Here is a 72,089-nt window from a genome sequence, read left to right as displayed (position 1 = left end):
CTACTGTGGCTTAATAGTGGTTTTAAATGGCTCTTTTACAATAATGCTCACTCCGCAGCTCGCTCACAAAGCGGGCAGGCTGGCAGGACCGAGCTTGTTATTGAGTCAATGAGACCATTATATTTCCTAGACTGCAGCCAAACCAATAACCTGTTTAACTGTAGGCCGTGTAAAAAAAACAACAACCTCAGTGCTCATGAGTCCATAGGAAAAGCAGAGGGGGAGCATAGAATCTCATTTAAGCACTGCAGCATTGGAACACTGGCCGAAGTACAACTACTTAGACGGATACAGCTTTCGTTTAGTCCTAACCATCGCAAATAAGACGGGACATAAACACAAAGTCGTCGAGTTCTCAAAATCTGATGGTGTAGTCAATAAGTAGTCACATGTGCAGTATTTCAATGATGTGCAGATTGTTACAGATCCAAGGAGCGATCTCAGTGGCTGAAAAATAAGGCTGATGCAGAATAGACAAAACTGCATTATGTTCAAGTACCAGGATGTAAAAAACACCAGTGATTGGATGGCATCTCATAGGAAAAGTGCAATTTGGCAGTAATTTGATCTAGAAAATGATAAAGTTGTATATGTCTAGTCGAACTTGCATATCGACCAGAGCAAAGTGTATCCAGCACAGGCATCTGGATGTTTACCTGCAAGGAGGACAGGAGGCTGGTGGTGCTAGCACTGCAAACATTTCTCACACTCTACAAATCAGTTTGACATTGTTTACCTGCAGGCGCTCTGATCTCCTGTTTGGCTGTGCTCATTTTTGTTTTCCAAACTCTAGACTTGTCAACTGAACTGAATTTAAATGTGCGTTTAACTGACTGAAATAAGTCACGAGGAACATACCTTATAAAAATGTACAACTTTTTGAAGATTTAAACATATTTTCAGCCTGGTACAAAAACAATGTATATTATTTCTGTTTTCATGACAGTTGTATCGACGGTTCGTTTTCGTATAACAAACCTGTTTGGATTATATGAAGGCTTGAAGTTATGCACAAGAAGGGGCAGGCTCACTTTGAGTGACAGGTTGTTGCTGCTAGCTATCTGACTGGCGTCACCTCAACTTATTAGCCCCTGAACTTAACCGTGTGTTCGTGTGCTGTTGGTGCCTTTGTGGGATTTGTTGATGCAGGTATCTTAACAATAATATAGCGTGCTGTGACAAACTAGCCATTCAAAAATGAATGTGCCTCTGCTTTGTTAGAATGTAAATTTAGTTAAACAATATTTTTGTGTTAGTACTAATTAGCAGGTATTGTTTTGTGCACTCACCATTCTTGGCTTGACCGCCTGTTCCGTGGTTCATATATTTATTTTTTATGGTGGCACAAGGAGAGAAACTGTATTGGTTTTTGACCTTTGACCTGTTATTTGTAGTTGTTTTTAAGTTTGATTACCACTGTTAATAGATTCTCATTATGTGGGGAAAACCGTTTCCATCTAGATAATTAGTTAGCTGACAAACTAGCATTAAGCATAGACGACATAACTATACTGATAACTTAACATTTTCAAACTCTTTGTCACTCTCTTCATCAAACCCTCTAACCCAACCATGATCTCTATTGGCCCCAAAACAACAACATAACGATGACAACAATGCCAAACTCCAGGTGTTAGAACAACAGCACAACTACAATGTGTGATGTCATAGGGCCTATCAACTTTGGCGTATGTATAGTCTGTGGTGGTCACATGTATGCAGGTAGCAGTGGATCAGTAAAGTCATTAAGATTCATCCTTTTGGGCAGCAAGAATTTCTGCACCAGTGCTTAAGTACAGACATAACTTGTCACATTAAATTAAATGAATAATAGCAACAAACAGCTAGAGGAACAGGTGTATATTTGTTTACTGAGCAGCTATGGTTTACTACAGTTTTGTCAGCTGGGATTCAGAGCACGCTGAGGATTTTGATGGATCTATTTCCTTTAACAGACCAATTACCACGAGGTGAGGTTGTATTCTTTCTTTGTTGAATCAAAGGAAAGACTAAGACCAGATTTTTGTAGTTTGTGAGCGGAAAATTGAATATAAATGTTGTCAAGCTGAACGTTTTTTTCTAAAAAACATCCCAATAATCTTAATTCTCACGTATTTACATCCGAGACATACACTGAGATGACTGTACGATAGCTCAAATGTTGGCCCGAGGGTTGGGGAACAATCTCAGGTAGATCGTGTGTCATTTTTCTTTGCCTCCACAGTCGTTACATCTATAACCAGGTCATAACCTAGTTGATTTCTTTATGAAATAAACTGCCGCAGTGCAGGGCGAGAACATGTGGAGAGTATAGAGTGGCAGGGTGTGGAAGCCCGTCCTCACACAGGGACTAAGAGTTGAGCGTGGGCAGGTTGTGTGTTTCTTTTTTATACACATTAGGGTCTATGTAATTACAGAGCAGTGTAGTGTATAATTTGAGTCATCACAGAAAGAGTGAATGAAGAGTGCAGGAGGGCACGGTGTTACTGTACTGTGGGAAAGAGGTGTGTCTAAGGCGGTAGTTGTGTTGTGCACCAGCAGGGGGCAGTAGAATAGTTCCCAAAGGATTTCAGGGGCCTCACTGTGAGGATGCAGGTCACACTCTAGTTATCTCCCCTGTTTCCTTTCTTTTCTTCCTCTACCTTGGATTTTCTTCCTCTCATCTCATCTTTTCTTACCCTGATCAGAACTTTTTTTCTTATCTTAATGCTTGAGTGTTTTAAATCTTAAAGCGAGGACATTTAGCTTGCGCATTTGAGTTATTTTCAGCACACACACCTACACCTACGGCTAACCACATTACTGTGTGTGTTTGCAGGCCCACTTGTGCGAGATGTGAGGTCGGCATGTTTTGGAGGCAGGATGGAAGAAGTTAGTAGAGTACAGTAGGCAGATAGGTGGGAGGGATAAATGATACGAGGGGGTGGGAGATGCACCACAGAGAAGGAAGATAATGCTGTGTGGTGGTGAGACTGAGCGTGGGCTGTAGGTGAAGCGAGGGGGTCTTAGCGATGTGTTGACTTTGAAACACAAGATCACACTCCGAGGTGAGCCGTCCAGAACCGAAACGTCTGGCCAAAGCTGTCGTTTTTCTCTCCATGAGAGCTGCTGCGGTTTAGGGAAGCTGGAACGTGTGATGGGGGAGGGATTTGTCTGTGTTCAGTTGTGGTCATTTATGAGGAGAAAGGGTGTGAGTGTTTGTGTGTGCATGTGTGAGCCTGTTGTTGTGTAATATGAGCTATTAAACCTTCAGATTTGCAGTCAGCAGTGGAAGAAGTAAGCAAAACTGCATGAAAGATCCAACATTTAGTATCCTACTGAAGTAAAAGTACACAAAAAGCAAAACGTACTTAGTTTCAATAGTAAAAGCCTTTCTAAATAAAAAGGACACTTTCACTGTTGTGTAATGAGTTTTATTATCAGATGATACTGATACCGATGTAATAATGTGTAAGCAGCAGTTTACTGTTTTAGTTAGTCAAGCTGGAGCTTTTATTCAATTTGCTTTGTCCAGAGGTCCCCAACCTAAGGTTGTGGCCCCTCCAAAGGGTCAAAAGATAAATGTGAATGGTCATGAAGAAATTGGAAGAGCTTCCTGTATAATCCCACAAATTTGTGTCCCGTTTTTTTATTTTTTTTTTATTTCAGCCTTTGCTTTCTGGGATCTATTGGATTATTTGAGCAGGTATTTGAATAAAGTGGAGATGTTGAGAAATGGGAAAACAATAACTGTTTGGCTGACTTATAAAGGAAGTCAATTGTATTTGTTGGCAATCCAAAAGGAATCCGAGGCTCTTTGGTTATAAACATAAAACCAGTTTCAACTTAGATAAGTCTTCATAGAGCAAAGAGGAATGTCTGTTTGTGGAACCTGCTGAGAAAGCTAAAAAAACAAACGCTCATGAGCCCCGACAAGACACAACGGTCTTGTAAGAAACCACAAGTCTGAAATGTTAGAAACCTCTGCTTTAACATTTAACAGTGAATGTTTTTTTTAGGATCAGCTTTTGTCTCTCATGAAAAGCAGCTCATAATTACTTTAAGTTACTTATTTAAAAGCATATTAACTACGAAAGTAATTACTATCATTAATTAAGTTGAATTTCCCTCAAACAAGTTGAAGTTGTAGTGTCATCAATTTGTAATACTCAAGTAAAGTACATCAAAACTGCAGTGAAGAACAGTGCTCGAGTAAATGTACTTGTTTGTGTAGTTTGTGCAAGAATGTACCAGGACCAGAAGGGTTTGGAGGGTAATTGCTCAAAAGCGAGTGGTCTTGTGTTTGTGTCTGAGTGAGTGGGTGGGTGTGGGTGTTTTTTTTCTTTTTTGGGGGGTGGGGGGGGGGGATTGCATCCATTCCCTGCTGGATGGTGAAAAGTGCAGCGCAGCAGAAATGCATTCCAAGGTGGGGGGAGAGCTGCATGGGTTCCACGACTATCAGGTTCTTTGGCTGGGCTGCGGGTTTGGCTCCATCGAGGCTTAATGGCAGGAAAAGAGGGGAGAGTGTGTAGATGATTAGTAGTGAAGGGGCCAAAACCAGAGAAAAAAAAATGTTTTAGCCCCAACCTTTTATTGTTTATAGATAAAACGCTCTGCCAGAGCCGTTAAAAGGCGAGCAAAAGGGGAGAAAAATCACAGCCTTGGACCATTAAAAACAAAAACCGATTCACTTGAAGAAGAAAAAGCTGCTTGTTATGTGATGCTTAGTATGTCTCTGCATGCTGATACATGTGTGTGTATGCGAGTGTGTGTCATGTGTAGCTGGAAGAAGCCTGTAGCAGACCCTGTAGCCCCTCGGACTGCTAATGAACCTGGATCGGCGTCTATGAGCGTTGGGGCTGAAAGGGCTCTTTCTCCGTCCACTCAGCTGTCACTCGCTGACCTACAGCTCTCTGATTATGTCACTGTCGCTTAGAAGGCTCTGCATTCATCCATCATTAGGCTGCAAGTCTGGACGCCCCAATCAAATGCCCTATTAAAACCTTTTTACTGGTCTCTTTCAGCGTGTTCGCTGATTGCAGCTGCTGCTTATGTACCCAGAAAACAAGTGAGACAAGTTGTATCTGTTTGTCTCAGACTCCTGGATCAAATAATGCTAAAATGAAGAAATAAAGAAAACAACTGTTTTCAGGAAATTGTAAAGCAGTTAGAGTGGTGTCATCGAATTTTTATTTTCCCTCCAAAAATGGAAGAGTTCAGCACCAAGCAATTCACTCAATACTGTGCATAATGTCATTGGTGCAAAGTAACTTAGTCCACAATTAAAGTACTAAAAACTATCCCAGTTAGAAAAATGGCTCTTTTTACTCCACTGTATATATGTTCTTCTCATATATATATTTATATTTTTAAGTGTTTTCATATGGCATCATGTCAGAACTAGTACCGTTAGTCTTGCACTCAGGTTTAACATTGCCTTACTAATGGGACTACAATCAATCAATGGTCACAGTCAGAATTCAGCTTTTTTGAAATTGGAGCCCAATGTTCTACGAATGCACAATTACAAATTAATTTTTTTAGCATTAAAGCACTGAATCAACAAAAACTTATTTTTCCAACCCTCCAACCAAACAAAGCTATCAGACAGAGACAGAGCAGCATGTGCACTCATACATAAAAACCTACTGAAATAAACAAAGGACACATATTGAAAGTAAGCATCATGAAATAACATTGGATGGAAATTACCATAAAAAAAGATGCTTGAGGTCCTTGCTCAAATGATGCATAAAGAAGTAAGGTTCTGTGTCCTTTAATGGTTCATTGCCAGGTTACTGAAGTAAACTTCCACTTCCCTCTGTAGTGCCTGTTTGGTCGGTCTGATAGCTCCATGTGCTTAATATAGAGCTCAACAGTGTGATGGTGGATGGTCTTCAGTATGCTCTTGAAGAAGACACAAGATCGTGTGATATGAACCTTTTGTTAAGAAAAACATAGATTACTTTTTATCTTTGGGAAAGGAACTATACTACCCACAATCCTGAGCTCTATTTTCTTTACTTTAAGGAAAAACCAAAAAGAAAAAATGTAATATTGGAAAGGAATGATGATTTTTCTTTGCCATTATTGTTGACAAAGCTGAGTCCTGCGCCTTCTTGTTTCTGACTGGTCAGAGATGGAAGTGATTTATTTTGCGTTTTCAAATTTAGCAACAGACAGAAAACTGTACAACAACAAATTTAAAAAAAAAATAGTACCAATACACATGAAAGTACAAGATTAGAGACAACAGACAATAAAGAGACAAAAAGTTTGCAAAGAAAAACCAAATAAACAAAACGAGACAATGAGAGACAACAGTCACTTTCTCACCTCTGAGGTGATATGAACAGTACATTCCCAGTACAAATCATCTATACAGCGGTACAGTCTATCATGTGGGATGGGAGGTTATCCATATAATCCAGAAAGGCTTGCCATATCTCGCAAAATGTTTCACTGTGATTCCTCAGGTGATAAGTTATTTTTCTAAAGGTTACTTTAATGCTTTTGAGAACATTTTTGCCGATAACATTTCTGGAAAACTTAAGAACACAGTACTTTTACTTTGTTGCCCTAATGTTTTTATCCAGTTAATATTTCTTCCCCTGCTGCATGCTGTGCGTGTTCATCCTTTTAGATCTGGAGGAATCTATTCAGTACTGGTCCCCAGGATTAACGGGCCGTTGAGAAGAAGAGGAGGAGGAGGAGGAGGAGGAGAAAAAGGGGGCGGTGGGGTCTGGTGTCCACCCATCCCCACCTCTCTCCCTCTCTCTCTGTGCCATCCTCCCCTCCTCTCCCTCCCCTCACATGGGCTTTGCCTTTGGCTGAACGCTGGGATTCTTTCACAGAGGCTGCCGGTTGCCAGGAGAGATGGAGCCCCAGAAAAAGCTGGGCAAATGTATGTGGGTCACTGCGAGTCAGAAGGGGGCTTTTCATTCTCCTCTTCCCTCCTTTTTTCTCCCCTTTTTTTGTTCCTTTGTTCTTTTTTTTGGCTCAGTCCTTCTCCCCTCATGAGTGAAAAGATAACATTGATCTGTGTCGGCCCTGTTTATTATTTTCCCGGACAAGCCGCTAAGACAAGGCCCAATAAGATACGGAGATGTGTCCTATTGACTTATTAACATCTCCTTCGGAGTGCACACATCTTTTCTTTCTGTGTGTGTGAGTGTGTGTGTGTGTGTGTGTGTGTGTGAGTGTGTGTGTGTGTGTGTGTGTGTGTGTGTGTGTGTGTGTGTGTGTGTGTGTGTGAGTTTGGCATGTGTTCCTGACCCATGCACAAACAAAACAGTTTGCAAGAAGGGGACAGACTCTGTTTTAAAAAGGATCTACAGCAGATGTTTCGTTGGCCTCAGTCTCACTTCCTTTCACCAGCTCTCGACTTCTTCTTTCCCTTCCTCTTTTTTTCTCTCTGATGGATGCTCAGCAGTTCTCGATGGTTATGTGAAAGCCTGTCGGTTTGGCCGACTGCACTGATGCGGGAAAAGTGATCCAGGCTTATGACACTGTACAGGAGACAGCTTATAAGTTCGTTTTATGTGCAGTCTCTCTCTCTCTCTCTCTATCTGTGTTTACCTCTATATTAGCTATCACCAAAAAACCCAAAAGAACTATCCCTGGCAAATATGAAATTAAGGCCCGTTATGTTTATCAGTGCGACCTCAGTCAGACCTTTGAAGTCAGTCTGTAGACAAATCTACAGAAGTTTCATGTTCAGGGGGATTTTTTTGTTTTTATTTGACATGTGTCGTCTCCTTTTGAGCCAGTGAAAGTGAATGTTCACTGCAGAGTTTTACTGTTGCAACCTCTTTGTGTCTCTGTGCTTCCCAAGGTCGAGGGAGACTTTGTCAATGGGGGTATAAAGTCTAGATATCCCAGATATCCACATCAGAGCTCTCCCTATTATTTCATTAGATTGATATCAGGTTGTCTGACACCGCCCTCTTTCTCCCCCGTTCGCCCTTCTGCGATGCAGTTTCTCATTTCAGCAAAGACAATGGCCTGTCTATCCTGCTGTACTAAGTAAATGTCAGGTACTGTCTACCCTCCTCCTCATCCATTCACTGAAAAGCTCCAGGGGCTGAGGGCTAGATATCCATCTACCAGGGTCTGTATACATGTGTGCTACATGGTACGACTCCAGTTGAGTTGCTGGATCAAGTTTCCCGACGTGTATTTAGTTTACAACAACTTACACAAGCTCAAGGACCGATTTCAGGCATCTTTATTTAATTTTCTCTGAGTTTTTCAGGTTGTGTAAGATAAATAAGCCAGGCTGTAGCCAGGAAGTATGGGGCCTCTTGCTGGGGCCGAACATTGGTCCATAATCAGACAAGCCTCTGATTGAAGTTCTAATTCTGGATCTGTCTGTAGAAAGGACAGTTTAGTTTAACAGGCAGATTCCGTGGATGCAGCGTTCTGTCTCCGCCATGGTTTTGCTGCATCCGACAGTGCGCCCTACCCTACTGGGTCCGTTTCTGAAGCATAAGTGAGCCATGAGCAAATCGAGTCACAGGTTCAAAAGATCACAGGACTACAAGATCAAGCGGGAATAAAGAGAACAACTTTCAAACAGAAGATTGCTTTGCCTTTCGGAGGTTGTGTCAACATAGAAGTTAGAATTCTATGTAACCATGAACGTTAGCTCGGCTTTTTACTTCAAAAAGTTGAAGATCCATCTGGTTAAGGAAATCCTTATCTGGTGTTAAGATGTAGTTAAAAATGCTTGCACCTCTGCAAATCTCCAAGAACAAATAAGCAAGAATGAGGCAAAAGCCAACCGCGCTTCCATGTGTAGTAAAGTACAAACATCTGTGTTGCCAACTAAAGTCTCCAAAACTGATTTGCTCGAAAAAAATTTGAGGATGGCCAACACAACTTTAATGAAACTATTTTGGACTTGTAATCAGAACCTTTTTTCCCAGCTGCAGTAGACAGCTGTTTTCAGATAAAGTGAATTTTGTGGTATCACACATTAACAGGATAGCTACTAGCTAACTGAACATACTTAAGCATTTTGCAGCTCAGGAGCAAGATGGAAGAGGAAGAGGAAACCAAAGCAGAGCTAAAAGAGGAATGAAGAATAGATATAAAGTGGCAAGGAAAACGGCTGTAAAAGAAATTAATCGGTTATTCGGTAAGTATTTTCACTGCAACTATTGGCTAACATGATGCTCTGCCAACTTTAAGAGGGATTTTATTTTCATGTTTGCAGCTAATATACCGCTGCCTCATGTGGCCCGAAGGTATTAAATAAATACTGTTTAAAGTAGGACATTTTAGAGTCATGAACTTGAGGATTTGAATGACGTTTTCAACAATTCTGTCATACTAGAAAGTAGAAGATGGGCACCTTACCATCCAAACTCAGGTCTACTTTGATCTAGTGGTCCATCTTTTGTCTGTAAACCTGTTAACTTGTAGAAAAGAAAGACTTTGTATAAGCAAAAGGAAGTTCAAGATGGGATCTTTTTGTACTCTCAAATACTGACTGAGGGGATGAGAAAGGAAAAAGTCCTTCTCGTCATCCTCTACTTCTTCCTGTTTTTACAGAAAGCTCGGCTCAGTGAAAGGGACGTGTCTCTCAAATGGACCAGGGGTTCTTACTCCTGGAGGGACTGACGGCATGTGTTATGTTATATCATTAGGGATAATAATTCCTCCGATATAAGACACCTCTGGCAGTCTTCAGCCCTTTCATATCCCCTCTCTTTGCTCTGGACATCTGGCAGACATACGCCTTGAGCTCGTGGCGGAGGGAGGATGTGGGGGCAGGGATCGATTCCAGAACTCTGTGCACTGTTGACTGATGAGGATAAACATCACTCCTTCAGGTGTGAACTTTTTTTGTGCCATTTTGTTTGGCGCTAATAAACTATTTCCAAGCGAGTAAAGGCATTAGACAGTTTTATTGTTTTTTCCCCTCTACTGTCACCTGATTTCCTGTCTCTTATGTGACAGTTCGTATTCTCGCTTCCCGCCTGGCTGCTTTCCACCAGATATTTTTGTGGTGATGACAACAACATGTGTGCCACAAACTTGTACTTGGCCTCAGTCTGATGTGAACAATGGGTCATATGTGTTGTCACTGGCTTGTTTATAAAGGTCTCTGAAGCGTAATTGCTATCAGACATTATTTGAGGTCTGCTCGCAAGGTCTGTAGAGACAAAGGGGGGGGTGCGTTATAAAACAGATTCCTGCATGATTTATAAGATGATATAAATGTTTTTGAACCCACCAGACGGAAACTTGGAGAGCCACATCACTCGCAAAATAGGGAACAATGAAAAAAAGATGTAGATAACAGAGGCATGATTATATCCACAGCTATAGGAAATAACAGAAACTGCAATATATTATCACAACTTAGCATCATTTTAACCTCCCTGTCCTCGTCCCTGCGTGGCTCCGCTCAGGAAGCTCGTCCACCTCCAGTCGAGCTTCATTCACCTCCTCCTTTATTTTCTTTCCACTGCGCGTGTCCAGCCAGGGCTTTGCAAATGACCTAGTTTTTGTCTCAATAGGGATGGTTGTGCCAAGCGCTCCTGATGCCAGACAGGTCTGAGGATAGGCAACGCCAGATAGCGTGAGAGTGGAGAATCCCATTTAGTAGAGACGGAGTGTTGAGATTCTCTAAAATTTATATTTAAGCACAAATGTCACACTCTTAGAATCCTCCTATACAAGGACAATCCTGCAGTGATTAAATGATTTCATTGAAACTGTTTCCGTTTGATCCGGACAATAAACTGAAAATCTAACATATTTCAGAAAGAAATTGGGCCTGCATACTTTGATGAGGATGGTTGTAAAACCTCAGAATATAGCAACAGGCAGCCTTATATGTTTCTGATGCTGTCGTGTTTCTCTTACAGTACAAAGTACATAATTTCTCTCAAGTAGAAATACAAAGTGGTATTAAATGAAATAATTGAAGGTTAACAGCATGTTTGATTTCAAGTCCATTGCTTTGGATCGCTGGATCAAAAATGTAACAAAAGATTCAGTTTGATGATTTAGTAAAGCAGCGTAGGATCCTGAGAGATATCTTTATGTGAAGAATGATATCATGCGACCGAAACCTTACCATACATTGTATACCTGCGTCCAGTGTGATCTATGTGCACTGATGAAACTGCTTCATTACGTTTTCTGCTTTCCTGTACATTTTTCTCTGCTCTTTTGTTGAATATAGCACTGATATACTTGGTTACAAAGTCAAAATTGTCATCATACTGTCGAACTCTGTTACTTCTGTGCCGTTCTTTTTAAGTCATTAGCTGCCTCCTGAGAACCCCCACCACCCTCCCGTCCTGCAGGTGTGAGGTGCATGTGTGAACAAGCAAGACAGGACGATTTCAGGGCCTGCCTGCCAGAAATTTTCCAGGCTGCACATCTGAAAACAGCTTATGAAATCATCTGTGAAGAATATCTGAGCTCTCTGCATACAAAAAGTTACAAGGTGCTGATAAGGAGTTGTTTTCGAGCCTTGCTTGTAGGTCTTCTGACCTACGGGGGCTCCCAATCTCTACAGTGTCATCAGATGTTTTCCCCAGTAGACGGCCAACCAAATAAAACGCGTCTAACCTTGAATACAGTGAGAGATTTCTCCGAGTTTGAACATGGTTTAAAACTTTTGGGAAAATTAAGACAGCTCAAAAAATACGACAACGTTTCTTGAGTCAGTATTCAAGCTGACTCTACCTGAGTAAAACATCCTTAGTGAATTTACAACTGTGTTTTGAAGCATAGGGTTGACCCAAGAGTGCACCTTGGGAGTAAAGAAAACGAGTGTTTTTATTTTTGTCTGCTTGTTATAGGCAGCTGGCTGTGTTGCAAACCAGCTCTCCATGCTCTGTTTCTTGTTCTTTGTTGGTGAAATTAGAAATTTATGGTGCACAGAAATTGAGGGTGGGAAAACAAGATCTGCCGCAGATCATAGTGGGGTCTATTTTGGGTCGTTTGGTATTTTCACATTGCCGTTCTCATCAGTAACGTTCAGTCGGCTGCTCTGGGGCTTTAATGCCGGTGGTTCACAGCAAGCTACCTCATGGAAAATGTGCATCATTACCACACTTGGCCTGGCGTGCAACAAACACGCCGGCAGACAAGGATACACAGTCAAGAGCACACACAAACACAACACACACACATACACTCGGCAAAGCCAGACATAACATAAGGTAACTTTGTTCAGTGCTAGCATACAATTTTTCAAATGTCTGATCCATCACTTCCTGTTCCAGTAAGGGTGGAGGCGATGGGAGGCGTGGGGTGTGGGGTGGGGAAGGGGGGTTTCTGGGCAGCTCCGTCTAATGAGCGACTCTTTCAGCGAACCAGACAGTTTATGGGGTGGCTGCCAGCCTCATTAAGAGCAGTTCTTAATTGCCCTTTTCTAGCCAAAACCCAAAAACTGAAACATCTGCTGGCCCGTGAACCCCGTCCTCCTCCCCTGTGCCCTCTTCCTTCCTCCATTCTGCGCTCTGGCACTTGTTGATCACAAACCTCCATCACCACTCAGCTCACTAACTTTCATACCAACAGCATCCAAGCTGCTCGGCCCGCTGAGGGCTGAGCAATACATTAGCAGTGGCATATTTTGCGGTGTTGAACATAAGCAGCCTTTTAGCACTTTTTAATAAGTCATTAGGAGTCTGTGGATATTTTCTGTCAAATCAAAGTTGATAAATGAAATGAAAACAGCATGGCAGAGGAGATGAAAGCCCAATGAAAAACCATAGTTTATAATTTTTTTAACAGCAATTTGACAAAAAAAATGTTGCAGCCTCCTTAACTGTAAGTCTTAAAGATATCCACATACAATAATGTCATAGGTTTTGCCATATACACGCTTAGAAAAAAGAGGTAGTTATACGCACATCACGTTTGGTGCAGGGCCGTGCAAAAACACTCAGGAAGATGAAGATGGGCACGCACGATTGCTCGAATGACACAAAAAGTTTTAATTCATCATGATGCAAGAAATGATCACCGAAGAAGACATCTGGTTGGAAATGTTGTGATTAATGAAAACCTTTTGTGACATTTGAGCAAGTGTGCAGGCCTATCTTCTTCCTCCTCATATACACATGGCTGCCACTTCATCAGGTACATCTGTACAATCTCATACAGTTCAATACAACAACCCTGTCGTAATATCTATCCCTATAAATGTCCCATTTTTGTTGACATTGATGAAAACACGTTTTAAACATTAAAATAAAATGAGTTGAACAATACCTACGTAAATGGGTGTCATCAATAAACACAACTCACAGCGAAAGCAGTTATTTTTGATTGCAATTAAATTGTACGTCTGTGTATTAAAATGTTTCTTTTGTATTGTATTGTATTTCCAGAACATTGTTATATCCTAAAGGCCGAACGGTGTCAACGAATCTCCCTCAAATGAAAATCAAAAAGCATTTGAAGCAGTCTTTTGGTTGCTCAATTTTTCGCAGTGTTTTTGGTAACAATCTGTTGTTCCTCAGAATAACACAGAACATTGTTTCACCTTCACTCTATAAATGTGGTTTCTTTCTTTTATGAGTCCAGGTTGCCCAAGATACTAATAAAATAGAAATGCTTCATGGCGTCACTAGTACTACTAAAATGCTACAGAGAAACCTTGAAGATGTAGTGACTCATATTTTATAGAAATAATAAATCAGATGGATGTTATTTAAAGAGTGAGTCAGAGATTATCACTTGACTTTGCTGTTCCACTTATATAAACATTGCTTTGTTGCATTTTTTTTCCAGCCTATTGTTTTGGTTTACAGCCCTAATCTATTTCTGTTCACCCCCCCACATTTCACTGAAGTTTCAGTCACAGTTCAAGTCACAGCAGGAAACTATTTCTAACAAAAGGCTCTAGTTTTAAGTAGATTTTAGGCACTTAGCACTTTCAAGGGCAGCAAGCCAATTTGTTCAGTAGTACTGAAACAAATTGGTTTGCTGACGGAATAATTTCAAAATCTAGTCTACACTTACATCGTCATTGATTTTTAAGTTGGGTTTTCTCCAAATTAGCTAAATGACGTGGTCCAAATGGCTCCATCTGCAGCAGTGTATAGTCTAGCTTCAGTGTTTTGTCCAGATGTGCTGCCTTGTAGAACAATGCTACCAAAGCGCAAAACAAGCAAAAGCTATCCGTGTCCCCTATCAAATCATGCTACCAGAACAATATAACCTAAAGGCAAGGTTAGTCATTTTGGAAAACTAATATTATTATGAAAGTAGCATTCCCTCAGTGCGCCGTCTACACCCATCCTCCCCTCTCTGTGCTCCCTCAGAAGCCACGCCCCTCACGCAGTTGCTCCGGAAGCGGACCTCAGCTCATTGCTTGCGTTGTGTAGAAACTACATCGTCTCATGTCTCATTCAGCGATAAGTAAACACTAAACTTTATCATATGCATGAACAAAAAAAACAGACTCTTTAACTTTCCCAGTATCCGAGACAAATGTCTACCGAGGGAGACGAATAAAGAAACCTTGACCTTGTCCTTGAACTTCTCACAACAGCCAACGGCAAACTCACTGTATAAACTAGAAACTACTGTCAGCGGTGACGCGCTTTGAGTGTCGTCTACTGCACGCAAGAGGTAAAGAATGATCAAGGAGACAGGGAGACATGATTGGTTCATCAGATTGGTACCTCGTGGCAGACATTGGATGAATCTTTTCCAGGCTTACAACTGCTACAGATGATAGATTGTCTTCATTCCTTTTTCAGAGCACATAAATTATTGATTTCTGTCAGGACTTAACGACAACTTCAACCAAAATCTTAAAAAGTGGATCTGGAAAAAATTTCCAACCCCTTCCTTTAATTATAACTTTGCATTATCAGAGCAGGGGGATCACATGGATGGACAATTATTCCGAGTAGAATAATGTTCCCATCATTTGTAAACACCACTACTGGCAACATCTGCACTTAAAGGAAAAGAGAAGTGTTTTGATAATATACGATAAAAACCTTTGTTTAAGATCTCAGGGGAAGCATTTCTCGATAGACAAAAAGTCCCCATCAAATTATACTTTCTGTTCTGCACATATCCCACATGTAAGCACATCTTTATGTCCTGTGGGAACAACACTTACTTTTGAAAAGTACAAACCCACTTCAAAAATATTAAACTATCCCGAGTCAGATGTTTCACATAGGTGTTGGTGGAGACTAAAATGGAGATACAAGAGACTGAATAATGGACTAATAGCCCTATGTTGGACAATAACATGACTGGAAATGAATGGGCTGGCTGACTATGAACCAAAGTCGCCAAAAACTCTATTAATTTAGACCGAAACTCTGTCATTTTGACATGTACACACATGTGCTTCAAGCCTTCGGTCTTAAGGAAAGAGCTGTACTCAGCAAAAAATTAATACAATCAGTTTGAAGTAGACAAAAATCATGTGCTCACAGATGTACTGTAAGTGAATCTTGTGTGAAAAGTATAGGAAGATTCATAAACTCACACGAGAAAAAAGACAACTTTATTTGATCTACTGTTGAACTCAAGATCGCAGATCAAAGCTTAGTCATTTCACTGACACCTCATTGCAATGGAAACTGAGTCGAGTAGGAGGCTGTGGGAGAGTTTTTTTTTCCTTTCTGAGAAGACCTGTTGATAAGTGTCACAGATACAGACTGACTACCAGAAGAGGCTGATAAGACAAGCCAGTTCAGACAACTCCTCATTGTCCAGTGCCCAAGGTCACTAATTCCCCAGATGTGACAAAGGCTGTGATAGTGAGTGAGCGTGCCGTCAGAGAGGCTTTCCTTCCTTCTGTGTGAGATACAGAGAAAAAGATCTGAGCTGGAAGTTCATCTTCACTTTAAAAAAAGCAGAGAAATTTACTGTTGATGAAAGACAATGCTGTTAACAAAAGAAATGAACCATAAGACATTGTACAAAGAGATTAGATTCATATCCACCCTGGGGCCTGTATAAACTTGAAATAAAAAAAAATAATAAATAAATAAAAATGTTTTTGAATCTATGGGGAAAGTATCTCTGAGCCTAGCCCTAAGTCTATCTAGTTCAACAAGTTAAACAAACACTTAATAATTAGGTTAATTAAAACATTCAGCGTGTACTCATGCGCTCTAACAGTTAACATTAACAGGCAAGGCCAGCACACCCACGTCCTAACTAGTCCCGTGTTTCATCATCCGAGCCTCTCCCTTTAAAAATGATGGCCTTGTGGATCACCAGATATGTGATGTAATGTAGTCTCTCAAGGTGTGTGACAGAAGTACCCATAACATTGTTGGAGCCAAAGAAAAGTACATGCAATTATGGGTAGTTGAATAAGTCAGCCAAAATGTATCTTTATCAGTTCAGGTTGTGGGATAATTGTAAAAATTAAAGGCAGTGTTTTGCGTTTTGTGCTAAAAATAAGATAAAAAAAGAGTCTGTTCAACGTCAACATTACTACAGAATCTTATTGAGTCCTTTACAGCAGACTTGGTCCTGATCTCCTCATTAACTGAAGCCAAATCCTCATCAGATGACCATCCATATGTTTGAGGATACATTACGCTGTATTGTATTTTCTCTCCACATGGACTGTTTTCATGTGCACAGCCAAAGCTCGCTGGAACACTAGTGGGCGATATCACTCTTGCTACCCACAAAAATCTGAACACTTCCAATCCAGAAATCCAGTCCTTCACCAACAGAGTCTCCATTTTCAATACAGAATCTGTACAATAAGCAAAACAACAACAACCTAAAGGTGGCTATGACTTGTTTTACTGTATGGACAAAAATGGGCTAGTTTCACTTTGACCCCAAAACAAACTTGATAGTGACTGTAGAAATCTTGCTACTTGCAACTAGCCAGGCCTTAGCCGATTGGAAAGCCTTTGAACGTGCAACCTCTTAATGTTGAATTGTATCTAAAAAGGAACTGGAAAGGTTACAAACTGGATTAAGTATTGAGGAAGTAGGTCAGATGATTGATCACAGAACTGTTTTTTATCTTTAATGGGGTTTTTTCCGAACTGTGGCGGCCTGCTCCGGCAAAATGTTACCAAAGGAAACATTGGACAGAGAATCTATCCTTGAATTATGATCAAGGGCTGTGTCCAACAGAGCAAAGGAGAAGGAAAAACAAAATTTTTAACAATTATTGAAAATAAAGAAATGTTATACTGGATATACTTGAAGGTACCACAATGTTTCTTTGTATGCTTAAAGTAACTCTCCTTTACGTTGAAAAATGTCTGACCTCCACCAGTGTTTTCTGGCACTGAAGTGAGAACAAGCAAAGGAACATAAAACATACAACTGCTAACATGGTTATCCAGCCAGGCGACAGATTTGTTTGTAGGGCCTACATGTCACAACAGCTCTTCCTGATCCCTCTCACAGCAGTGTTGTGTTTGGGTGTGCGTTTCCCATTGATTACCTGGCTGGGAGAGACGAGACAGGAGGGAAAAGGGTGGGAGAGAGCGGGTCTGGGAGAGCGTGTGCGTTGGAGGTTTTTTCTCAAATCTGGCAGGCTGTGGACAGCTGGACCACCGGTTCGAGTTTCTCCTCACAGCGAGGCTGAAATTTCAGCCCCTGAAAATCGAGGGTAATAAACGATTGGGGCTCTCAAAACAACCTCTCCGTGTGGTTTCTTTTCCCGCCCTTTCCTTATTATTCCTGTCCCAGTTCCTTCGCCCCGGCCTCAGCTTCGGCTCCGTCGGGCTCTGGTATGATAGCAAATGTGATTATGTCAAAATACTCAACTCCAAACTTGGTGAAACGGTAAAAAAAAATCTCTCCAAAGAGTCAGTATTTTGTTGAATCAGCAGGGCTCACAGCTGTTATGGGCACAGGGTGGTTCACGTGGTTGGGATTATTCCTTGACCACAGCGGCTATGTTCTTCCTGATCTGAAGTCAGCCATCAGGACATGTTTTTCAGTCGCTAAAGGTTTTTGAGGAAGTGAGAAGTGCTGATGAGTCGGTTGTGTAGCAGCACTGGTGCAACTAGAGTGAGTAACAACAGGATGAAGCAAGGATCTGGCCTTGGACACGACTGGGGAAGTTGGAACAGAGTGACAGCAAAAATACAATCAGTTGTGCTTCAACATAAACACATCAGCAGTGTTTAATCAGCTTTCTCTTTGTGCGTTTCTAGTTTATTTAGTATGTTTTGGCAGCCCATTAGCAACCTTACACACTCAGTGGATTCTACATTCAACAGGCCATAATGTACTGTAACCACTCTGTGATATAATCCCTGTAGGACACACAGTACAGAGGACAACATGGATCTTCTAAGTACTTAATATATTTTATTGATCATGTTAACTTGAATTAGTGCTTCTAAAAACTAGCAAGTTTAAAAAGGAAGTTATAAAGCTCATGCAAAATATGCCCTGGTTCTTGTTACTAAAATGTGGAAAGTTATTTGAACAAACTATCAGTGGGTAGTCATCTAACGGCCCATGAGTTAGTGCCAAACAAGGAATGGAAGAAGAAGACTCTTACAGTAACAATTAAATATGGAAGTAGACAAAACTGGATTTTAGATGTTTTTTGAAGAAGCTTGAGTTTATTAGGGTTAGTAGTAGGGATGTTCCCAGGTGACTAACTTTAAAGTTTATTAAACGCACATTTAAATTCAGTTTTACCGACTCATCTTAGGTTAAAACAACCTCAGTAAACAGTCAAAATTAAGCACAGTTTAAAGTTTTCTGCGGGTAAACAATGTTATTTGGTTTGCTGAGTGGGGCTAACCTTGACAATGCTAGCAATGCCAGCCTTCAATCCTCCTTGCAACTTAATGTTCACATTCCCTTGCTAAACATGGTAAAGCATTGCGCCAGTCTATATGCCTAGGCTACAGCCAGTCTATAGCTGCAGCCCCGGCTAGTGGCTGTGGTAGCGTTACAGCTTGGACGTAATATTTGATCGCCATTGAGGACCAACATATAAAAATGTAAGTGATGCATTTGACCAAGTAGTAGTTCTCTTCCTGACTAGTGAGGGCGACGGTGTTTAATTGTTTAATCGACTAGTCTCAACCACAGTTTTTGGTTGTAACTTTTTTGCAACTTAATTTTGCTGATGAACGGTATGAGAGTCAGCATGATTATGAGTTAGCGTTAAGGGTGTTGGAGCGAACAAGTTTAGGAGTTTGCAGTTAATCTGACAGGCTGTTTTTCACTGCTTCCAATATTTGTGCTAAGCTATTCTAATCACTTCCAGTTAAAGCCCTCTCCTTCACATATGAAGGAGAGGGCTTTTAATTGTTTTGTCTAGTTCAAGGAAATAGAGAGAATGAGCAAATAACTTACTTTTGTGTATTCTAAAACATGTAAAGACACGTTGAACAAAATGATTGTTGAGTTATTCAGCAGTGTCTTAAAGTGAAAACAACACATCCAGAATGAGTGTACAACCTTCATGACTCTGAACCTTGCTGCTGCAGGCCTAAGGTGACTGGTACAAAGCGTTCAGATGAACGAGGCCTTAAGAGTCAATCAGTGGAGCAGAGGTTTTACAGCCCAGCTGTCAGAAAGCTGAGCTTTACCTCTCTCCTTACTCAGCAGAGCAGAAAAAAAACACACACTCTTGTCTCTTCATTTCCTCGCTCTTTCTTTACCCTCTACCTCCTCCCCGCTCCCTCTCCTCTGTGATGAATGGAAGGTATGAATTCTCGGCGGCCTCCCCGGGTTTCTCTCTGAGGCCCTCAGCAGCTGAACAAACAACACGCTCTCAACTTAAAGGCACAATCAGGAATTTATTTGAACCATGTACGTTTTGGGTGTATTTGTGTATGGCCCTGAAGCGCTCTAGAAGGAACATGGAAAATAGATTTTTGTAGAGCTGTCATAACTCAAAAACATGGATTTTTTCCAACCTACAAACTCTGTAACTGTAAACAATCCTTTTTACGAGCTCAGACCAAGCAGTTGCACGCTCATTTATCGAGCTCAGGTAATGAATTTAAATGAATAGAAACTATCCGCAGCCAAATAAATCACTATGCAAACAAAGCCAGTAATGGGGAAAACTACTCTCGGTTCTGTCTTAAAAACCTGTGGGCACGGACGCAGAGAGGTGGTGGGAAGGAAAGGGATGCTTGTTGGTAAGGTCTGGAAGGGTGGTCCTGGTCAGGAGTCAGACCCAGCTGCTGTGGCCTATTTATCCACGCCACACCACCAGAGTTTGTGGTTGGGAGCTGGATGAGTTAGCAAGCAGAGCATGAAACAGAGAGAGGGGAGAAAGAGTGTGTGTGACGGGGGTGAGGGGTGCGGGAGGAGATGGATGAGAATGATGAGAAGCAGATGGAGGGCTTGTTTTCTATTTTTTTTTCTTGGGACTATCTGACTGTGACGCAGGTTGAGCCCTCCAGGTGCATTGTGGGTAGCCTGTGTGAAATCATGAGCAGCTTCTTGTGGCTCTAAATTGATTGAGGAGGACTGGCTGCGGTGATGCAGCTGTCTGAAGCGGTGGAAGAAGTATTCAGATTATTAACTTGTGTAAAAGTACAAACATTCTACTCGGGGAGAAAAGCAGATGTACAATCAGCAACGTTGAGCAAGTTTTAAAGAAAAAAGTACATCTTTTGCCAAGAAAAATCCCCATAAGGCTGTTCTCATTTACTGTTTGTTCTTATATCTAAAAAGTAATTCACTATAACTCCTAACCTTTTGTCAAACGTGTGAGCTAATTACAACCTCCTACCTGGTGTGAAAGGAGGCGTACTAGGTCATCAAGGGTTTTGCAGTGGAAAATCTAACTCTTTAGATTATATAGTAGCATCACCTGTCACATAAAGGTAGGTGAGTAATAAGCCTAACAATATACAGGCATGGTAGTACAGCTAGTGGCTCTCTAATGTTGTATAACACATGTGCTTTAAACTAGTGCTAACATTGTCCAACATTAAAATGTACATAATGAAAATGCTGTCACAATGATGTTTAGCAGGTATAATACTTCCATAGACTTTTCACGCCATATCATACCAAACCAAGAACTTTCCTCAGGATATTTTAGTTCCCTGCTTAAACCAAACTGCAACTATTACGCAACTTTGACACGCCTGTTGCTTTGGAGCGATCATTTGGAGTTTTTCCAGACCTTAATAACTGTTGGTCGTCATTTACAATCAACCAACCTAGATATGAGGGCATGTTGTGTTTACCATATTTTACATCACAGTTAAGCTTGTTAGCTAGCCTTTGCTAATTAGCACAACGTATATGACCATTTTGAAATAGTAATTTAATTAACATTTGCTAACGGGTACAAAACATTACAGCTTATCTAATTGGCATGTCAATCCTCTTTAAGCCTCATATAGAGCTGTTTGGAGGCATTAGAAATTGACAACATCAGTCTTTTAGGTATGAGTCTGTGTTTGTTGTGGTTGTCATCTTCAACATGCCGATTAGCTGGTTAGCTACCATTTGCTAACCTCACAAAACAGGTCAGCTGAGGCTACTTTACATGTCATTGCCTAATTAGCTAAATATATGTCCTTTTGGGAGTCATAGGTAATCACCCTTGCCTGGCTTTATGGTCTACGGATGTGTTGTGTTTAAAGTGTCAACTAAAATATGCTAATAGGCCCTGAACAGAACAGTTACAGTTAAGGCTAATGGGTATGTAATTCGTTTTTTAGTAGTTTGATTTGGAGCCAAAAATAATATTGGACATATTAAATTGTAAACCTAATTGTGCTGCTAAGGAAATTTCTAGAAGAAAACGTCATAACCTTCGGGGACCATAAATGTCTCTACAGAAGTTCTGTTCATGTTAACCCTTACAACAATTGTAAAGATTTTTCGGTCCGTACTAAAGTTTTGGTTAAGTAAGTTTTGGAATGACATTGAAAACATTGCGCCAAATTGGTAGCTTGGCTAAAAAGTACAAAGTTCTCTTTTATTGGTTAAATAAAGCATAAAGTCATATAAAATGAAACTTGTAAGAACAAGTGTCTCCAAACTGTTCTTCTAAAGTACTAATGGAAATGTGCTTAGTTACTTTCCACTGCTTTCAGGCAGAAAGCTGAGTCTGTAGCGACTCAGAGAGATGATGTGAAATACACAGTAGAGCGCTGGAGGCCTGACAGCTCCTTAACGATCTGCAGGCTGTGTTATTCGACTGGTCCTCACTCCCCCCACCCACCCATCCATCCACCCACCTCTCTGCAGACTGCAGCAGCCAGAACATTCCTAACACATCTGGCCCCCGAGTCTTTCCCAAACGCTCCCTCTCCTACCACTGCGTGCCATAATTACCCACAAGCCCTGTGTTCTCCTTTTCTCTTTTCTTTTTATGATCCTCAGCCCCCTCTCAACTGGAATCATAAAAGCATGGAGCACACAAACGTCATTTATAGTCATGATTTAGAAGGGAAGAGGGCTTTCTGCTGTCCATAGAAATGTGCCATCCAGAAATATGCTTTATTCTCAGCCGAGTGTGTGTTTCCAGATCTTATAAAAGCAAGACAAACATAATGAATCAGTTACCCAGTTTGAACTGTAATTTCTTCCCGAGATAGTTGTTTGCCCCTTGAGAGGTTTGTGCTGTTTTGAAGCAGCCAAGTAAAGCAGAATTCAATGAGTGGGAGTGGGAACAGGGACAATTTCCAATGATTATACTCATGTTATAGGCCTGTGTGTGTTTTCCAGTGATGGAAAGTAACTGGGTTCATTTACTCAAACAGTCTTATTAGTTAAGAAAAACATAGTTTTTCTTTGTACTTTCTGGTAAGCAATCATCACAACTTGAGCGGTAAAACAGAAGTGATGGAAAAAGATTAGTCCTGGAAGATGATATGATATACTAATGAAGCAATAGTTATTTTGTTTTTTTTAGCAGAACCAGTCATTTTTAATTTGACATTTAGTATATTAAGCTGAAAGTACTAATGTGCTTTTATTTGGAAGTTGAATGCAGAACTACTCTGCAAGACCACAACACCACGGTCATGTGTTGTTCACTGTGTGGGGGAGCTCGTTACTTTCATTACTGCAAATTTTGAGTGCTTACCAAATAGTATTTTAGTAGCTTTTTAGTACACAGAGCAATGCAGCAGAAACAGCATGGCAGGCTGAAAACTTTACAGACAGAGCTTGATGCCTGATCGTCCGCTCCGACTTAACCAGATTTTTTTCCTGCCATCCCGATGGTAAATGTACCATGTGAAGTCATGATGAGCTGATGTAAGAAAGCAGCAGGAAATATTATGGAAAATTCACCACACAAGCTGGTCCAGTTTGATCTCCGTGCACGTAACAAAACTGCTTCATTATGTTTCCTGTTCACCATTATGTTCCTCTCCACTCTTTTGTTGATACTGTGAATATGTCAAACAACACGTAGCATTGATATACTTGTATTAAAAGGAAAACGTTGTCACCAAAACATCTAAATCTGTTGCTTCATAATTCGCTTCTGTGACATTCTTTCTAGGTCATGCCCTGCCTCCCATGGCTCCACTCTCCTGTCCAACTGAGATAGTCTCCAGCTGTGGGGTGCGTATGAATAAGCAACTCAGGAAGAGGCAGAGTTTATACAGGGCAGAGTGAGGCAGAACGTTTGTTTGCTATTCCGAGGCTGTTTGCTTAATGGATGGCTATCAAAAAAGTTTGATTTGTATAAGACAATTGGCCGCTACTGCCAGCTAGTGTTATCTCCTTTAAGGCCAACAGTGCTATAAGCGGCCTGGCATTTGTCTGGCTGGCCCATTGCCACTAAGATACCAACAAATATTACATGTGGCCCAATTTAGCCACATAAAACACAACATTTAGGATCCACAAAAATCCCTATTCTTTTACCAAGCTTACCAGGTCTTAGTTGCAAAATCAGATTTTTACAAGTAGACAAGGCTGTCTAGTACCACCGTGCTTTTGTTTCTAGCATTTGGGAACGCAGTTTGCTCCAATAAACTCAGACTTTGATGTGAGAGACTTTTCAAAGAATTTGAGTTTTTACTCAATTTGTACTGTAATTTGTGTTCTTAAACTAGTTGGCCAACAACAATGTTACATGGCCTTGAAGTCTCGAGGCTTGTTTGCTTATGTGTTCAAAATGAGCATTTATCATTATGTAGCAAGAGACAGAATCCTCTCCCTCGTTTTTCTTAAGATACCTGACATATCAGCATCAATGTAAAACTAACTGTCAGGCCATAAAATAACATCGTGGTAAACCACCAAACCACTGGGTTATGTTGCTCATTCATCGCGGTAAGACAAATTCCATACCTTCACAGTCCTAAATTGAATTTATTGCTGTGTTGTACAGTATCTTTACTACTTGTCCTTCCACCACTGTTTTCTGTGAGAGTGAGCGGACGCAGGGATCAGAGGTTGATGGCATGTGGGGTAGCTCCGTGCTGATGTGTCTGTGGAGGGCCACATGTCTGGACGTCCTCAGGAAGCAAAGGGCGCATGCAAGGGGGCGCGCATACAGGAAGGAGCTTTGTTGTCGCTCCCTGCCAGGAAAGAACTATTGTTAAAAGTACCCGGCCGTGTTTTTTATCTGAAGGCACTGTTTACTCCTGCTTTGTCTGTACTCTCAGGCCACTGCGCTCCTGTACCTCCCACCGCTGGCTCTCAGCCACACATTTGTCTTGCAGCTCTCGTGTTTTTTCAGATAGTGGCTTACTTTCACACTGTGGGAACAATTGTTGCGACACTTGAGTGTCTGCTATCTGAATTGGATTAAAGGTTTGTTTGGAGCTGGATAACACCCACTAGAACTGATATGGTGGGAATACCTACGAGTAAACAGCTTGAGACAATACCTGTAAATATAAAGGTAAAGGAGGAGAAAGAGAGTTAGATAATAAATAATGGGAAGTAGATGTGAATTCAAGCATTATGTTCCCGACCCTTAAACGCCCTGTATGAAGCAATAACCTTGGCATTGAAGTCTTATATCTTGTTTTTGTTCTGATAAACCAAATCGTCCCGTGAGGAAAGACATCAGACGCTTCTCATTGTCCTTTTTTCCATGACACACAACAACCTCTCAGCTTCGAAAACAAAAATGTTCCGAGCTAACGGGTGCTAAACAGATTTATGACCATGCTGAAGAACTGGTTCAACACCTCCATGGTTCATTTGTTTTATTTGAGGAACATTTCATTGATCCATGTGGCTCCTGTTAGTTTGGTTTTAACTCTTAAAGACTTCTCGCAGTTTGATGTTTAAGGCTTCCAAGTCTTTGTCTTTGCTTCAGCTACAATGATCTGGTCTCAGTTAGAAAACACACGTCAAGCTCAGTATGATCTTCTTGTATATCTAATTCATAACATTTGATAGATGTTCTCTTAGTTTGTTTCTTTGAAGTTATGGAACAGTTCAATTTAAAGACACTTCAGTCTGTTTTTGAGTAAAAAAGAATAAAGGTAATATGGCATCACTTTACTGCTTTTGTCAACATAACTCCATTCCAAAGAACATTTCTTGCTAGCAGTGTACCCCTCCTCCAAACAAACTCTCTTATGACATTCTTTCTCTTTCTTTTTACCATTAGACAGTACGCCCAGCGGCCCTGCAGCCCCGCTCTCCCTTTCTCAAATCCCCCTCAGTCTGCCTTCAATAGAAATGGAAATTTGAGGCCCTTCCCCTCCCGCGGCTCCTCCGTCTCCCTGCTCCACTCCCCCAGAATGAGCCAGGATGTTTTGAGAAGTGGGATATTGCTCCTAATGGATTCCAAACACCACAAAAGTTTATTAGGAAGCAGGGCATCGTAAAAGTAGGGGGTGGGGGGGTGGAGGGTAAGTAGAAGAGGAGGGTTGAGGGGAGGTTGTGTGGGAGTTTGGATAGTTTCTGTTTTGTTTTGTTATAAAAATATTAAGTTTATTTCTTCTCTGCTGTAAGGACTCAACATTAACTTGATTTGCCTGAATGACTTAGGTTGTATAATTAGTACAGCCAGGTGCTTTTTAGAGTTTTCTTGTTCCCCAAACAGTTTCAATGGCATGAAGAATGCAAATCAAATAACAACATCTGCCTTGTTACACAAACATGTTACCTGTTGCTGTTTACACTCATTACAGTCAAAGAGACGGATACTATTTTATGGCCCACAAAATGCACCAAAGTCCTTCATTATAACTAATTCACTGCTAAAATGTTAGATTAACCAATTCTCAAAACTGGGATGTTTATATTTCCGTTGTTCTTATTATTTATTTATTTTGTCAACAAATACTTTATAAGCTATGGAAACCAACAACATGTATTTACTGTCTGTATTTTAATACCTTTATATACAGTATTTATTCTACACAGTTATGGTAACATATACCGCAATCTACTATGAGCGTTGGCAGTGTAGTTTATTATTCTGACCCCCCAAATAAGTCACAGTCCTGCTTTTGTAAATGCTCATCTTATCCACATTTCTGCAAAACCCCATCTAGTCCTAAACAAATAGGCAGCAGTGTAATCATTTACAACAGTAGGAACAAAAGGAAGGAACTCTTTGGTCACATCTCAAAGTAGACATACGGTCCTAATCCAAAGCTTTTGAGAGCCACTGCTTTGGATTACTTGTATTGTCTGTCAGATGAGGTTTGAAATATGGTCATGTGCTAAAAAGAACAACACACAAACATATGCTTGTTTCTGACCTTGAAAGCAGATCTTATAGAGAGCAGCTTGCCTAGCTCTATCAAAAAGCATTTGTAGGGACTGCTAACTGCAGTTGATATCATTATTTTAGGCCGTTATCCAGGAGATGGTTAGCTTTATTTTCCCCGATAACTGTTTGCAATCATTATGCTGACTTAAGATAGACTAGCATGTTGCTAACTGCTGCTTATTCTATTTATTTAGGCTGGGATCAAGGTGATGGTTAGCTAAACTCTGTATGAAGGAATATGAAATGGGGGAAACAACTACCCTTGCTCCGTCAAAGAGGGTTTTTATTTACTGAGACAGAATGTGTTTCTTTGTGAGCTGTAAAAGATGTAGAAATTGGACTGAGCAAAGCCTGACGTTTCCTCCTTTTTAAAGTCTTTATGCTTATTCTTGGCTAAGCTAACAGCTGCTATCTGTTGCTGACTCCCCGTGATGTACACTGTAGTGTTTATTGGACACGCAGTCTTGTTTAAATGAAATTAAATCCATCACAGCGAAAGTATTATGAAAGTTCTATCTGTGGACATGTTGTTATGTTGCTCTGGTGTGCAAAATATCACATAGCATGTTCTTATCCCCTGTTATCAGCTTACAAAACAAAGGTACTCCTGGAGGCCTCCATATCGCTTGTCCAATTTGTTGCCAACTCGTTATTGGAACGTGCTTATCTTGTGTGTGACACAGAAATCATAAAAAAAAAAACACACCATAACATTAGTCAGTCAGTTTTGACAGAGATATGTCAAATTTAAAATAAGATCTAGATCTGAAAATATCTAGTTAATATGTGTAGTCTGTTCAAATGTGAACTTGAATCTTGAGTATTTGTGTGTTGTGTGCAGTTGAATTGTGTGCATATGTGTGTCTGCATAGCTGTGCGTGTAGACATCCAATGAAAATGAATGGAAAATGGGGAATTAGATTGAATGCCTTTGCAGTGTGTTGGCTTGTGTGTGGAAGCAGTTTCCTTTTGTGTTTGTGTGTGTGTGTGTGTGTGTGTGTATTCATGGCCTCCTCTTGGCTGGGTCCATCCTTGCGTCAGAGGCCCTAATCTGGTCCTCTCCTCACAAAGCCTCTCTTTGATGTGCTTCTGCTGCTGCTGCTGCTTCCTGCCATGTTCAAATAAAGCCTCACAATCAAACTGAGTCTGCCTCCACTGAATGCATTAGTGTCTAATAGTGTTATTGATCAAACCCTGAATAATTCTACAAGTCCCTCTCTCAATTCTTCCCCCTGCCTCGAGGCTAAACCCACCGCCTCTTCTTCACCAGCACTGCCTCAGAAGTGAAGCAGTGAGTTGAGAAGTCTCTGGAGGAACAAATACCCTCCAATGACTTTCCCTCTCAATGGGCGATAGGGGGCTCTTTAGAGGAAAGATGGGATTGCATTTGTGATTTCCTGCTTGATCCTTTAATCCTTTAGTCTCTTCTCTGAGACAACAATACATAATTTAATTCTCCAAATCCTTATTATGCCAAGCCAGTATGGTAAAACCACTTGTTGATTTGCTTGCATCTTGTTACATGACTATTTGGGAAATAATTTGCCTTTTATATTTCAGACCGAAAATTAGATGTAAGGATTGAAAGCAGTCTCGTGAATGTTCAACAAATATGTAGCTGGAGGCTGGGGGTAGTAAGCATAGCTTAGCATAAAGACTGGGAACAGAGGGAGACAATTAGTCTTGGTCTGTCCTAAAGAAGCAAACCACCAAAAGTTGCTCTGGAGCTCACTTTGTCTTTCCATCAACTCATTTGTCCTGGGTGAAAGTATAAAATGATGTTAGGCTTTTTAAGAAAATATTTGTATAATATTTCTTGCAGTGAGTTAAAGAAAATGATTGCTAACACTCTCTTTAGCATAGCTTAGCATAAACCTATGTTACAAAGGGAAACAGCTCACAAAAGGTAGCAAATTAGCCCCTCAAAGGCTCAGTCTTGGCTGACACCTGTAACTCTTGTCTTTGCTTATTTTGGTGACAATACTTTCTGATAGCTTTGACAGCAAAAACTGTGCTGTACAGGTATGTCTATACCTATCTTGGGAACTACTTGGTTGATACATTACCCTTTTTCATATGGCTGATATAGTTATTTCACATAGTAAGAATACTCAAATTTTGGGACACTAAAATCAAAGTGACCAAAACACTAGATTCATGGTTCCTAAATCCCATGAACATATAGTATAATAACGTTATCTGCAAAATGTTCCAAAGACAATGAATCAATAAAAACAAAATACTTATAAATTCAAATAATGGTTGTAGTTTGGACACTCTGTGAACTGTAATTGGCATTTCTTCTCTCAGGTTATGTTCATTAGGGTTCAGGTTGTTTAACATGAGGCTAGAGTCTGGGAAAAGTTAGCATAGTATGAAGACTGGACATATGTTAGTTCTTTTCTGTTCTAAAAATAAAACAAATGAACAAATAATTTCAACTTGTTGATTATAGCCTTTCTCACGCATCCATAAAACATCCCAAATAAATTAACAGAAATGTTCAGGATGAGTTGCATGTGAACTCAAACAGCTAAACTATTCACACAACCTTCACTTTTTCCTGCCAGACCGCTGTGTGATCTTCGTTGCCCATAATGAAGTGGCCTCATTCTCTTTTCTGCTTGCCAGTATTTTCTTTTCACTCTATCATTGATGCTGTGACTATTTTATCCCATGTAGCATTAATATGAAGACTGTCATCATCATCAGTAACAATATAGCTGCTACCAGTCCTATAGTTTCAGCACATTAACATACATCAAAGAAAGTAGTGTCATTGTCCTTATCTATGTGAGCTGTGCCTTAAAACTACCCCCCCCCCCCCCAACACATCATTCGCCATGTGGCTACAAGATTGTGTGATGAGAGAGTTGGCGTCTCTGTTTCTCATCAGTGGACTCCTGACAGACGTGCTCCTCAGCCCCAATAATCAACACTAAAAATGAGGGGAGATGTTTTCTCTCCACCGCTCAGCGGGAACAGAAGAGCACAGTGGGATGGGGGAAAGGTGGGGGTGGGGGTGCGGGGGGAATCGGCTGAAAATTGAAATTCTCTGAGAGACGTGCTCGGCCCCCACCTCCACGGACCTTCCTGGGCCAAGTTAGCCGTTAAATCCCTCTTTCTTCTTACTGATGAACCGTGAGTAATGTGGAGGAGGGGTCACAGGGTCAGTGGAGAGTGTGTGGAAGAAGGGATGATGATGAAGGTGGTGGTAGCAGAAATGGTTGGGATGGGAAGGGGAAGGGGAAGGGGGCTTAAAAAAAAAAAAAAAAGAAAGTTGTGGTGAAGCCAGGCGAGGAGGCGCACTTGTCTTTCCACTCCTGTAATCCCTCCAATTTGGATTATTAAATCTAAACCTGTGTTCCGGATTCATCAGAAACCCACATTGCTCACAAATTGCTCCCAGGTGTGTCGAGGACATTTCTGCGTATGGAGATGAGAACACGAAACAGCAGCCCCGCAGCTCATGGATCCAATCACACAGTGTTAGCAGCCTCAAAACACTGAAGTAGTTAGCGATGAATAATGAGTTATAGAACGTAGCTGTCGGGTTAAAGTCACTTCATTCCAAGTTGATGATTTTTTCTTTTTTTTTGCTCCCTGGTGGATTGAGAAACTTGTGGGTTGGGTTGAGTTTGTGAAACCTTTTTAGTCAAGCTTATAAAACCCACAGTTATATAAACCCACATTTGTCAGTCACTTGTCATACAGCTTTCAGACTGATGCCAAGTTTGTTATTTTGAGCACCTGCTAATCTGATAGTTTAACAATGGAATAATAACACTGCTGCTCCTCTTGTGGTTAACTCACAGGGTGGAAAGGTGACTTGTGAAACTGAGAAATGAGAAAAGGACAAACCTAAAAGTGTATAATGAGTGGGAGTAAAGTACTGGTTTCAGTTCTCACTCTAAATGCTTTGGGACTCAATATTATCACCTTTTCATAATCTAGTAATCTCATTAGCTATGGTGCCATGGAGCATAATAGCCGGATTATAATTGGTTAAGTGGCCCAAACAAAATATAATAATACTCCATGTGAACACCTCAGACAGAATTAACAGTTCCAAACCAATTCAAAATGTAATTGGTTGCAGAGGATTAGAGTAAACCTTTCCATAAACCGATAGAAAGAAAATGTACATCATGTACGTGACTTAACCTGACTGTTTTTAGCTTTGTTCTTTCTTTGTATGGCCCAGTCATGAGGTAAATTAGTTTGGATTATCCTCCACTTCCAAAGAATTGTCCCTTCTGAGCTAATCTGTACTTCTGATGATTTGTGTTTAATGCAATCAGGAAATAGATTTTTGGTGAGCTGATCACAACATTGCCAAAGAAATATACTTCAATGAGCTGGTGTCAAGAGGTAACTGTTGAGAAAGACTATTGTATGGTGCCCTCATCACTTGCGCACCTCACACAGCTGTTCTGATCAAATGTGTGATGTCATGAAAACACTATTAGATCACAAGTCATGGAAACAATTCATCTGATATTTACAATAACAAATGTTTCCAATCAGATTGAGAGTAACAGTAACAAGGACAAAAACAACAACAAAAACAACCAACATTTTGCATCACTGGCTTTTGATTGACCTGAATTTAAAACTAATGCTAGAGTGTATTTATATACTGTTGACCTGGCAGCAGTGGAGATGTGCATAATGCATAACCACATGTAGCATAGACAGACTAAAGGCTGGTGGAGCTAACGTTAGCCGCACTCTGCAAACCAAATGACATTGTTTCAGCACAGACAATTTAAAATACATTGTGCTTATTTTTGACTATTTTGGAGCATTTAATTACCTTTAGATTATACGTTCAGGCCAGTTCAGTTTAAACTTCCGACTACGGCTAGGAACACTACTAGCCAGGAGCAGCACATAGAAAACAAGGCTGGTTGACATGTTATTCATGTAAAATGTCTTTCTGGCCATGTTAATATACAAGCAGAAACATTATCATTGAACATTTCAATTTCACATCACTTATCAAATTACTCTTCTCTCTGCTCAGTTGTTGGTTTCCTCTAGCTGCTGAGAGAAATATTCTTCTCTGTAGCTGCTGCAATAAACGCCATCATGCTATTAATTCTTTGGCTAACAGCGTCTGTGTGCACTTCAGTTCTGAACAGGTACAGGGGTTATGGTTTGTAGAGCTTTTAAACAGAAAAAAACCCCACATAAACTACCCCCCAAAAAATCTCACTGCAGAAGTGAGACTGAACTTTCAGAGTAAACAATTCTGACTGTATAAACCAAGCTAGCTAAAGCTCAAAGATGCTTAAGCACTCTGTAGCGTTGAGGGGAGCTGCTAAGTTGTGTAATAAGTCTCTGAGGATTTGTCACAATTAGCAGCTGATTATGCATAAAACACAGTTGTTAGATGCATTGTGTAATAAATCAATCAATCATTTTATTTTTTTATTTTATCATGTTATCTTGTTACTTTGCAAACATACAAAAAATGTATGTATCTCATGTAAGGACTTAAATTCAAATTCCCAACCTCGCAATGTTATGTTAGCGAATCTCTCTAAGGACACACTCAACAAATTGCTCTCACTAAATAGCAGCATGCGTTAAGTCATTAAAAAGCATATTATTAAAGTCTCATTACTTGTGAGGCTCAATTAGTATGCTGGAAGATGACATGATGGAGGAGCCATTTTGCCCTGTCATGACGTTCTTTACTTGTCTGTACTCGTATGATAACGGGGAAGGGCGAATCTTAACCAATAGAATCAATGCCAAGGTCAAATGCGACACACCCATGATACGCTGTAGTATTTATTAAGACGAGTATATTCTTAGAGCCAGCTAGTCACCTGAGTTTACATCCAGGTGTTGTTGTTGTTAAGATGAAGTCTCCTTAAAGCAAAATCTCTTTTTTTTCCACAACGAGGTCACACAAGGATAGCTAGGAAAAGATCCATTAGTCATTTTCCAACTTTCCTAAATGAAACGCATGTGGCTCCTTTGTCTTTCTGAAGGGGACAATTTGTGTTCTGGGCTTTAGTTAACAAGAAGACGTAAACAAGAGCTTTTGGTCTTACGTTACAGAGACTTTTGGTTTATCTGAGAGTTGGCGAACCTCTGTGTTGCTGTCTTAGCAAAATGCTTGATTTCTTTCATCTTTAGCTCTGTGATCAGTGTTGTTGTGGTTAATAAGCAAGGACTAAATCATTATCAGGCGAATCAACCTACAGTTCAAGTGGTTTCATTAAAGACTCAGTCGTTTTTACCCTACGTCATTCCAGTTGTTGTGGTAAACTCTATGGTGGAAACACACAAAGTAGATATTTTCAACTTCAGCTTACATGCTTCAAAGACATCCAGGCAACAGTTTTTGTCGAGCACTAATAACTACAGAGGACAGGCAGTATATGTGTGCCAAATCACAATTACACCTAGATTCATTTGAACTGCGCGTTGTACCCCGGGCGCTGCCTGAAGCGAAGCTGAAACGATGCCAGAAAGCACATTCCAGTGTCAGTGGCATGAGTGATAGCTGTGAAGTTGAAAACACTGTGAAGAGACAAGCGTGTGAGAAGTAAAGAAAGGAGAAGTCCTGTAACACAACAGGGTTTTTCATATTTGAGGCCCCTTTTGAATTGAGCCATGTGTCTCGAGCACTAGCGTAGCAGAGCGAGGGTCAACTTCTCTCCACTGTGATCGCAGGAGCGTGAAATGTTGCATGAGTGCACCTGTACCTCCCAGATCCTGCTATTGTCTAAACAGAGTGGTGGTGCTGGAGGAGAGTTTCAGTGTTTTGTGGAGTCTGAAAAGTGGGGACAGAGGAGATTTAAGATGATTAAAGTGAGGACGAAAACCAAAATACAAAATACACCACAAAAAAGAGACTGTCACTTGGGTTTGAGAAACTCTCCTACCATTACTGCCAATGAATAAGCTAGTTAGAAACTTTGGTTTAACCACAAAGTTTACATAAGAAAGCTAATTAAATTAAGATTAGCATCAGAACAAAAGTAAAAAAAAACTAATAAAAAACAGAATACTTTCAAAAGCCACTAAAATGTCAGAGGACTGGAGTGAAATAGACTGGACTTATTGATAAAGGCAAAACAACGCACAGTATAATAAATAATGGAGTATAGCACAGCAATGACGGTATTTCTGACTTTCCCTATATAGCTCATGCACACTCAACAAACTGAATTAAATGTGATTAAATCTAATTAAAAAGTCAACCTTTCTGCTTAGATACCATTTAAAATACATGCACGGTAGCATTGTGCTAATTAGCTGCTTACCATCATTGTAAAGCATTACATCATTTGACCTAGAGGTGATTTATCAAGCCACATAGCACTGTTTGGTCTTTTGGAATTTAATAGATATCTTCACTGGACTTTAGAAAACAGGACGGGACCTTCAACGGGTACAAGTGACGATGCATGTCATGCTCTTTGCTGCAGCTCTTCTTCATCTAAGTTCAAGCCAGACGCCAGGGGTATCTATGCAAGAGTGAATTGATTCTTATCTGCATTATCTAGGCTTGTTAGTCCAACTAACTATGTAAACATTGGTTTAAGAGTATTACACATATCAGAATTGCATTTAATAATTGTATTAATGTTTAAGGAGTCAACGGAGGGGACAATCACAGCTCACTGTGTTTCTTGTCAGCCCTACAGAGTTTTCCAGTCCCTTCCAGTTTAACACCATGCAGCTGTTAGCAGTCATACTATCAGACCTACTTCACGAGAAAAAAAAACGAGGGACTGATTCTGAAAGTCTGACCTCCTCTAGCAGGCTGTTCTGCAGTTTGGGGCCTCTGACAGAAAAGTTAACTAAGCATGTTGTGTGTGTAAAAAAAAACCTAACCCTTTGTTAAAGTACAATTCAGCTTCACATGTTTGATCTCTGAAGCATGTAGATCTTAACCCTGTCTTGGCCCACTTATGAGCCTAATCTTGTCGTGAACAGTGTTCGTGGTTTTGACTGAGGTGTCTCTCTATGTCTCATCTCGCTCTGCATTTATATTTCTGCCTCTATTTTGCCCTTCACACTTTCATTCGTGTCATCTGTCATCTGTCATCTCCTGTGTGTCTGTTTTTCCGACCACATATCACTAGCCGACCGCAGCGCACGATACCCGATGCATCACGGTTACTCTGGCCATTCTTTAAGTCTCCAGTGGAAGACCAGCTCCTCAGCGGTGGGTATGGAAACCCATGATTGTTTTTTTTTTTTTTTTTTTTTTTGTATTTCACCCATGACCATCAACCTCTTCGTGATTTTCTGCGCTTGTGGTTTGACCTTTTTAGACATGCCGACGCACAGACAACACACAAGGCTTGAAGCTGAGGAAACGTGAGAGGCCAATTGCACTGGAACAAAGGTAGACAGACAAAAATAGATGTAGTGTTTTTCTGTCATAAAACATATAATGTCTGTATAAAGTATTAGTGACAGACAACAACTCGACGTATTAATGCTATATATATATACAAAAAAAAAAATACCTCAATGTTTGGATAAAGTTTCTCATTTGGTTAAAAAATACGTATCATTTAATACTGAAACACTTTTATTTTAAATTTGCTAAGTCAAGTTCACTCATTTGTCCCCTGTGGGCCACTATACACATCTAGTAAGCCACTGTAGGTGAGTCAGTGGTTCAGAAATTCCTCTCAGAGCACTTTGACCCAGAAAAATGGACCAGATTGTGATTGGAAACCACATAGCATGACTCTAAACAAGCAGAAAATGTTGGCATTGAGCAGCTGGCAGTGGAACAAAATGTCCATCCACTCCCACAGAAACCACTGCATCCAAGAAAACAAATAAACAATAGCATCCAGCAGTAGTCAAAACAATCAGGTTTAGCATTTATTTGCCAATAAACAAGCAAACATATCATTTCATAGCCTCATTTTATTTCCTCCAAACAGAAACACAATTCCCCATTGAAGCTAAAATCCCATCATGTTTTTTAGATTAGCATGTATATGTTTGTTATTATAACCATCTGTATGAACAGTGTGTATTTATAGTTGATTGAGTCTGCTGCTATTGAGCAACGAGGATCAGGTTTGTCGGGTTACACCTGTCTATTGACCGAGCCAATAGCATCCAACTTCACCACTGCAGCACTATGATTCACTACAAGGACATTCAGTGACATTTATCCTTCCGTAACAGCAACAAAGGTATACTCCTAAGAAACTGGTTATACTTAGCAAGAGTAGTGTGCGGGAAGACAGTAGGCCAAAAATGACGGCTTGGACTACTTTGGGACATTAAGGCACACAGACCTCATTTTAAATAGAACAGTAAAAGTTAACCCATATAAAAAGTTAAAAAGATATCCAGCGTTTGCATTCCAGGTGTGAAGGCAGCATGTAACCATGCAATGTTTACGTTTTGCAGAAATGCAGTTTACAACAGACTGAAGATTAACCATGTCGATGATCTGCTGTGATAGCTGCTAGAAAGGTGAGAAAGTGTTCTTCAGAGGCACAGAGGAAGTCGACAAAGGCTTCAAAGATAGAAAGGTTCATATGAATCTGACTTTGTATTTCTGCTATGGTCGAAGCCAGTAATACATGGAAAGTTAAGCGATGTGTTAGTTATCAACATAAACAAGATTAAGGAGAAATCCAAGTTCCCCTTGGCCCTTCACCTCATGTGACCGTTAAGTGCTGTTTCAATACAGAGCTACAAGGCCTGCTACAGGTGGAAATCTTCACCTAGCAGCTGGGACCCCACTTATCATGTGAACGTCTCAAGCTTCATACAATAAAACATGAACAACTGAGCAACTGTGCTTGTTTGACATAGTTAGAACCAATTTTTCTGAAAAGCTGGAACTTTGAAATGATCAAAAGATATGTCCCTTTACATAACCATAAAACCATGATATTCCTAACAGATGTTAAATATTTGTATTATTATTTGTAATTCTTGTTTGACATGTTTGTGCTACTCTGTGTATGGAAACATCTCCAGCTTCATTTAGAGAGCTACCTGATCCAAACATTTCAATGTGTTTCTATGCTAATATGAGCTTATTAGCACTAATTGTTTAAATCTCATCATTACTGTCAATTCTGCCGTACACACAGTCAGGGGAGTGTCCAGACTTTTTTTTGACTGGGGTGGCCCAACTAGGGCTCTGACCTATGCAGGAGTGGCATGATGCATGAGCTCACTCTTTGAATTGATTTCATGCATTTATTCTTTCAATCTTTCTGACAAGAGAATGGGAACATATAAATGGTCTTAGTTTAATTCTTGAAGGACTCAAAAAGGAGACACATATCTAAAGTCACCCTTTAAAGTGTCGTGTTGCTGGTAGTTTTCTTTAAATGTCAATGTAGCATATTTTCTATTGTTAGTGCACATGTATTTCATAAGACAGTGGGTAGAGAAGGAATGGTTCAATGAGCTGACTGGAAATGTTTTTGGTAGCGAAACATTTCCAATAAATGTGTATCTGCAAGTTAGACAGTGTGCAGGAATTTTAATGTAAATTTGTATAGACCAGTTCTTTCCTCCAGCCGGTCTTATGAAACATAGAAGTGCAAAAACCAAATGTGGGCTTAAACAAATACAAGGAATAAAGAAGAATACTTCAAAATTATTATGAAATCAAACATATTCAGAGTATCTTAGTTGAAACAAACATGTATATGTGTTCTAAAAGGACTTAAAGAAGCTGCCACCATGGTTTCAAACTATTTTGTAGAGAACATGAGCATGTACCGAGTCTCATCCCAATCCATTCAAGATCTTTGTTTGAATGAAAACCTTATGCAAGTGGCTGACATTACCATCCACCCTCAGATGAGATGAATAAAAAGTGGGGGGGAAAAACTACATTCTTAGTCACCAAGGGAAACACTACATACTCTACACTACAACACTACATGGATCCTTAACTTCCCCAAGAAAACTTTTGGGCTGCTGAAGTGCCCTTGAGCTACTCTCCTTCAGGCAGAGAGATGTTTTTCGATAGCTGAACTTTACAAGAGAATGAAAGTAAGAGAAGGAACATTGTGGAAGACTTCCTAGTTTTGATGTGCAGTTTGTTTAGAGTTTGTTTACTATAGAAACTGAGCACTGGTCATACTGTTTGAACACTAGATGCTTGATGATAAGAGGGCAAGCATTCAGAGTTAATGTGAGTGAACGACTATTGTCCTGCTGTGTGAGTGGAGGAAAAAGGTGTGGGTGGGATGGTGTGAGTGTTAGGTGGTTAGCAGACAGTTGTGGGAGGTAGAGGAAGGTGGCAGTGGTGGAGGAGTAGGGAGGGGGAGGGGGGGGGGGGGGGGGGTTGTCAAGCAGGGTCATGAAGAGCCCATGGAAATGCAGATCGCCTCTCTATATTCTATTGCCAGGCATCAGCTTTGATGAAAAAAAAAAAGAAGAGGGATTTAATACGGACTAACTTTCACCGTGCCGCCAGCTCCTCCTGCCTCCTCCTGCCTCCTCCCGCCTTTAGTCCCCCACTGATTCTCTGCCTCACCCTTTCTCTCTTCAACTGACAAAACAGACCCTAAGGCACCCCGGGCTGCCTCCTCCATCACATCCATCTCTTTTCGCTATTCACTGTCTTTTCACTCCTCTAGTCTTTTCTTATCTAGCCTCAGCAGAGGGTTTTGCCATCCCAAGCAATCCCCTAATTGTAGAGATTTTAAAACAAACTTTTAAGAGTTGTATAACTATAGGAAGTTGTGCAAATTTGGGCGTATATGTATTTATTGTGCTTTATTTTCTAAGATATTTCAGTGTGTCACAAATTGCCTCAAACTGCTCGTCATCTTTACAACACACACACAGCTGCACCTCTCCTCTAATAATGCACACAGCAGCCTGTCCCGCCCCGCCTCAGTACATGACTTTGTCTTTGTGTGGACGTTAAAGATGCTCAAATAATATTACTCGCATTTTGAAATGATTCACCTCGATGTTACATTATCACACCAGGTGACGATTACATCGTCAACTGATGACACGTATGGCAACGATCGGCCTCAACCAAGAGTGCTGCAGAAAAATATAAAAACAGCAGAAGAAGAGCTTCAGTTTTAACATGAGATGTCAATAGGTGCATTTAGAGTAGTGATATACCAGCAGACATCACCCCCCCCACCCCTCTCTCTCTCTCTCCCTCTCTCACTCTTGGGATGATTATTATAGACAGATAAAATAGATTAATAAATATACCTGGATTGCCGTAAATATACAGTACTTGGGCAGCACCCTGAGTATTGATTATGTGTTGGGAACACTGTGAATATAACTGGTCAACACTGATGCTAATGTAAACATTGCTCTACTCGACAGGGTTATTACATAAAAATAACTTTCTAACTAATCTATGTCACTCTACATCTGATGACCATATAGTCTCTCGGAGCTAATTGCTATGTCACTTACGATTTAGCCATGCCTTAAACAGATAAGAAAATCAGTGCCAAGATTTCTTCCTCAGTTTCTTCCCCATACTGTATATCAATTCATCCTGAGATGTGACGATGGAGTTGGAGTTTAAAGACGACGTTAAGGACCAGAATGTCCAGCTGCATTTATGTGCCAGTGTCTGTTTAAAGAGATGAATAAAAAGCTAAATTATCGTCAGTTACTCGCTGTTGGGTTCCAGGATTTACATTAAAGCTGATGCTTTGAGTTTTTTACTGTCCAGACTGAATGTTTCCTTCGTACAGGCAGTGTGTGCTAAAACACTGCTGAACAATCTTAACCATTCAACACCAAAAAAAAAATTCCTAGCCCACATATTCGTATCTATATAAATAATCTGTGTATTAGAAAAATGTAGACAGTCACTTTCAAAAGCTAATCCCATATTCTAAAATAGATATTGAGCAAAACATTGATTTGCACAAAAAGCTTCTCACTGCTACAAAACTCTGACAATGAACCTGTAATCTACCAAAAATGATTCAGACCTCGTTTCTCTTTATTCCGACCTGAATGCAGCACTGTAAAGGACAGATCAAATGTTTTGTCACATATGCAACCAAACTTTGATATGTAAATCAAAGAAGTTGCATTTTATACAACCCCCTTCCTCAAGTCGAACAATTTCAAATGTATTTGCTCTTTGAAGCATTTAAAAAAAAAAAAAAAAATTTACACAAACATCTGCTTTTGCTGATCAATCACAGAACAGTTTATGGAAAAAATTAAAATGGAAGAAGCAGATGCAGTAACCGATCTCTAGCATGGGACACATCCAACGTACACAAGTACAGATTTGAACAAAAAAAAAAAAGCCTCACTCCTCACAGATAAATTCCTCATGCGCTTCTCCATGCTCTCAGGACTTGTTGATGGGCCACTTAATCCGAGCTGAATATAAAACCTGGTATTGTTTGTGAAGGACAATATACTGTAACACCCCTCTCCTCCCCCTAGACCGATTCAAAAACACTTTCCCTCCTCACTCATCTCACCCTTTAGCCTCTCCTTTCACCACAAACCTGCATTTCTGAATACTAAAAAGAAAAGAACACGCTAAAAAAAAAACCCATCAGAGTTCAGGGTTTTGAGGTGGTCTGGAAAATGCAGAGTGGGCATATTGAAATACAGATAAAAGAGAAAAAGGGAGGAGTGAATAGTGGGGCTGTGCAGAAACGGTTGGCTAATTAAATCTTTATACCGTCTCTTCTGAGGAGAAGCTAATCTGCTGGGTGGGAGCTGGCTTGTCTGCTTTTTAAAGAGTTTTGAAAAACTTTTTCTTGTTTCATGCATTCTTTTCCTCAGCCCACCCCTGGTTTTCTTTTGCTGTAGTGAAAAAATAATTCACTGCGTTTGATGGAAGATTGAGTGCGAGGTGGACAATGCCGAAGCTCATTACTGGAACGAAGGTCTGAAGAGAGATGTCGAGAGAGGAAAGGAAAAAAATAAATCACACAGCAAGGAGGAGGATTTAGAGAGGGAAGAGAGAAATGCAGAGCAGGAGTTTTAGCTTACATTTGAATGTATGAATACAGTGGGTGGTGGGTGAGGGGTGGAATAACAAAAAAAAAAAAGGGAGAGAAAAAGTGCTGTAAAAGAAGCAGTTAGTGGCCAATTGCATATAAGTAGGACACACTGAGACTGCACTTTTGTCTTCATCCCAAGGAGACGAAAAGGAGGAGGGGGAAGAGGGGAGTCAATGATCTGAGATCAGATGTTTCCTCCTGATAACAAGCAGCTGTGATGATCACTTCCAGACGCTGAGCGGGTTTTTTTCTGCAGCAAGGCCAGAGGTTGACGTCCATATGCCCTGACCCCGGCCCCCACATCCTCCACATCTCTCCCTCTCTGCCTCCCCCCCCCCGCCTTCCCCCCCTTTCATTCCACCTTTCCAACTGTCCAAACCGAGTCAGGAGACTGTGAGGCCCAAATGCTATTTGCTAAATTAGATAATAGAGGCTGTCCACAGTGTAATGGCACTCTAGTGTGGAAACAATGTTTTTTTGTTTTTCAGGACAGAGTAGAAGTTGTTGTTCATCAGCTGATTGGCCGATCTCTATTTTTACTCGCCATCAGTTGGGGCGGCTGTGGCTCATTTTGAAGGGACCTTGGTTGTGAGCCGGAGGGTTGCCAGTTCAAGTCCAAATTAAGTACAAATCTAATATGGAAGTTGAACATGTGCATGGAGATCATTGCTTCGTGCATACATTCTGTGGTCATGCGCCAATGCAGGATATAAATGTTCACGCATGCAACTCACCCTGAAAACTTCGGGAAGTTTGCACAAAATTCCTCAAAACTTCCTGAAGTTTTGTGAAATTGTGAAAACGCCAAATAACAGAGTGAAAAGTTGTCAAAGCCATTGGAATATGATTGCTTTCATTAATCTAATTTCCAGCTGCAACTAACAGCTGTTCACAACAAGGAAAAGGTTCAAAGAAAAGATACTCAGGAAAGGTTTCAAATATTTCCCTCATGAGGCGGTGGCGCCCCAAACGGAGCTAAAAGGTAACTGATATTATAAATTCAGTTGTACAGAGATATCCCTCCAAATTACTGATTATGGAGCTTGATATCTTAATTGGCCACTGCTCGCTTTAAAGTTTGATTTTATGTATGATGGTATGTCAGTGTTGCTTTTACATTCTGTGCATGTTTCCTGCATTGGTGCAGAATCAGTCTATGAGAGTCTACAGCAGCACTTATCAGTACTTTGAATTTCCAATGGATCAAATGAGTATGAGCTCAGTGAAAAAGGTCCCTTGTACAGACTCACTGATTTTAAAGATGGCCCCATGCCCCATACTACAGGTAGCCTGTAGTAGCACTTCCCAGCATCTTGTAGTTACTTGCATTTTTTTAAATATTCTATTAAACTTGTGTTTGTTTGGCTGCTCTTGTGGTTTCTGTTCCTTCATTGTAATATGGAATGTCATAAGCCTTTATTCAAATCAAACTTCCACTTAGGGATTAATGTGCCCTACCTTTAAATTAGTCACTCATCACTCTTCCCTTTAGTTCCGCGGTTCCTCCTCCCCTGAGCTCTTTGTTTTGGCTCTTTGACCCCACTGTAACGGTTTGGGATTTCTCTAAACTACATCTTTCTCCTTGTACACCAGCATATGTTTGATTTGGTGAATCACCCGAGAAAAATCTGATACACTGAATGTCAGCATACAGTTTTGTTTCTGAAGACCAACAAAAACCAGGATACTTTATGTGACTTAAAGGCCAAAAAAAGGTCATTATTTGCTCGTATCAATATGTTCATAAATTAACCTTCATAATGGTTTTTGTAAGGAAAATTTGAAACAAAACAGTATGTATTTTATGACTGTACCATTCAATCAAATGGAAATAATCCAGATGTCTTGTATATTATTTTCTACACATTCTCCATGTTCTGATTGCGGTTTATTTGGAAACTTTGGCATCCCCTCTCAAATTTAAATGAAGTTATGTGACTTTCAACAATGTTTGGCTGTACTTTGTCAGGCAGCTACACTGCCAACAGACTTGAGTTACGCTGCACAAATGATTAAAAACAAATGTAAGGCATGCATACAATTTAAACCGACTGAGAACAACCGACCTCATTAAAACACTAAAAGATGCATGAAGAGAGAAAAAACAGAGACAGGTAGAGAGTGAGGGAATGAAAGGAGAGGGAAGAGTTAAGTCCATTTCCTGAGAATAAATTAAAAGCGTCTTGTAATCACATTGCAGGAATGCAGTCGGTGTACACTGTTAAACACTCCCTAAGCCCTGGCTCCACTTCACTCTCTCAGCCCCTGCACACAAAGGAGCCTTTGTTCTCTGCTGCTCTTGAAAAGCAATGCTCAGTCACTCCCTCCTCCTTTCCTCCTCCTCCTCCTCTCCCTCGCTGCTCTCTCGCTCTCGTGCTGTTTCTGTCATTCTCCACTCTCTTTCACTCCTCTTTCTGTTTCTTTCATTCACTGCCTCTTTTTTTTGGCCCTTCATATTTCCCGTTCTACTCTATACAGTATGTCTCTATTTCTCTTTCTTCCCTCTCTTGTGCAGAAGTCTGACTAGAATTTTGCACACAGCCAGACGTAACATGCGGCATACATGTACGTTAATCATGTCAAACACAAGTAAATTGTAAAAGCCCACCGTTATTACCATTATCCACCCATTATTTGCCTGGCTGTAACAAATCCACAATGCCCTCAACATAACCAAGATTCGTGATTTCTTAAAGTTTGCTTCCCCCAAGATTTGCCCGGCCCCCACCAACAGCTTTTTCTGGTTAACCACACATTTACGGTAAGAAACTGTAATAGGGTGTGGAAGAGGAGGGTGGGGGTCCTGGTCTTTCTCTTAGCCCTCCAAAACCCCTCCACCCTGTCTTGAAAATATTTAGACACCACATAGATACACAACACGCACTGCACTACCTACCAGATGTGGCGTGCACGCACCTGGTACAATGGGAGCCCTTGGGCGTGGAAACTGTTATTTTGTTAAGCAATCAGGTCATATGTGACAAGCTTATAAAGCCTCCTCGTTTGAACATGTTCCTCTTGGAGAAACCCTCGCAGGCTCCTCCTCCTCCTCCTCCTCGTCCGCTGAAACCTGGCAGCCGTCACCTGTTGATGGACTTTTCTGTCAGGTCAAAATAAAGCACACAGGCATGTCTCTTCACTGAAACAAGGTTTTATAGATTGACTTATCTGTCGTTTGAAGTATGCAATACAAAGATCATTCACTGTAACTATCTCAGAGCTACTGCTTGTAAAGTTTTACACTTTGGACTCAATCACCAAGACTTAACTCTTGGGAAAATAAAAAAGAGTGTTTCCGTTTTTCCGCCTTATTTGTGTGTTGTCCTTAAACATACTACACATACATACATACACATGTCCCATAAAGGTTGTCATTCATAATTTTTAGAGGAAACAGCTCATTGTTGCTATAATAAGGTACGGTACTGATGTGAGCTTATTGCTAACATTAACATGCTAACATCCTCAGAATGCCTGATAGCATGTAGTTTATGTTTAGTAGGATAGTTTTAACCTTGTTAGTTATGCATGTAAGCATGCTCACATTTGCTAATTAGCACTTAATACAAAGCAATACAGAGGCTAATTTAAAAAAAAAAATGCTACTTTAGAATAACTTTATTTTGTTTGATATGCTGATAGCACAATTTTTAAACGGTCAGCTGCTCTCAATCAAAACAATAACCAAATCATTTGACGTTGCGGCTGGAGGGGAATCATGGGAGTTCTCTCTGCCGCATACAGGCAGCTTTCAGAAGCAGTTCCTGCTTCCTTATGCAGAGGTCTTCGACATAACATCCGGTGTTTCCTTGGCAACGATTAACATTTCGTGTCTGTCATGGTGGCTCTATCATGGCAGCCGCCACAACAAGACACATCCCGTTACAACTATAAAATTAAAGATTTCTCTGGCTTTGATAACTGTTGGAAATACTTGAGGTAATGTAAGTACTTAACAAAGAATATATATAACATAGGTTTAGTCATTTTTTTTAAACTAATTAAGCTATTTTAATGGAAACATTCTAATAAAATTCTGTATATTATACCTTAAAGTCAGAGATCAATTGAAGGTACCATCCTTTAGGTTTTTTTCTTTGAATATTTTTTAGTTTTCATATTATTTGCATGCGTGCATGTTGTATCTCGTCATAAACTTGGCATGACAAAATCTTTATGATCATATCTTTCAATGTTTTTAAAGATGTTTTTGTAGAGGGGGAATACAGACACACCCAAGTGCGTGAGGTTTCCATTTCACACATATTACACTTACAGTGTAACTTTACATACAATAAAGATAAAGCTCCTGTGGTAAATAAGTTCTTGCTGGTGTACTCTCAAACTCGGCCCTGAGCCACTTAAGGCAGCTGTGTCGTTTGATGATCTTGTTTTCTGACCCATCTGGGGGGAAAAAAAGATCTGCTTTGTATATTTTAACATATCTCTGCCTGTGGGTATAATGTCCAATAAAGTAATTATAGTGTTCTTTCTCACGAGGTTCAGCGTGTCTGGTCGTGCCTGACTGTAGCCCCGCCGCACTGAGAGAGCCCGAGGCGTGAAGTGCAATCACGTCCATCAACTCTTATCAAACCTGTCACAGGGTGTCTGACGCAAGACGGCCTTGCACAATCACCTCCCGACAGATGAGTACAAGCCGCAGAGGGAAGGTTTAACCCTGACAGTATATCATTATTATAAGGTCTTTCACAAAGATTCACATCTGTGGCTTCTGAAATGTTTTAGAGAAAGTTGAACACAGATGGGGAAAGTACTTTTTTGAAATTCTTAATAATAATCAATGAGTAAGAATATTTCGACATTCACATTTGTTTGTCCATCCATCCATTTTCTTCCACTTATCTGAAGTTGGTTTGCGGTGGCGGCAGGCGAAGTAAGACTTCACTGCTGCAAGCACGTGTCAAGCTGAACAGAATAGATCGAACCAGACAGGAAGTCAGACTAGGAAATGCACAGAGCATCCGAATAGAACACAATATACAGACTCCTGATAGCGTAATCAACCTTAGGTCAAAACAGGAACTAAACGAACAGCAAATCATACTGGCTAGCATTGGTAGCTTTAATCTAAACTCTGCTAGAACATGAAAACGCTCTATCAAAATAATTGTTAATGAAACAAAAGCTTATGTTACAAAAAGTCCTACCTTTCTAAATATACAATAAAAACTTGCTGTCCTTTTAGCAACTTAGCCAGCAATCTTGTCAATGTGTCAGTTAACTAGCTAGCTAGCTTGAAATATGTGTATCCCCCTTCAGTGAGTCTTTCATCAAATAAATGGTGTACAATTCTGAGGAATGGTACCCAGGTCTGTTGGGGGAAAAAAAACACAATTGTGGAGTGAATGGCCTAACACAAAGCCTGGCTGGTTAGCTTCGTTGCTATTAGCACATTCGCAAGAAGCCCCAATAAATCAACACGATTCCAGTTTGAGATTTCACCAAGATTTATTTGATAGAATCTAGTAGGACAACTTAGTTTTAAGAGAGGGTTTGTAAAGGTTTTAGTACAGTTTCTTTTAACCTACAGTGTTTGGTCTGCATATAATTTTTGTTTTAGCTTGTGTTGTTTTTGTTCCTGATTTCTTTCTTTCTGTTTATTACTTCATTTAATTCCATGAATCCAGTTTATATTCCGTGTAAATCTTTTTTTTTTTTTTACTATTGTAAGAAGCTTTAAATAAATATTATTTTACTTTATAACACACTAAACCGAGCACAGCAAAGCACAGCGAATCCCAGAAGCATGCAGCAACCCGTCTGGCCCTTCCAGCAAAACTGTTTCACCCTCTGCAAACACACAATGACACACGCAGGCACAGGCAGGACTCTTTCTCTCAGTGTCTCCTCATCCTGATCCCAGATGCAGACCTGTAGCAGCCTGTCTAAAACCAAAGCACCTTTACGGGGTGAGTGAAATAGCTCAGGGTGTAAATGCACTGCAGGCAGGGCTGGGCTCATCTCAACCCTCAGCCAAACAGCTCTGGTGTCTTTGATGGCAGCTACACATATCAGAAGAGTGAAAGGAGACACTGATCTGAGGTGTTGTGAAGGCAGAACACCCCCACAGGCAGGTTCAACCTGACAGTCACTTCCTTTTATTGCTATTTCAGAGCAAAGAGCATTGAAAAGTTTGTGTTTAAAAGACTGTGTGAAGGGAGTCAGGCTAAATCACACAGCAGCATGAGCAGTGTCAAGGTTTGTAACACAAACAGATTGCAGCCTTGACTCACTGTCTGGGTACAAGTCTTGGACACAATGTTCTGACACACTCAGATATATACAAACACATACTCCTGCATCCAACACAGAGGGCTTTCACACCTTCCCCATCTCTTTCTACAAATAAATCCATCCTTTCTTTAGGTTTGTTTCCGTCTGCATGTTTTGTTACAAAAGATCTGATGTCCAGTTGAATTGTATTTGTTTGTCTTTTCTGGCGTCGTCTTTTGGCTTTCCTCCTCTTTGCTTTGCTTACATTCTGCTCACAGAGGGGGTCAGTGGCGGAGAAACAGATGAGAAAAACATCTGCACTCTTTCCTGGAGGAGGACACTCTGAGAGCTGTATTTATTCAGTTATGATTCATTTATGAGCCTCCCTGGTGAAATAGAATTGGTTTCAAAAGCACCAAAACTCAAGCAGCTATTCTTAAATTCAAATAAAGTTCAGCTTTTACTTAGTTTTGGGGTTTGAATTTCAGTTTACGTAACACTTAGCCCGTAAATTACTCAACAGTTATCGTTGGAGTTTTTCAATGTGACCTTCCCGATTTATCTTTGGAGCTTAGCAAGTCAAGGGCCCAATCTCCACCCTAAAGCCTGAGAACTGAAACCTCACAGGCATGCAGATAGTATAAAAAGGAGGAATGCAACAGACTATTATGACACATTACCTGGTAAAAAAAAATGCAGTTATCATTTGTAATATTTGACTCAAAAACAAAAACTACTCTGCTGTCGTGCAATATTTGGCCACGACAGTGATAAACCCTGTGATGTCACTTACGGATATACTAATTGCATTTTCTCTTCTTCAGTGCATTTCCATGCTTGCTTTGTTTACTTTTTCAGTCATTTAGTTTTTTGTTTTCAGAATTTATTTTTCTGGATCACTTATGTTCTTCCCATCATCAAGTTTTCAAGGAAGGCTTTGTAAGCCCCACAGGAAAGTCTGCAGATGAACAGATCCATGGCCAGTGCATCATTTGGTGTTGAAACTTTGCATCAGAGTCCTAATGCACTTGATAACTTGACCATTGGACAACCCCAAGTACTGTCACACTAAATGCGGATTGGGTCTAAAAAGTCTGTGGGTCTGAGATTGTGATAGTTGGGATTTGGCCAAGGTTAAAAACAACAGACATGGTATATACTGTAGTATTTTATGCTACTGTTTGAATTTGATCATGAATTTTTTTTCCAAAGCAAAAACTAGATAAGGTCACCTTTACCTCAGGCAGGTTTGCCCTCTGCTTGATTCCATAACCATTTTCCTTCAATAACTTCCAGTAGGAAATGTCACACTGTCCCATGATGGCACATATTTCCATAAACTGCTCTGGGTGAAAATGTGCCATGTGGTGCGGCTAATCTTCTGTCAGCATTCAATTACTGGTGTGATTCACTCACAGAGTGTCAGTTAACTTTGTTCTATTTATTCCATGCCAGTTCAGGGTGCGTTACCAAGCCCTGCCTGCTCCACACCCTGCCTTCATGTGCCATCCGCTCCAAATTTGCTCCTCCATAATGAATCAGGGTAATCATAATAATCATCTGAGCCTGGATTTAGCTCTTTAGCTACTTCAACCACAATGCAAACAGGAATACTGGATGCAATGAAACGAAGGATGACAAATCTTCAGTAAGCTCCGCTCTGAGTATTGTGTTCCCTTTATTGGCCAATCACTGCATGACCTTTGACCCTGTGTTAAAACTGAGCCTCTGGGTTGATGGGTTGCTCTGTTTTGACCACATGTGGATGGTGGATTAGAGGCAGCAGGGTTACATCTGTGGATTTACTTAGTTTCCAATACTTATCATCATTTTGCATTTATATTTATTAAAGTAGGGCTGATTTTAAGATGAGGTTAGCACAGCATTTCATCAGCTTGGAAATCTGTAAATATGTTATTTGAATATTGAATGGCAAACAAATAAGATTTTAGGCAACAAGTGCCGTATAAACTCTTAATCTCACCTCTCAATCTAAATGCAAATAAAGATGCAAAATAGACAAGTGATGTTCAAGAGTAAGCCACATGCTCCAACTTTCTTGACAAACAACAGCCAGTATTTTTCTTTACCGCTTTCAAAGTGAGGTTTGTGTAGTAAGAAAGTTTTTTATGCAATGTGTGGTTAGAAAGTTTTTTATGCAATCAAGAGAAATGGCTTAATGTGTGAGCTTTGAGTGACATCCCCACGCATCCCCCACTCTCCACTCCCAACAATCCCTGTCTCTCTTCAACTTGTTAAAAGGGTACAATTAATGTATTATAGTTTTAAGGCCAAGGTTTGACCAGTTCCAACATCCACATGTTCATTGACATTGACGTTGCACACACTGAAAGCTGACACCAAATTGGATTGAAAGGTCAGGGTTGGACTTTTGTGTGTGTTTGTATACATACATACATACAGGCTGCATGCCTTGAAGCACATGTGCTGAAATCTACTTGTGGGTATCAGTTGTCGTGTTCAAATGCGTCCATGTACAGAAACTCAAGATGTGTTCCAGGAAGTGACGGGGTGAAGAGAGGGGCCAGGAGCATGGAGCGTATAAAAGCTAATACTCCTGTGTTCCCCTCTGGACATCATTGACTCGCAGCACGTCTTCTGAACCCTGGGGGTAAGGGGCTAAAGATCATGGGTCGCTAAGGTTATGATCCTCCGAGTCTTCCCCTTGAGGGACAAGCAGCATATCACACGTGTCTATTTATAGCTGTTTATAACTCTCTTTCCAATGGCCCTGTGTATTACTGCACTTCTCTGGAACTTGCTGGCTAGAAGCATGAGGCCGACGGTGTTTACGTGTGTCGAATGTGAGGCTGCAAAATGTGTTTCTGCGTGCGTGTGTGTGTGTGTGTGTGTGTGTGTGTGTGTGTGTGTGTGTGTCTCTAATGATAGATAATAGCAGTTTTGAGTTTGGCACAGTGTTTGTGAATGATTACACCTTTGTGTGTTTGTTTGGGTGTGTGTGCGGGACAGAGAGAGAGAGATGGAAAGAGAGAGGTTTGTAGTGTGATAAAGTGACTGTCTAATTGCAGAGAGCCTCGCTGTGTGGCATGTCAGATTGTTCTTCCCCTGTGGCCCTGAGGTCTCCTGCAGGGGGAATGTGTGTGTGTGTATGTGTCTGTGTGTGTGTGTGTGTGTGTTTGTCTGTGTGTGTAGCTGCACGTTTATGTGTGTGTGTAGCTGCATATGTGTGTCTTAACTGTGATGAATTTCAACTGCCTGCTTCAAGTCTTGGCAGGCTGCCTGAGCACCAGGAACCCACTCAACCATATTGCATGCTCACTCAGAAGAACACCATACATTTTTACCTTTATGTGGTTCACTCAGCTCTGTAGTCCATTACGCCACTTGTATATGTGTGTGTGTGTGTGTGTGTGTGTGTGTGTGTGTGTGTGTGTGTGTGTGTGTGTGTGTGTGTGTGTGTGTGTATATGTGTGCTGAATGAGAGCATTTGAGAGAGTTGATGGAGAAAACTGCACAGACTCCCTGCTTGCTGGGCCACAATGGCTCACATTGTTCTGGTGCTATAATCAGAGCGGACATGGAACTTGGCCTGGAGACCAAGAGGTCTCTGCAGCCCTGGACACAGGTGCTGAAACTCAGATCCACATCAAATCCTGGACAGGAGGGTGAACACAGGGGGTGTAGTGGGTTTAACGTTGGAAGTTTTTTTTTTCTCTTTTGTTTTGCTGCATTTTGGTTGACTCGTGTATGTCATTATGGTCATTCTTCATTTTAGTCCATCTCATAACAGGCTCATCATGGGAGCTTAAAGCGTTGTGACACCAGAGTCCCAAATTGAATCACATTAGCTCCGAGAATACTGCGACCCCTAACCTGATGCTGTCAACACTCATTATTTACTCTCTTTTTTTTTTAAGGACTTATTTGGGATTTTGCATTTAGATTTACAGAACAGTGGATAGAGTAGGAAATTGGAAGAGAGAATGAGGAAAATAAAAAAACAGCCTCCTTACATGGGGCTGGACCTAACTGCTAGGCCATCAGCTCCCCACACTCATTGTTTTCTGGGATCAAAGCATTGGAAAGTGCATGTTTAATATTTATTATTACATATACTTTCATTTAAAACCTCAAAAGCAATGCCGATTTCCAGAAAACACAACCTTATTAGTCTGAATAATTCTCAAATCTCATTACAAAATGATGTTTCTTACTGACAATAATCCCCACACAAAGTTTTGAAAATTGTGTGACTTTTCCCTTTAAGGTTGATATTCTTTGCACCAAGTCCTTGCTGAATCAATGGACTGAGATATATCACCATGGGTTATGCCAAAATGTTCAGTGCTACATAGCTTTATTAAGATGGCTGGAAATGTGGTCCCTGCTCTGGCTGTTTTCTGTTTTTGATAGCAAAACAACATGGAACAGGTTAGATTAGTTTCACTATTTAAAGTAATAGTCAACACTTTGGCAAGCTCACTTATTTTCCAGCAGTTAGATGAGAGGAGTGATACCACTCTCATGCCTGTGAGTTAAGTAGGCCTGTTGAGCTGAAGCCAGGAGACGCTTAGCTTGGCTTAGCTTAGCGTAAATACCAAAAACAGGAAACAGCCCTCTAAAGTTAGAAATATATTTTGACAACTTAGTTAGGTAAGTGTATGTTCATCACGTGATGTACATTGTTTGTTTGTATAAAAGAAAAAATCTAAGTTTGTAGTTTCAGGGGGAGTTATTTATTTCACTAAATGTTAACTCTTCATTGCTTTGGTTGTAGCACATGTACAATTAAGACACAACATGTTTTTTTAGAGACATGTAGAGGTATGAGTAGATATATTTTGAACCCCTTTTGACAGAGCCACACTACCTGTTTCCACTTGTTTCAATTCTTTATGCTAAGCTACGCTAATCGGCTCTTAGCTCCAGCTCTGTACTCTGTACACAGATATGATCAACAAAGAAACAAAAAGTCAGGAAATCATGACATGTTGAAATATTGCTTTAAAATCCTGCCAAATACACTCTTATTAAAAACAATATATAGAGATCTAGTTCTGTTTCCCTCTATTCTACTGTGCCTTTATTTACATCTTGAAACTAGCATCAACACTTTTGAATAGCTATAGCAGATCTTTGCTAAATAATCTTCCCCTTTAGAGGGAAACGTTTGAAGCATGCAATGAAATGGTTAAATTATCATATTTTCTAAGCGGTCTCTTCTACCACAGCCTTTGCTGCAGTTGTTGTTGTTAATAACTGACATCCTTTGTCGCTGCTGTTTCCTGTTTCCCATGGTTGGGCAAACATTTGTTTGAGTATTCTGATGCTTAAGTGATGACTTCACCTTCTCTGTTAAAAGTAAAGGTGCCAGGTGATACAAAAGACCTGCAGACTTTTGGCCCACCATGAAACTCTGTCAAATGCAAATATACAAATGATTTGAAACCACAGGATTTACACTAATATTCTAAACCTTGATGTGCTAAACTCTTTTTTCTATAACTGTTAAGTGTGACTCCTGTGGTGTACAAGCTGGGCCTTGTATGAATCACTTGCTAGAAGGTTTGAGTGAGGTAGATGAAAGATTCTGCTTTCAGCAACAGCACAGAACAGTGTGAAAACAACTTGTGTCACTCTAGCGACACCTCAACACCTTTTTTCTCTACGCCTTTCCACCGTAACTCAGGTGGAGATCTGTCAAAGTGGTGTTTTTTTAAGTGAACCTTAGGTATAACAAGTCCATTTACCCAACTATGAGTACCAGCAACAGAGCTGTGACTAATAATAAGCCAGTGGTAGAGCATGCAGGGAGCTGGTGTCCAAAGTTTTATAAGATTAGACCACAAGTTCTCTGGGGAGAGTCGTCTAATAAGAGGCTTATGATGGGCCAACAGTCTCCCAGGGGTCCGACTACGTTAATGATACAGCTTTTCTGTCTCTTTCTTTTTCACCCGCCATTGGAGCTGTGCCACTGGTTTTTTAAAGTGAGTTAGAATCTGGGATTGTTTGTGTGAGGTGTGAGATTTATTTCTCTGAACTGCAGTCGTCTATTAAATTTGTTTAAGGCCTGTTGTGTTTCATGTTGTACCAATAAGGGTGTTTTAGAAATTAAAAAAATGTTCTCGTAAGCCAGCTGTGAGGAGGTAGAGTTGAGTTAAGGCTCCTGGCTGGTGAGTCAGTGTTTCCACAGAGCAACTGTCCATTCTGCTTCTGACTAGACCTGGACGTGAGCCCCCCTTATAGCCGGACTGAGACAGCGAAAGAGCCTTTGCACACTGTACATAAATGACCACAGATTAATAAAAAGAGAAAAGACGAAATTTGCTCAAATCCCTTTCAACTCCAAGAAAAGATTGATACTCTTGTGTCGGTACATCATATAAACCAACACCCTGTTAGCTTAGCTTAGCTGAAATAGTGGAAAAGGGAGGGGAAGCTAGCTTGGCTCTGTCCAAAGTTCAAAATTCTGCTACCAGCATCTCTTAAGCTCCTTAATAAACAACTTGTGTCCTGTTTTTTAATCTTTAGGGAAACCTGCTTGTAAAAACAAGTTGTGGTTTTATGGGATTATTGTGTAGCTGGGAATTGTTGGGAAACTAGCAGAGATTCAAGTAAGTCACTCCAGTTGGCCAAGAAAGAGTGTGATGCATATGCCCCCTGAAAATGATTTAAAAAAATACATGACTGAACGGATTTAACAATTAGGGTATCATGTTTATATCAATAAGCTTTAAAGGTGCTTGAAGGCAGATTTCAATATCTTTTTTCTTAGCGAGGCTTGCTGCTTCCTTTTTGTTCCCAGTCTTTATGCGAAGCTAAGCTAACAAGGTGCTGGAGTACTTAATTAATTGATAAGATTTATAGATGGGTGATGGCAGGTTTTATCATCTTTGAACAAAGCAAAGCTAGCTGTTTCCACCCATTTACAGTTTTTATCCAAAGCTATGCTAACTGTGTGCTAGCAGAAAGACATATTTAACTGACTAATGAGCTATAAATATACTGGGAGGTATGCTTTGTTATCTTTGAACTAGACTAGCTATGTCACATGTTTCCAGCATTTCTGCCTAGCTATGCTAACCATGTTCTGGCTGTAGCCGTTAACATGATTTACTGACTAATGAGCTATAAAATTGCTGAACTGAACTTCTGTTGAGCTGAATGAGTCTCCAAGAAAACTGTGTTCCCCATGTCAGAAAGACATGTTTAACTGATATATTAGCTATAAAACTACTGAACGGCAGTTTTTAAATCATTGAATCAGGCTAGCTGTGTTAACCTTTTTAAATTTTTATGCTAAATCTTTGTCATTTTCTGTTTTATTTTTGTCTGTCTTCTATATCCTCTCATGGCAGGTGACACCCATGGCAGGTGTTCCCTGCCATGGGTTTTACCCGCCCTGGCTGGTTTTACCTGTGTCTTGTTATCTCATGATTGTCAGTGTATTTAATTCCTGTGTGTCCTTTATCTTTTTGACAGTTCTTTGTGTGTTCCCTTGTATCACCTATAGTTCCAGCATTTTACTAAGGAGTTTCTTAGAGTTGTAGCGTAGATCACTGCCTGATTTTTGCCCATTATCTTTTTGCCTGCCGTTGTATGTACGTTGTTTGCATGGATTATTGATAACGAGTGTACCGACTTTGAACAGTGCCTTTAATCGTATCTGCCCTTGTGTGAGCTGTGCATTTATTCACCATTCCATACTCTGCAGGCTTTGCCAAAGAAGCTATGCCAAAGTTTTCTCAGCAGTGGCCACAAACAGAAAGGCATGTTTAACTGACTAATGAGTTGTAAAAATGCTGAAAGGCAGGTTTTTGTTATCTTTGAACAAAGCCAAGCTATCTGGGTTAAGCAAACCCTGTACTAACTGTTACCATGTTAAAAAAAAAAAAAAAAGATGGAAAGTATCAGGATCTTGCCATTTTAGTCTTGGCCAGCTACAATCTTCCCAAAATGTCAAACTCTTCCCTCAAGTTTTTTTTTATGTAACTTAAGCGCCGTCATCAAAGGAAGTGTTTGGAAAATTCACTTACTAAGTGATGGAAAACTCTTGGAAAGACCATGCAATGATTCAGTATAAGAAATTTGTGTCAAGGTAAGCTTGATTCCACTGAGCAACTTCCATGGATTAATTATGAGGACTGCTAAGGCTTGTTATATAAAGGATGCATGAAGAAAGACTTTGTTAGAGGCAACCTCTGCTATGGCTCTTGTGTGTCTGATCACTTTACTTTCAAACATAACGGCCTTCATTCTCCACACACTCATGAGGGGATCGTCTCATGCGGCTTGTCAGCGTCGTGTTAAGCTGTAATAGTCGCACCATAACTTCTCAAAATTGATTTGATTCTGTGCTGTGTTTGTCTTGGCCGGGGCCCCGTCTTTGTGGTTGTGGTCTTGGAGTGGAAAGCAGAGGGCAAGAGGGAAAGAGGAGAGGGTGGAGGAGGTTGGAAAGTCTGCGGAGAGAGAAGAGGGTGGTATTCAGAGCATTATGTAAGACTTCAAACAGGTCCAGTCTGGCGTGGAGTGTTGATGTGAGAGTTGTAGGCCCCATGGGTCAGGTGGCCTCTCACATAGCCTCCCATATGGTCCGCATTTCCCCTCATTGCCTCCGCCCTTCGTCTAATTGGCAGGTAATGTATCGTCACTTTGGCTGATCTTCCCCTCCACCGCTGTTATTTTTCCCCTTTATTAATGGAAGGCGCAGTGATGTGGTGGTGATGGTGGTGGAGGTGATAGTGGCTCTGGGCTTGGCAGGAAGCCACCTAGGGGCCCAATGCTGACACTTTATACAGCGGCAGGTTTTACCAAGGTGTTCATTTCAGGAGCATCTCCTCCGCTTCGTCTGCTCCTCTTTCTTCTCCCCTCAGCTGCGGAAGGGAAATCAAAGCTAGAGCTGATACCGGAGACCTTATTCAATCTGATTGTGGTTACAACCTACACCCATCCCTGGGTTGTTACATACATATGGACACACACACATGCATACATACACACACACACACACACACACACACATACACGCATGCATGACTTTAGGCTTGTTCACATCCAGTGTGTGTTTTCTACCATTCATCACTCCACCTCTCACCATGTTATGCCACAATGCAGGTTTTTCTTTCCCCTCTCCCACTCATAACCAGCCAGGCAGCTTATTTTACAGCCTTTCTGCTCAAGTCACTGCTTAACATAACAATACACCAGCAGACATATGTTTGTCATAAACTACAAGGCTTGGAACTACATTGCAATTGTTTACACTTTGAATGAGGTTTTAAAAAGAACCATTGTACACCACATTTAATCATGCGCTGTACTTAATGCTCATAATTCTCTTGTGATTTTCCACTGCTGCTGGACTGTGGAAGAATAACTACAGCAAAACAACATGAACCAATCAACCTTAGTGGGACTGTAAGTAGTAGTAAATGCCAAACTTTGGTTGTTATGCCTCGCAGGCCAAGACTCCAACTGCAGTGACTCCATGTAAGGGCCTGGAACTCAAACATATCCAGATTCTGGGTTAGCACGCCGCTACAGACATGACAGTAGCAACATGAGCCTGGCTGAGATTGTCAAGTCTTTTTTTGGGGGACATAAATGTCCATAGGATTTCGCTAACATCCTGTGCCATGGATCAAGCCAACATTACCGTCTGGTGCACATGGAAGAGCTCAATTACATAACTTAAGACTTTCATTAGCCTCTCCGCTCCATTGAGTTCTCTGGGAAAGCTCCAGATGTGACTTCATGAAGGGCCCTCTCTATGCTGAGCCTGTTCGCTCTGTTCCGCTATGCCCCCTCCTCTCCGTCTCTGCAGCTGTAAGCACTCAGAGGAGAAGCAGGGAGTGAGTAGAGGGGAGGGAGAGTGCTTTATTAAAAAAAATCAGACACCCCCTAGACCCCCTTCAAAACAGTTCCAGCCCCACCCAGAGCAGGCCTTATAGTCCCCTTCCCCCCCATGGGTCTTCTAAAGTAGGCCAATAAGTCTTTTAGCATGTGGCCTCCCTGTCAGCCTGAGGTGGCTGACTAGACGGGCTGCTGCTCCAGGCGCAGGGGCAGGAAGTGGTAGCGGGCCAGGAGACGCTCTCTGAGAGGCTGCCCAAGTAAATAACCCTCCCCCTTTAGCACACATGCTCATACACATTCGTATGTGTTTGCATGCTCATACACATTCGGATGTGTTTGCATATGCGGCGGACTTGTACATATAAACATGCAAGTTGATGCATGGCTTTTAGAAACACTGGCGTCCTTTTACTGGGAAAACTGTTAATCTGGAAGGCACTGTCTTACTGTTAATATCATATAAGTTTATGGATGAAGTAAATTTACTTCAGGCATTTGGTTTTCTGCAACCACAATGCCCTTTTAAGACTGAAAATGTGGAAATTGTTGAAAGCATTCTAATCAAATTAATGGCTGTGTTGTTTGATCGCGTGTGTGCAAAGCATGAATTTGTACAGCTGTGTGCGCCACTGTGGAACGTCATACCAAAATCCAATGCCAAAACAACAATTTGTGCCTTAAAGGGGTACTTTGTTCTACACATTGCCTACATTTAGCATCCAAAACTTCTGATTGTGTCAGTGTGTCCTGGGTATGGTGGTTATGATGGTTTTCCAGAGCAGGGCTGATGTTTGTGTGACTGTGTGTTTCTGGGAAGACAGCGGACACAGGTGGGGAATCAGTTAGGGCTGTGATTTATCGTGGTCTCCTTCGCCTCGCATTGTGCTATGGCCTTCCTCTGGGCCCCAGAATGCTCTTACACATCATGTTCCCCTTTCTCGCCTATTATTCCCAGTGTTCGCTAACAATAAAGCCTGACTTGGGGAGTGGAAAATCCAGATGAATCCCCTTCTGAGAACAAATGTATTGTTTTTTCTGCATATAGGCCTAGTAACTGCCTAGGCAGTGCAAGTCTTTTCTTGTGGAGGTTCGAAGTCAAATATCTGTGTCTAAGACTGGTTGGGTAAGTAAAAATATCAAATCATATCTAAAATCTCAAATAGACATCCTTATCCTTGGGGCACAAAACAGGTCTTTACAAGCAAATTAAGTCTTTCAGGTGTATGCACATGCTAATTCATTTGCTCTTAGCAGTACCGTAAACAGCATTTTAGTATTCTCCTTTAAAAGCTTAATTAGGTCTATCACATTTTGGAGCTAAAACAAAATCCTTTGTAATTAGGTCTAAAAATTAAATACCACCAGCAAGGCCAGACAAATGCTACCTTTAAAAAAATGTGTCTGAAGTTGTAGACACTAAAGTTGACAATTAAAAACTAGCATTTCTAATGTCTGTAGCTGCCATAGTCTGTATACTGTGCACTTTTAGCAAACAGCCTCTATTAGCCCCTGTAAGAGTTCAATTGTGACAAGCTTACAAAAAAGTGTACCATAATGAATTCATATCTAACACACAATGAAAACTGACTCAGTAGTGTTTGTTACCTATAACTATATTTCATAAATAGTTAAAAGATTGATATTAGAAAAAACAAGTAGCCAACATGGGCTGGTTAGCGAGATCAAGTAAGCATAATTAATAGCAAACTCTTAAAAGTTTAAATTGATTTGTTAGTTTCGTGGAATTTTGTTTTTTATTTTAGTGAAACCATTTAGTTGCTAATAACAGGTGCTTGCTAGATCGCAAATTAGCTAAGGCTAACATTAGCGTCATAAGATAGCTTTCCTATCAGGCCTATTATTCAGATTTGGGATTAAGGAGACTGAGGATGAATTTATAGAAAACAACAAATGTGTCTTCTGGTAAAGTAAGCCTACAATATGTTTTGACTTCTCATCAATAATCAGCCGTTTTAGTTGTTATTCACTCAAACATTGTATATGAGTAGTGTGAAAGTCATACAGTGAGAATCAGATTCAGTAATTTAAATTACTAAGCACTGACATCGATGCTTGCTAATGTTAGCTAGCATGGCCATATACGCAAACGTAGCAACAGTCCAATACCAGACGAAGCAATGCTGTAGCAACTATACGGCTTGCTTTTGTGTACTATCCAAAACATTTTTTTAAGAATAACATGATAATGTTTACGAAGGAAAACTGAATTAATAAATAAAAGTTTATAACTCAGGATTACCTTTTCAAAGTTCCATTTCACAGGTGTTGATTCAGCGTTCAGGATAAATGTTAATTTATCTGCCAAATACGTATATATGTCAATAAAGCATTACCTGAATACTTTTACATCAACATAACTGTATTTTCTCTTAATGTAAAATTCTACAAGTGTCTAATGATGCATCCTGCACTCAGGGTCGTTTACTAAGTTTCGAACGATTGAAAATCTGTTATGAATGAATTAAATTCATCCCAACGTTATGTCCCGCCTCTTTTGGTTGGTTCTTTCCCGTTTCAGTAGGAAATATATCGCAACGACAGTGAGATATTTTCCAACTTACGTTTCAGGGGGACTTGGCTGACATCAGCTAAAATTAGCTTCCAGTAGTTAGCATCAATACTATAAATCAGACAAAGAAGTGCTGATGCAGTCAAAATTAACAATAGTCTACTTATTGCAAAGGTATTCAGCATTTCAATTATAATATGGATTATGTTTCATTTTAATGTCTATGGAGGTCTAGAGACCTCATTTTTGTGGTTGAAAGTCTCACTCTACATCCCAAAACTACAACTCTTGAGATGATTCACAGCACAGGTCCTATATTAGTCATCTTAATTTGAGCCAACAGTCTATCACCATGTGATAAAGTTTACAAAAAGGCTCAAATAGAAACAGCACACCATGTTTGTGGTTGTTGGTTGTGTAATACTTTGACACCACCATTACTAAAGGCCTTTGTGTGAAGTTAGAATCTAATCCTTTTTTCCTCCCTTTCTGTGCTAGTGCAAGTCTCAGCAGGTTAGCAGGTGGGGCTCGAGGGTGAGCGTAGGACAGGTTTTCAGGACGGGCCTTATCTCAATGGAAGATTTGCCTTTCGAAATCTGAGCAGCAGTCACACACTTCCAAACAATCTGGGTTGTGTTTTTACAGCTAAATTCCTCAATCATGAAGGAGACCCACATGCGTCCCTGAGGGATCCCAATGTCAACTGCTAAGTCTGCCTTTCCAGACTACTCTGCCCCATGTGTTCAGACTTATACCTTGTACGTGTGTGAATGAGCATGTTTCTGAGTGTGTTTCTGTTTGTATGCCGGTGTGTGTATGCTTTTTCTTAGTGACTGGGTGTGAGATCTGTGGTTTCTCACAGTCAGTTCTTATCTACGTCTCTCTGAGCCTCAGCCAGCAGATCATTGTGAAATATACACACAGCGAGAAAGACAGAGAGAGATACAGAGTTCACTTTTAACTATTCCCTAACCTCCCAAGGCCAGATGTCTAGGCCTTGTTTACAACTCAAACAAGAAGTTGATACAACCGTGGTTACATTAGCAGAAGGGTGACTTGAGTCCAGTCATCCTCTCCATATCATTATCTCTCCTCTTTCTTTGTCTGTCTTTTAAGATTCCAGTGTCAACCTTTTCTTAAATAACATTTGTGGCCTCAAAGTAACTTGTTCTTTATCACAATTTATTTATTTAAAGTCCACCACACACCACGTGTGACTGCATTAGGGGTTAGTTCCCAGGTACACGATGTTCATCTGTGCATAGCTCAGACTTGGCCTCAGTACAAGACGGAGCAAGGACTTCCTGTAAAGCTATCACTGATGTCATCTTTCTGTCTGCTTATACCTCTAAAAGGCTTGAGTGAGTCAGTGCAGCTGGTTAGTCAACTACAGTATACAGGTCCGCCATGGTCCAGTGCATATCTGTGGGTGTAGGAGTGTGTTTGTGTCTAGGAGTGTGAAGTGTATGTGTGTGTGTGTGTGTGTCGATTGATATCAAATAAATCAGTATTGAAATAGTGAGAAACTGAAAAGTTCCTAAAAGAAGTGAGAAAGACAGTTTTTAGCACCTCTGCAACCAGAGGAAGCAGATGCTGAAAAACAAGACTTTAGAAAGGAAACATGTTTTTTTTTAGCTTAAGCACGGTTGAGTGGCTTGGTCGAAATGTGATTTCACAAAGTGTGCAGACATATCTTCTTGTTCTTGCTGCTGTTTTTAAAATTGCCTTGCACCTGTATAAGTGACATATGCATAACTAGCCTGTTTTTTCCTCCCAACTTTGAGGTAGAAGAAGAAGCAGTTTTCTTGGGCAAACTATTGAGAAATAGAAAATAACTATTTTTGTTCACTGCTCAATGAGGGTCGCTACTAAATGTTGTGTTGTATTAAGGTATCACAAAATAACAAGGTTTGGAACCACTGGTTTCGACAATCCTGCTCAACTGTTTGCTTGTTACAGCCTGCTGGACTCATTTTTGATGGTGATGCCATTTTCCCAGATCTCTACTGTATCTCAACTCATGACTGTTACTATAAGCAATAAAAAATATTGGCAGAACTACAAAAAAATATATTCTAGGTGTCTTATGTTGTACGTTCAACATAAGAGCAGGACAAAGTCAAAATACAGAGCAGGTGGTGTTCTGCTAATGGTGGTCACTTTCCTCCCATCGGGCCATGATGTAGGGAGTCATGAGACAGGAAGACTTAAGTGGTTCAGCACTCTAGAGAATGACTCACTCGGCCCAGTGGACCAGAAACCCAAAGCACAACAGTGTCAGGTTTGGGACGGCCTTTCCCATTGGCCAGTCCTTGGGTCCTGTTTCCATCGGGCCAACGCGTTTTGTTAGGAAAAAGTCATCGCTTGTCCATTAGCGCAGAGCTCAGCGAGAGTTTAGTGGCTCGGTGTTTGTTTTTCTGCCACACTAAGGAGTGGAAGGGTGTGTTTCCACAACCTGTCAGACGACCATCACCGGTGCTCTCCTCTGAAGCCTCCTCACCTCTCTGCTCCTCTGCTCCTCTGCTCAACACATGTGTGTTTTCTCTGTCTTTCTTTAACAGGTCAAGGGTTGCCACTTAGCCCAGGGGGGAGAAAAGCACATGTGACACTGGATCCTGGCAGGGCTAATGGTCATTACCCGGTAAGCAGTGTGTCATAGTCTCAGTCGCATAGATAATAGGGCTGCGGAGGGCCTGGGTTAAACCCACAGGATCAGGGAGTGGTTGTGACTGTTGTCTTTGTTGATCTGCAATCAGTCTCACTGTGACACATATAGCCAGGGACCTAGAAAGATAAAGCCTACCAATTGCTGCAGGCAGAAGAAAAAACGGCATGGCTGTGAAGCAAAGTATTACATATACAGAGATTAGAGCAAAGTGGTTTCTCAAATGCTAACTGTAAGGCCTGAAGCTAACGGTAAAGGCTTCATAATCAGATGATTAAATTAAAAAAATATGTTATTACCCGGAAACATGCATGAAGGGGAAATTGTAAGGTTCAGAATAGGACTATCCTGATAATGACACAGCTACTGCACACCACAACTACAATACAATACTTTGAGATCATAAGATTTGAAAAGATAGGTATTCCACTTTCTCTTTTTCAAGTCAGTAATCTGTGCTGTTTTGTATTCAAAGGGTAGACTTCCCAAACAGTGGAGTATATATATATATACAGCCTGATAATAGTCAGGAAGGGATTAGGGACGGGATGAGGAGGCCTCTTGTTAACACAAATTATAAAACACTTCCCCATAATTAAGTTAAGAATTTCAATATACGGCAAAACAAAACCATAACACCCCAAAATCCCAACTCTGATGCCATGAACAAATCAAACACAAAGCAGAGATAAAAGTCAGAGAAGATGAAAGTGTACTTTCACTATACATGAGCCATGAGGGCTCTTTAGAAGCAGAGAGGCTGGAGTTGTGTCCTGTAACAGTGAGGTCAAAGGTCCAGTCACTGGGAAAGATACACGTCTTGTGGACGGTGAGACGCAGAATCTTCACCTGCATAGTGATCATATTTGACTCTAATCTAGAATACCTTAAATCAAGGGAAATGTCAATAATGAGACTTTATTTGTCATTGTTTTAGTTGATTCGTCACAGCTCAGCATTTGACTCAACAGTTTGTTGCCTTCAGGGTGAATTTGTCATTATTACTACACGTGTCTGCGTGTGTGGTCCAGGACAACAAACAGACTGTTTGTAGTACAATGTCTGCACTTTCTTCTCCATTCAGTGTGTTGTTCAGGGGTAAAACGTTTCAAAAAAAGTACAAAAAAAAACACTCTTTAATTTGGGTAAAAACTTTATTTCCTAAATTAAACATCCAAAATAAACAGGATGTTTAGCATTTACACATTTATTCCGAATTTTGGAATACACACTTACTTTTGGCAAAGAGTTAATGAGTGTTAAGACTCGTACTAATCTTAAATATGTTGGAAAATGTGTGGTTCAAGCTAGCAGCAGGTTAGCCTAGCTTAGCATTGACTTAGCAAGACTTTAAAACCTCTGTTGCTGTCTAGTGGGCTGCACTATTCCCATGCAGGAAGCAGTGACTTCCCAAAGCCATTGTCTGCCATAAATTCATGTTTTTAATGATGATAGGCCAATTTTACATTGGTCTTCTGAACAGATCACATTGCAATAAATACAGTGCTGGAAAACTTAGCATGAGAGGTGCTATTACTTGGATTTAAATCATCTTTTGACAGAGCCAGGCTAGCAGTTACCCTCTGTTTATATTCTTTGCACTAACCAGTTGCTGCCTAACAGAGATGAGAATGGTATCTTTTTTCTCATCGTACATTGACAGAAAATTGACAGACTTTGCGGAAATTATGACAACAATGCACTTAAGTTTCACAGTGACTGATGCTCAAACCATGTTTTTCGATGGGTATCACTCTAAAGAGGAACATCTAATCCCTCCATTGTTTTTAAAAGTGCTTCAACTTACCGGTAAGTTGATGTTTCTTGCGCAGGTTTGTGAGCCCTGGTATGTGTGTCTAAAGGAGGTCAAATGTGCTCTCTGATTTCTACAGACAAAGCGGCCTCTGAATAGCCTCTAACCTAAACTCATCACTCAGTGTTGACCCCAGCCTTTGTTTGGTGATTAATTATCCCACTCATATCACCTGTCATACTGCAGCGACACCGACACATGCACATGTGCATGCACAGAGGGTTGCAACTTACTCGCTCTCAGCTGGAAGTGCAGATAAGGGAAATAGCACAGTTAGCACATCCACCACTGTTTGCTCACCTCTTTCTCAAACAAAGAGGTAAAGCTGCGTCTGATAGCACAATTACAAAGTGTACATGCCGCCACATTCTCTTGCTTAACCGTGCGGGTTAAAGGTGGATGAAGATCGGGTTCACACCTGCATTATCCTGTTATGCAGGAAGCGATGAATAAAACACAAAGTGGAGAGTACATATTGGAAAGTAAGCTGCTGTAAAAAACGTGATGAAGTCATGGAATTTTTTCTTTCTTTTTTGACAAATCAAAGGGCAGGCGACCCCCTCCCTCCATCACCCTCAGACCTGCTGCCGGAGCTACACAAACCCACTTCCTGGTGCTTCATCTGAAGGTGCCTCTATACACACACGCCACACAAACAGGAAACAGCCCTCTTTCATGTCCCTCTTACTGCATGCAGATTAGGTTCTTTTCAAAAGGTGCAGCACACGTCTCATATTCACCTGGTTTTAGATGTGCAAGTCCTTTCTTATTCGCTTCTTCGTTTTTCTTTTCGTTTGACCTCATTCAAACTCAGCGTTTTCAGATTCCTCAAACTAAGACCACATGCATCATTTTTAAACTGAAATGGGAAATATTTCTGTTTTTATATGTTATATAGTATACGCATGAACAAACCAACCATTTTGTTTGCCAAAATGTCACACACACACAAATGTACTGTTTGTTGGCCTTTAAATGGATGTTACTGATGTTTTAGGGCTAACCCATATTTTATGGCTGGGGTCTCTGAGACCCTGAACAAAAGCTGTCTCTGTAGCAGACATTCTAAAGCAGTCATGTACAAGAACTTCTCATAACATTCATGCACTCAAAAGGTGATAAAACCATGTTAAGTATTTTTTTGAGCTGTTAAAGAGGAACTGCGGTCTCCATGACCCCAAACAGAACATCCATCCATGCTCTTTGCACGGGTGACACATGAACCACATAAATCAGGCTCTTTTTTTCTGCTCTGGATTTGTACTTAATTCAAAACATGCTGTTGCATCACTGTTTCATATGGACTCTGTGAGCAGTCATAGTTCCCCAGCTTTGGGGTTTTTCACTGTCACTCTCTGCTTTAAAGATTAAAAATTAACAATGTAAAGTAGTAAGCAGTCAAAGGAACATTTGGTAGCATGTTTCCTAGCTGATTTGTCCTGGTATGCAGAAAGAGAAAAGAAGTCAAACAACTCAGCAGGCAAGCAGGCAGGCAGTTTGTTCAGTGATAAGGGCTGGGAGTTAGGGGGGAGTGAAGGAACAAGACAAGGATCTTCCAGGCCCAGGTTCACTGGAAAAAAGCAACAAGGAGGCCTCCACAGGTCAGCTGTAACGGGTCAGCACCCACCATTGTATGTACGAAGGGAAGGGAGTTCCTGTTCCGGCTGCTTTTTGCAATCCGAGAGTACATAAACACGGACAGACGGAAGTGTTCATAGAGCGAGCAAATGCAGAAGCAGTGTTGATGTTGAGTGGAGTGAACCAAGGGGAAGCTGCAGTGTTGTTGTTGAAATTAAATACCACACTGCTTATGGTGAAACTGGGATTGTCTAAATTTATTTATCAATGTAAAAATAAACCATGATGCTGTAAATTCTAACAATCCTATTGACTGAGCAATCCGTGACTCTATGTTTATCCGTACTACCCAGACATATCCGCTCACACTTATCGATCAGCTCCCATGTAACCTTAGGATCATTGATCAGCTGATAACCTCGGCAAATCACACTTTTTTTTATTCTTGGAAATGTTACGGGTACAGCCTCCCTTGATCAATATTTCTGCTGAAATCAGGAGTGTTTTGTCGTTGTGTAACCAAACCTGCTCAATCAGGAGTTCGATCATCCCCAGGTCAATCCCCCTGACTGCTCTCTGGGCAGTTCACCAATCACCTGCCATCACGCTGAAACTCCCTTTAGTTCTGCATTATGCACAGACGGCTCTGTTTTACCAATTACTGCATGTATGATTTTACATTTGGAAACAATATGAAGCGGGGGTTTTCAAAGTTGAACATTTAAGTATTATGTTGAAATGGGAGTTAACTGTAAACTAGAGATTTTAAAAAACTATTCATTTTCATTATAGCAAACTGTCATAATCCAAAGTATGCTGAATAAGCAACTATCAAGAGATCATATTGATACCAAATGTAAACTTTACAATAAGATAATTGTTTTCACATGCACTGAGTTATAGTGTCAGTCTGTGGATTTATGGGGCATTCCTTAAGTGTGATTTTTAAGCTTTACCCCACGTGCCTTAATTCCCTTAAGGCCTGCATTATGCAAATAATATAAATAAATGCCATCCATGTGTAAGCTTCGAAGTGAGAGCAGTAAGCAGCTAGATGAAAGTGTTTTGAGGCAGTTTGTACTTAAATTCATTATCAAGTTTAATAGGGAGACAATTTTAAAGACAAATATGTACAGTAACAGCATCAAGCATCTTGAATCATTTCTGACAGCAAAAAGGTGTCGCAGCATTTTCATCTGCATGACGTCCCGCCGTACAAAAGTCATCACACAGTTTAACTTTTCCAAAAATACGGGGTTTATTGACTTAACTGCAATCAATACTTACAAAAGAGAAAAAAAAAAAAACAGGTTTTCATATAAACTCACAGAAATTACTGTAGTGAAAAAAACCATGGCTGAAAAAATACATTCAACTGTTTTACTTTCTTTGTGTCAAAATCTGCTCACCTCTTCCAAACAAAAAAAAAGTGAAGGCAACACAGAACATGTGACTTTTTTTAAAAATGAATTGTCCTCCATTATCAAATATAAAAGGCACAGAAGCCTTAGCTACCTGGAATGTATTCAACGAGGCACTTCCAATGGTCAAGATGGGAGGAGAGGGGGGGGCGGGCCAAGCAAGTGCATCAAGCATCCAATCAATTTTTAAAAAGAGAAACATAATAAACTTTCCCCATCCCATTTGGTCACAGCTATTGCTTGTAATAACAGACTGGGTGTAAGAACAGAGCCAAGAGAAGACATTTTAACATGAACCAGTCTTCTAACGGGGAGACTCTCCTAAACCAGAGGGCGGTCTAAGCACCCCTTAACTTCCACCATCATCCCAAGAGTTTACTTAATGGAATAACAGTTAGCTACTGTTACTGTCAGGTTATTTTAAAAGATGTGGGGGGGGAACATCCGGAATGAATACAAGCAAATCTAGTTTAAATGGAATTGCAGTCCAATAAGAGGGAGTAAGAAAAAAAAGTACAATAAATAATCAAAACGCAAAACGTCTTTTTTGCATTTTTTTTTTGCTTTAAATTAAGTTTCATTTTGACAAAGTGTAGTTGCAGAACAAAAGTCATTGAAGTACAATATATTAAACTGTGAAAAAAGGAAAACTGACAAAAACGTCTTCACAATCTTTAGATTAATATGGAAGATCATAATTTAACATAAAAGAAAATATATTCTATTGTTCATTATCCAGATAAATACAAAACAAAATTAACAAAAAATGCATATGATCACCAATAAATATGTTCTGATAAGTTAAATAAGCAGTGACAAGCAAACCTTCGTCTGGAAAGTTTTTTTCAAACAATAATAACCGTAATAATAACATTAATAAAAAATAATTATCAAATAAAAGAAGCAAAAAAAAAAAAAAAAGAAGGGATGTAATGAGTACAGAGTGCTCCTCAGAGCATGTTCTAAAGTGGGGGGGGGGGGAGAGAAGTAAAGTAAGATAGCTTGGAGATCCGATCTCGTCAAGTTGCAGGATGTACAACTGCACCATGGGAATGCTGGAAATCCCCTGATCGGCGAGGATGAAGGGGGGAGGCAGGGGGTGAGAGGCAGGACAAAGTCTTACAGGTTTAATGATCAGTTTGATATCAAGACTTCCTTCCCAAAAAAAAAAGAGCCAGTGACCAGCAACAGGAGAAAAACTCATGAAGAGGGGGAACATAACCAACTTCCAGTTCAAAGTCCTTCCTGCAGACTCACCCAGTCCACAATTACATAAGCCGGGGCTTGAGAAGAACTGTGACAAGGGGGGGGTGGAGGGGCAAATGAGAAAGAACCAAAAACAAACAGTAGTCCATTCACCCTAAACACATGCAGAAACCGCCCCAGGCACTTTTTTCTTTTTTTTAAAAACTATTCATATCTTTTCAGGGTCTTTATTTTTTTTCCTTTTGTCAGAACTCTGTCTGTAAAAACGGCTGTGGTAGATCTACAGTTACGTTAGTGAGCACCCTCTAGCTAGCTCAGGGGAAGTGGTATCGTCAGGGAGGAAAGGGGGAGGAAGGGGGGAGAAAGAGGGGGTGGGCTAGTGCAATGCACTCCCCTTTCCAAGGCCACTTGTGCTGCTACACATTCAAGAACAAATGAAGAAGAAAAAAAAAAATAACAAGTGGCACCTGGCAAAACAGTCAATTCTTGTTCTCATGATTTATATTGTTCAATTTCCTCTCCTTTTTGGCACTATGACACATGGCAGGGTAGGTTTTTAAACTGGCTGTGCGGGTAGGCAGGGATGAAATGATAATTTGAGTTAACAGAGTTCCCTTAAGTGACCACGTCCTTACAAAGCTAACCAGGAGCTAACATGGTATCTTGTGTAAGGAAGGACAGGGAGATTCGAAAAGGGCAGAGGTAGAGGGGAGTGCCGTGTTCTCTCTGTGTCATCGAACTAAAAGTCACTGGTGGAAGCGTGCGGTTTAATCATCAGAGATGGAGAGGCGGCTGAAGATTGGAAGGCGGCGGGTGGTGTCCAGCGTGGGGGACTCAGAGCCACTCAGGCTGCCTCCAGAGCTGCTCTGGTAGCCCTCCTGGTCTGACAACGAGTCGGGAGGGCTGGATGGAGACTCGAACATCTGAGGGGACTCCAACATGGGTCTGAAAAAGTAAGGTGTGCTTGTTGGAGAGGGAGGTGCAGGGGTGTTGAGCTCTGTGCCTACAGGACCAGCACTGAGGCTGGGCCCAAACAGGTTGGCCAGCTCCTGGCTGGAATAGGTGAAGGGGTTACTGCTGGGCCAGTCGGGGACCTCATCAGGGAAGAACATGGGTGGAGGGGTGACAGAGGTGGGGCTGTCTCTGAGCCCGGCTGAGCTCGAGAAGCCTGCGAAGCTGTAGCTGTGCTGCAGTCGAGGCCTCTCCATCTTGTTGGAAGAGTTAAGAGGGGAGGACTGCGGGGGTCCACGGCGCTCCTCGGCGTTGTGGATGAAATGGCAGCGAGGCCCATAGGGGCAGAATCCGATGGTGTGGAAGGTGCGGCACAGCTCAGTTTTGTATTTGGGGTGGCGGCTCAGGCTGCGCAGTTCATGGATTCCGTGAGCAAACTGGCATTTGTCGCCGTACTTGCAGGAGCCATTCTCCTCGAAGGGCCTGCACAGCTCCGTCTTGTAGCGACTGGAGTTCACCTGGCTGTTGCTGCCGGTGGGGCTGGCCGGGCCCAGGCACTTGTTGAGGAGCCTCTCGCCCGTCTCTGAGAAGGAGCGGTCTCGCAGGCGGTTCTCCTTGTTGTTGCTGGCATTGCCAACCCCTGAGATGAATGAGGAGTGGTCCGCTGCCTTCAGGCTGTTCAGAAACTGGTTCTGGCTGAACTTTGTGCTGCTGACAGAGTGACGCCGCTGGTACACACCTCCAACTGAGGGAGACCCCACCGCCTTCCTGTCCAGCAGGGCTCCGGTGGGGCTGGAGAGGGGCACATTGGTGCCAGTGCAAGGAACAGACATTGGATGGGGTGCACCCAGGTTGTTGTTGTAGCTGAGCAATTTGTTGTTCTGCGGAAACACAAAGAACACACAGCATCAGAAAAAAATATTCTCCTGCTACAACAGTCAATGAAGTTCTTATTTTTGACAAAAGCTGTTCGGCCACACAGAAAGAGATCCACAGCCTCCTCTTGCATGACTGTGTTCTTTTTGGCTCTGACTACATAAGCGGATACAGGCCTATAGAACAGCAGCTGGTTTGGCAAGTTGCCCTGGTGAGGAATGTGTGCCTGTTTAGTAAATGGAGCAGCAGCAGCAGCACATGAAGAGGCCACAGGGCTGCTAGTGGCTACAAAGAGGCTGCATCATTTGAAAAGATAATTAAAGTGGCGACGCATCCTGTTGCATTACGAGAGAGAAACTGGTCCGCTTTCAATACACTTCCAGGCTCGATGAGACGGCTGGCTGCTCACTGATTTACATGAATGACACAGTTAAGAGTTTAATGAGAAATCCGACCCTGAAAACATCTCAATGTATGCAAACGAAAAGGACGCAGTGATGTAGCCTTACAAGAGGGCAGTTCACTCTTCTGAAAATAAGTCCCCCCCCCCCAAAAAAAAATGTTCTGGTTTAAACACCATTAACAACGCAAGGAGTGTTATGGGAGCTACAGTAGGTTAAAGCAAGACGATCCTTGTTAATGATTAGAGAGCATGTGGCTGCTTTGTGGAGAGTATTAAAAGTGGCGCAAAACGGCCCTCATTTAAAGAAACACAGCAGCTACTGTTGACGGTACAAACTGTGAGGTGACAGCGAAGCAAAGCTATTTAAAATAGATTGGCGGGACGTGTTGAATAATGTATAAGACACAGTTGCCGAGTTTTAAAAGTAAAAACTACCGTCAGGCTTCAGCACACTTTTCAAAAAAAGCTCAGTTCAACCTAAAATAACGCCTCCGACAGTGTTTAAACAAGGAAACGGCGGGCAAAAACAAAGAGCGAACACTTTTGATACACAAATCAAAACAGCCAAACATAAAAACAAACGACTAAACAGGTTACAAACAGAAGGCGTCACGGCAGAGAGGGCCGCGGGCATGCAGCGCTTCATTCCTCCACAGCGGCTAAACCCTCAGTGCGGGCTAGCAGGCTAACAAGGGAGCAGAGTTAAAAAAGAAAAAAAAGTTTAGAAGGCTACCTTGTTGATCACTTCGAAGTCGAAGAAAGGCGACACCACGGCTGTGGTCATCTTTGCAGCGACCAGATTCAACTCAAAAGTAGTAAATTAAAATTAAAAAAAAAAAGCCCCAAAACTGTGCTTGTTAGAAAGTTGCGCAGGTCTGCTGAGTTTCTGATTTGCAGCTCCTGTGTGTATTTTTTGACCCAGCAGAACTCCCCCTCTGCCCTGCACCAAGCCCCGACATTTGCTTTATAATCCTTTTGCAGGAGGAGCTTGCAACGCTGGGCGTCAACTTTCAGTTAAAGTTTTTTTTTTTTTTTTTTTTTTTTTTTTTTTTAAATCTTCCTCTTCTGCGGGGACTAGGAGGAATAGGTCTACTAAACAGACAGACGTTTTTGTTTTTGTTTTTTTTAAATATCATTTTGAGGAAAAAACATTGAAAATAACCCAGTTTTATATATTTTCTCTCTCCACAGAAAGCAGGTTTATTTTTCAAAGGAAAGTAAAAACTTTGGATAACACATGAAAAATCACTTTTAACCCTTAAGGTGACTGTTCATGTTGTATTTCTGATTATTTAAATGAGGAATAAAGTAAATTTATAAAGTTACTATAAGAGTTTTAAGCCAAATATGACTAAAGCTTAATTTGCTGTTTTCTCCCATGAGGTCTGGTACTTAAAGATTCTAAAGTTGTTTACTGGGAGGTAGTGCACTATCCTCAGGGTTTCAGCTACCATCCACTACTCTGTAATTAATTTACTCTTAATTGCTGGACTGTAACGTCACTTGTGGGGCTTTCCGGTGAATTCAAGCAGCCAGGGCTTTTAACTCTTTCCCTACCACAGTTATTTCCCCGCTAAAACTCCTCTCTCTCTAGCTCTCTCTCTCTCTCTCTCTCATCTTACAGTTTCTTTGACAGCAGGTAATGCTGCTCCGCTGTGCTGAATATGTGCCTGGATGTGTCATTCCATCAGGTAAAGGAGATCAACGTGATACATGTGTGACCTCACCAGATTTTACCACAGCTCGTCACAATGACAGCCACATAGAAAAGAGCCTAGCTGCACAGAGTGAAACCTATACAAGTCTATTGTGGTCCATCGTCTTCCTCTTCTCCCCACACGCCCCCCACCCCCCCCCCCTCCCCCCCCTACTCCCGCCCTTTGAATCCATGACAGAGCAGCCATCGGCCATGTGCAGAGTCAATGTCAGGGTTGGGTTGCATTAGAAAAGAGAAGAGGAAAAGAAAGGCACAGGGAGAGAAGAAAAGGAGC

The 72,089-nt window shown here is 40.9% G+C and overlaps 1 protein-coding gene and 1 long non-coding RNA gene across 2 annotated transcripts; one reads left to right on the top strand and one right to left on the bottom strand.

The window, feature by feature from the left end:
• The first annotated feature begins 49,129 nt into the window (after nt 1–49,129).
• LOC136183288 (uncharacterized) lies at nt 49,130–64,594 on the top strand. Its single transcript, XR_010669123.1, has 3 exons — nt 49,130–49,453; nt 61,747–61,826; nt 64,211–64,594. It is a non-coding gene; the product is annotated as an uncharacterized lncRNA (long non-coding RNA).
• Nucleotides 64,595–66,315: 1,721 nt separating this feature from the next.
• Nucleotides 66,316–71,042, bottom strand: zfp36l1a (zinc finger protein 36, C3H type-like 1a). Its single transcript, XM_020627484.3, has 2 exons — nt 70,832–71,042; nt 66,316–69,700 (listed from the first exon to the last, which is right to left on the bottom strand). The coding sequence occupies exons 1-2, from the start codon at nt 70,880–70,882 to the stop codon at nt 68,636–68,638; spliced, it is 1,116 nt and encodes a 371-aa protein (XP_020483140.2). The 5' UTR covers nt 70,883–71,042; the 3' UTR covers nt 66,316–68,635.
• Between the last annotated feature and the right edge of the window lie 1,047 nt (nt 71,043–72,089).

The sequence above is a fragment of the Labrus bergylta genome, chromosome 18 (genome assembly GCF_963930695.1).
Source record: "Labrus bergylta chromosome 18, fLabBer1.1, whole genome shotgun sequence".
NCBI classification, from domain to species: Eukaryota; Metazoa; Chordata; class Actinopteri; order Labriformes; family Labridae; genus Labrus; species Labrus bergylta.
The sequence above is the reverse complement of the archived record's forward strand: the minus strand, read 5'-3'. Positions and strand labels throughout refer to the sequence as shown.

Excerpts from the sequence above, each read along its gene's own strand:
- zfp36l1a (XM_020627484.3), bottom strand. The coding sequence starts at position 70,882 with ATGACCACAGCCGTGGTGTCGCCTTTCTTCGACTTCGAAGTGATCAAC. Across the intron at positions 69,701-70,831 it reads ACTTCGAAGTGATCAACAAG|AACAACAAATTGCTCAGCTA; the intron begins GTAGCCTTCTAA and ends GTGTTTCCGCAG.